Consider the following 68,856-nt stretch of genomic DNA (forward strand, 5'->3'; position numbering starts at 1 on the left):
AAAACACAGACTTGTTAACATATATAACAGAAACTTTAATAACAAACTAAAATAATAAAAAAAATCTTTAAAATTGTGTTAATTATGATAATAAGGATAATCCATGGTATACTATGACTTGACTTCCTCAAGCTTGGTCCAAATTACCAATGATTAGTTCATTATAGTTAGCTTTGTCTACATAACTACTGAATCAAACTCCTCAACTGGCTTGGAATAACTCACATTTGTCACATCACAATTACCAGTTATGGCTTGCCCAATTCTTATCCGTCGTGCAGCAGCCTTACCACTACTACAGATCGTTTGGAAGATTACTGGTTACACGCCTTGGAAAACGCACCACAGACAGATGCTTGCACCAAATTAACCGACTATGTAATTCTGACATGGATAAAGGGCAGATACCCACAACCAACCTGGAACCACCACAAAACAGAAGGACCCGGGACAAATAATCATTTAGAGGGCTGGCATAACAAGCTGAAAAAGAGGGTCAAAACGTCACATCCAAAAACTTGAACGCCGCCCCAGATGATGAAGAAAAAACAAATATTCCAACTCTAAACCCGAATGATGTTGACAGGCTTAATGACAATAATTTTAAAAGACGAAATTCTTAAGGGCATAAAAACCGGTAAGAATGATAAAGCATTTGGGGATGATCATATAATAAATGAATATATCAAGTCGACATTTGGCTTATTCATTGAATTATACGAAAAATTATTTAACGTTATATTTCGCACTGGTATTATTCCTGATATATAGTTGGTTAATTGGTTACATTAAGCCTGTTTATAAAAATAAAGGTTGCAAGTTGGACCCCAAAAATTTTAGACCTATTACCATTTTGAGTTGTACGGGGAAACTTTTTACCGCAATTTTATGCGAGCGACTAAATCTTTTCTCTGAAGAATCTGTGATTTTAAACGAAAACCAATGTGGTTTTAGAAAGGGTTATTCAACAATTGATAATTTATTTGTAATTCATTCATTGTTTGAAATTTTAAAATTAAAAAAGAAAAAATTCTTTTGTGCATTCGTCGACTTTGAAAAAGCGTTTGACACGATTTGGCGAGATGCACTGTGGTTTAAAATGCTTTTGAATAATATGAATGGATGTATATATCATGTTATTGTAAATATGCATCAAGGTATTAAGCCACAGTCATGAATTTCATATAACAATTCCATGTCTGATTTTTTCCCATGTAATAACGGGATTAGACAAGGCTAAAATGTATTGCCTTTTCTTTTTTCTTTATTTTTGAATGATCTTGATTCATTTTTGCAAACCTGTAATGTAGAAGGCCTAAAAATCAGTCTCAACATAGCTTGAAGAAAAACTTGACATATTTTTAAAACTTTTTATTATTCTGTATGCTGATGATACTGTGTTGATGGCCGAATCCGCAACTGAACTCCAAAAACTATTAGATTGTTTTCTAGATTACACAGATGTATGGAGGCTAAAAGTAAATGTTGATAAAACAAAGGTCGTGGTTTTTTCAAGGATCGAGACAACCATCATGTAATTTTCAATTTTTCTTTAATGAAAAAAAACTGGATATCGTTGATGAATTTAACTATTTGGGCATAATTCTATCAAGAACCGGTAATTTTAATAAAACGAAGCAATTTGATGTAGAAAAGGCTACTAAGGCTCTTTACGAAGTGTTAAGACTAAGTCGTCTACATTATCTTTCTATATGTAGTCAGTTGGACTTATTTGATAAAATGGTGAAACCAATATTACTGTACGGTTGTGAAGTATGGGGTATTGGAAATAATGAGATAACTGAAAGGGTACAACTAAAATATTGTAAATTATTATTAGGTCTGAAAACATCAACACCCTCTTACATGATTTATGGGGAGCTTGGAAGATATCCTATAGACTTGGACATAAAAACTAGATTGATCTCATTTTGGGGGAAATTAAGTTCTGGTAAAGAGACAAAACTATCATATACTTTATATAAATTGAATTGTGTTATCACATGTCTATGAATGACTTGTATGTTTTGGCATCCTTTAGAATATTCTGTTTTTTGACATGTGAGTTTTGATTATCCTTTGGTATCTCCCGTCAGTTTTGATATTTGTTTTTCTTTTGATGAAATATTATAAAAAATAAGATGTGGTTTGATCCCAATGAGACAAATCTCCACAAGAGACCAAATGACATAGAACCTTAAAGAAGTATCAACTATAGGTCACTGTACGTCCTTCAAACATGTATTTAATTCACCACTGGACTTTAGCAAACAACAATCAATCAATCAATGTATTTAATTCGTTTTGATAATATATTAAATTCATACTAAAACAAAATCTAGATTTTCAGAATAATTTGAAAAAATATAATAGTGAAATTCTAGGTCCAATTTTTTTTTCTATAAATGGCCTGGTAGAAGCAGTAATTGAATACTCCCCAAAAAATAAATTTGAGTGGGAAAATATGAGTGGTTGCCATGGTAACAGACACTCTATTTTTTTTGTTATTAAGCGTGGTAAAATCTTTCAAAAATCAGCTAAATCACTACAATTCAGAGACAATATGTATTTTCTTATTGGTTATAAAGCAATTAAGGACATTTAAGTTCTTACACTGCAATATTCTGCAAATAATAACTCCGTTTCCAAGGAAAAATATGGGTTGCTATGGTGATAAATTAAAGAGAGTGCCACACATTTTTCTATTTAAATTTGTAAAGAAGTATTCAAACTTTATAACTACAATGCTAACTATGCTGTACACGTTTGCACTTTTCTTTAAAAACACACGACAAAATTTGATAATTTCACAAAAATCCACAATTCAGAAAAGTTGAAAATATGCATTTTTTTGGTAAATTTTTACAAAAAAATCATAAATTTGGTTGACATGCAATCTTATCTGAAATGAAGCTTAAATCAAGTTATATCAATGTTATATATGAAAATTTATGAAAAAAGTTTGATTCTATTCGTAATCAGCAGTCAGAGATCTGACATAAACAAGTCAGAATTGTCAAGACTTGTGCAAGTCAGATTATGCATTTTTACAAAGGAGTAACAGTATTTTTAGACTTTATAAAGTCAGAATGTGCCCGACTTATTCAGGTCAGATTATGTTTAGTGGATTGTGAAGTTTCAGTATTTTAAGATTTGTAGCAAACCTTTTCAGTAAGTTACCATGAATATTTGTATGATGCATAACAATACCAAAATCTATCTTTTCATGCTGGTTTTCAAGTAAATCCATTGTTTATACAAAATCTTTTTTACAATTTATCACAAATACATAAGTACATAAAATGGTTAATTTCATATGATTCCGTTTTTTTAGGGTCTTATTCATATTTTTTGTTGATAAAAAAGTGTTTGTGGACGGCATTTTTAACATTGTCATGTGGATTCTTAACTTTTAAATATGGGTGCATGGCCCAAAAAGGTTAACATTTTAGGTATATTTCTGACTTGTAGAAGTCAAAAAAAAATTATTTTTGTTTTGAGGAAAAAATTGCATAATATTTCATCTGACTTGTCATGCTTGTAGAAGTCAGCTTTTGTTTAAAAATGATGGGAGGTAACTCATGACACCAAATATTCTGACTTACATGAGTCACCTAATTCTGACTTGTTTATGTCAGAGCCCTGACTGATCAGGCTCTGAATTGTAGTGATTTAGCTGATTTTTGAAAGATTTTACCATGCTTAACTTTCAAAAAATAGAGTGTCTGTTTACTCTGTTACCATGGCAACCACTCATATCTTCCCACTCAAATTTAATTTTTGAGCATTATTCATTTACTGCTTATACCAGGCAATTTGTAGAAAAAATCTGAAACCCTCATATATCACACTCTGCCTGGTTCTTATAAATAGCTGTACTTAAGGGTCCATATTGTTTTCTGCTGAAAATAATTTTATTGGTGATTTATCTAAATGATGCTTACATTCATTATCTTGTGCCATTTTCATATCAATTTTTCTTTCTTTGCAAATGTTACATAATTTAAAACAATAACTTCAAGACATTTGTTTAATTTAAAAACTATGATTACAATCCATAACTTTATTAAATTGTTAATTTTTATGAAGAGGTGGAGGATTTGGGATGTCTTTTTCATTAATATTTAAAAGTTGTACTTTTAGCTGTTTTTTTAAATTTGTATTGCAAAGTGAAACAATGCTTTCTGTTAGTTAAATTATTTAATCTCTCTAAATTAGTCGGGTATTCATATTGTATCCTGCATCTCATATATATATTTGACCAGCAAGAACATCATACCGATTGTAAATTAATTTGCAGTGGTAAAAGTGGTATAGCCATACATGTAGGTGTTGATTTATTTAAAGGGTTGAAATGTGCACCTGATAAAAGTATATCATTGAAAAGGTTTTGATCAGGTTTAAACTGATGCATAAAATATACAGGGGCCTGTGGGAGCCAAATATTTATATTGCATCCAAATAATGTGGCAGCAGCTTGAATTTCACTGAATTTAGCCACATACTTCCAAGTAACATGTCTTGTATATCATGTATATACCTATCAAAAGTCAATTGTATTTTCATGGGTTATCATCATGATCATGACTTCCTATAGCTGTATAATGGAACCTATGGGAATGCAACCCAAGTATTAACCTTATTAAAAAATTATACCATAGCTATCTTTGATATAATTTTCACAGTTATACCATGGTTTTGTTGTCTTCAATAAGAAAAATAGCGACTGGTTGTCTGTTTTTTTTTTACATTGAAACAAGAGAGTCAGTGTGGGGCCACTAAGCTAAACTGCCCGCTTTGCACCAGCTGATATAAATGAATGCCTAGGGTGGGAATCAAACCCACGTACACCAACTCTGTTGTCCTATATTTTTAAATGAACAAAAATTTGCTCCTAGAACAAACAACCAAACAAATAAAGTATAAAAAAATATATAAATGTGTTCATTAAGAAATATATTCTTATAAATATGCCATATTTTAGTGAAAAATATGGGTTGATTTTCAGTTATTGAGATGTATATAACTTTGATTGTATTACATAAGCTCAACCGTACAGCTACATAGATTTAAATTTGCCGAAGCAGATTTTTTGTGGGGAGGAGTCACGCCCCTTTTAAGAAGCTCCATATATGGTAAATGCATAGTCTTTCATTGTATTACTATAAATGTTGGTTTGCTAGATCCGGCTTTTACTATCCTGGAATTGAAATACACTGCTGACATCTAGACTCTAACGTGCTTGCTTAAGTAATAATTGGATTGTAAAATTAGAAAGCTTCTGGTTACTCTACATGAAGCTTATTCTTTGTTTAAATTATCATAGTCAACATGTGATTTTAATCGTTAATATTTTGAAATTCATTTTAATTATTAAATGTACGATTAAAGCTTCTGGTACAAATTAAAATGTGGAATGATTTCCTTCAAACTCCCAGAAAGATTCTTGTGAAATTGATTTCTTCAGAATTTTAAATCAATATTAAGAAATTCAGTCAGGGGTACTACTTGTACAAGTAATCTTTATTTACTTGAAGAAGTAAATAAAATATACTTATACAAGTTAATTATATTGTTTGAATAATCTCCCCTTAATTTTCTAAAAAATTTACTTGTATAAGTAAATTTTTTTTACAATCCCACAAAAATTCTCAAGTTTTGAGATGTAAAATCATGCCTTTAACAATTTTTCTCAGGTTAGCTCATAATTTTTTATAAGAGTTCAATGTTTCATCTCATTAATTCAACAAAGAAACTGATTGCAAAGGACAGACAATTCAAAATTCTGTTAGAGCAAAGAAGTTCAAAGAATTCAAGAAAAGAAGATAGGATGACTTTTTTACTTGTATAAGTAAAAATATCTGAATGTCTAAGGGACATAACTAGGCCAAAAAATAATTTACTTATACAAGTAAATAAAATACACTTGTATAAGTATCCTACAAATTTACTTATATAAGTATATTATAATAACTTTTTCAAGAAATAAAAATTACTTGTACAAGTAGTACCCCTGACTGAAATTAAAAGAGTTTAAAAAAAGAAAAAAAGAAATAAGCCTTTGCAGTTCAACTTTTAATCTGGGATTGTGTCTATATCCAGATACCAGATATTTTATTGTGCAAATCAGGGCGCCAATTTCTGAGCAGAATAATCATTGTAATTACAAAACAAAGTCTACATACAATACAACATAATATTTGAACTAAATAAAATAACAAAATAATTGGTTATTAATGATTAGTATGATTGTTATAAAATAAGGTTTAATACAAATTGAAGGTAGTAAATATAATCCATGGATAATAATCATGATAATGTAATGATAAAATTGTCAAAATTTTGCAAGTAACACACTTCAACCTAATCCAAATTAGTCATGAATCCCTGTGTTCTGGATTATAATATTATTATTATTATTATTATTATTGTATTATTGAATATTATTAATAAGTTCTTGTTTTGTTTTAAATAGTTCTGTAAGCAGCTGCTGAAGGATCTCAATGGCATCAAACATGTCAAATGACCAGATGAATTTGTTTCATAAATTAATTCAAAATAATTGGGGATCAGATAAAAATAAAATATAAACCATTCACTACATGTGCATTTAACTCATTTATGAAGACTGCAAACACACTTAACTGGGAACATATAACATGATATAGAGTGGACCATATCAAATGAAACTCATGTGTTTGTTTATTTTGTATTCTTCTGCATATTGGGGAAAAAATGCACATCAAATGTCAAGATTTTTTTACATTAGTTACCCTAACTGATATACAACCTTTTCCTACATGTATATGGGGCATGTCATGCCTTAAAATTTCAGTTTCATGTATGCACCAGTTTGTCTACACCCATAGTAAATTTTCAGGTGAAAAGGTGACCATATGTGTAAGTTCCGTCTGATGAACAGCTTGTCCTCATTTTTTTCATTTGTATAAGTATAATATGGACATTTCCTCACACATAATTTTGCTTCAAAACTTCAACACTTACATTGTAGCCCGTCATACAGTTATTACTAGACTATTTCGATGATTCAGCAAATAAAAAAATGAATTTGTTCTGCATTATATCTTGTCTAATACTTATTTAGGAAGTCTATAGGCATAATTTGTAGGATAGTGGTTAGCGTTGACAGTTAAACCTAGTCTGACCCACATAAGTCAAGCCCTTTTTGTAAGACAAGTTGGATGTGCTTGGATTAAATCGTTTGCACATTTTTCGTCTGTGTCCCAATTTGAATCATTAATACATTAAATTAAAGAAAAAACTTTTTTGCAGAAATGTGCAAAGTCATTTTCTTATTTTCTGTCTTCTAAGTCCAAAATTTAGAGCTTTTGTTTACATGAGGCGGACTCCCAGATGCCGACTTCCGGTCCATTTTTACCGGAACCTCGTGACAGCGTATGGCTATTAGCTAATACCTGGAACGTAGTACCGGGAACCAGGATATCTGGGTACCGAACTGTCTAGAATTCGGGATTTAGGTCGTACCTGTTGTCAGTGTAGCGATAAGTGAACACAACAGGGGTCCAGTTTACTGTGTTGACAGTGAATAATCTCAGTTTATCGACAAAAAATATGTCTCTGGTTTATTTATACAGTTCTTTAAAGTTGGACAAGCAGGTTATATAAGAATGGAAAGGTTTCAGGTAAGTATGTTGAGTATCTTTTTTGTTATATGAACATTTCAATAATAAAAAATCCGCGAAATGTGCTTCATGAAAGATTTCCGAGCAGACGACATCATTTCAAGACATTTGAAGATGGATTCTGTTGCTAGTTCAGGGAAGGCCTGCCGGTGGTCGAAAGAAGAGACCTCAATCCTTATAAGTCTAGTAACAGAAAACATTGGCATAATTAAGGGGAAATTTTCACCGTCTCTTACTATCGTAATGCTGACAAAAATAAATGTTGAGATTCAATAACAGAAAGGTAAACAAAATCAAGTATCTTTCTTCATGTCAATCTTTTCATCCCAAGATAACCTTTTAAGAGATAAAATAAAGGGTATAGAATAGTTGTTCCAACAGATATTATAATTATCATGATTATGGCTTTGTGTATTATTACATTTTCCAAGGGAACTTCTTTACTAGTTGGAACAATTATATGTGGGCATCACATCTACATAATATTTCTTAACTTCAATATGTTGATATTAAAATATTGAAATTGAGCATACAGCTTTACTCTATCATATGTGTACATTTTTACTTGTATGTAAAAGTTCCTGTACTGGTATATTTTTGAAATGGTTTCAATTAATGAATTATATTTTATTTTGTCGATATGTCCTTTGAACATCATAATATATCGTTGATGATTGCAAGTTCGTTATGCTTGTACATGTAAGTTCGTGACATTTCGTGATTTCCACTTTATTCGTGACGTCATGCATACGTATTTATCATTGGCAACCTGCTACTTCAAATAAACTTAACCGGATATTTTTCATTTCATGTTCACTAATATTGGCTTTAAAAAAGAGAATTTGTGTATGTTTTTGCATATTATTTGTTTAAACATCTATTTCAACTATTACTGATTTTTTCCTCTCCTAGAATTTCATTTAATTCTTGGGAAAATCCTTCCAGCAATGTTATTGACATCTCAACAATGAGTCGTCATCTAATTTTAGGTTATTTGGCACTCATTTTTCCTTTTTGAAGGCCAAGAGTATTATTTTTTAAATTCTGTATGTGAGCGGATTTTTTAAGATCGGAAATGATTTGATGTATTTTGATTAAACAAAACATATCGATTACTGGCTCGTAAAAGTGATTTAATCCTGTGCCACTGAATGCAAATTGAACGAAAAATTACTTTGATGCATAAATGACATTGTGACATTGTTACAGTTAGCTTAAATGTGTTTAAAGAGCTTAATTCTGGACTTTCCAATTGGCCATTGAAAGTCATGTGTAAAAATTAGAATAATTATAGGGAGAATAAAGAAGTTAGTATGTCCCAAATTCTCTTTTTATCGAGATATTCATTTGTTATTTGATCTCAAATTTATTCTGTAATGTTCAAATACATAATACAATATGCCTGACCTATATATTGTTGCACATTCGCAAAATCCACCGTCCAAGACACGAACTTACAAGCATCAGGTTTACTTATTTTACGGAATCGGGTCACAATAAGAAACAAATACAGATTGACCATAATAATTACTTTATTTAATGAGACTCATTTCATGTAGCACATTCACTGATCTAGTATGCGGCCAACTTTAATAAAATGCTTCGCTGAGCGCAGCTGGATACGACCGCAGAGGTCCAACCCTGAACAGTTGTGGCAAAAATGGACACAATATTCGCGCTTGATACCAGTCTGAATTTGGATTGTAATTAAATATTTGACACATAATAGGTTTCTGACACCAAATAACTGTAGTCAAAGAACTAAGAATTGGTTATATGATTTGAATTTATATTCAATTTTTTGCTTTTGTGAAATACACTATGCTGTTGTGTATTGACCACCCACCCCCCCAAATAAAAATTTTACACCCCCCCCCCCCCCCCCCCCTCTTTTTGCAAAAAGAAATAATATTTGAAGAAATTTTCTTTTTAATTTCTGAAATCTGAAATGAAAAAAAAAATGGCCCCTACAATTTCTTTTTTACTCCCTCCCCCCCTAAATTTTGTTTTCACCTCCTCCTCCCCCCCCCCCCCCCCCCCCCTTTTCCAAAAAAATTCTTTCCCTCAAGATATGGTCATAATCTGAATTCAAATTTCCAATGGAGTTTGCAACCATATTTACCAATTTAAATACCAGACTAAATACATCATAAAATTCTTAAAATAGAAAAAAAAATCCCCCCCTTATTTTTTGAACCCCCTTATGATTCATCACACCCAAACTCAATCCCAGCCTTCCGTTTGTGGTATGGTACTTGCAGTACAATTTCAGAGAGATCCATACACTTGAACACAAGTTATTGGCTGGAAACTAGAAAAATGCTTGTTTTTTGGCCCTTTTTTGGTCCCAAATTCCTACACGTTTAGGGCAATTACCCCCAAACTCAAACCCATACCAATATTTTTTGCGGTCGTATAAAAAGTAAAAACATAAATACATTTTTTTTTGTTACTCTCATCATGTTGATATAAATAAGGCAGTACAATTATTCATAAAATTAACTAAATAAACATGTTTCTAAATAACAAGAATAATTTTAATTGAATATCAAACATAATAGAGCAGAAAAAAAAACTAACTGAAAATTTAGTACAATAAAACTAATAATCTAATTTGTTTCAAATTGTCAGTACAAGTACGTGTATTACAAAATATATAACAGTTTTTGCACACTAAATATAAACTTTTTCAAAATTTATTTAAATTAGTCAAAATTTGGGAGGAAGAAATTAGAATAATTTCAGAGTCTAAATTTAGAAAAAAAAATCAAGTTTTTATAAGGCCATTGTTAGCAGGTTGAAGTTCATCTTGCTCAAATTTTTTTATTATATAAATATTAAACCAGAAGATGTGGTATGACAACTCACCAGAGACTAAATTAAATCAAATGTCTACATTATTATTTTTGATAGATATATTTACTAAAAACCATTCTGCTTACTTCTGATATGAAAGCTTCTGAACTGTCCAATTTATTCTTCCAACACTTTCTATAATGCAAAATAATGAGGTGTATCTGACATTTGTTCTCTGTATAACTGTTTATTAAAATTTAAATTGAAAAGAAGTATTAGGTATTATCAGAAGTACATGTACATTTACAACCGAAATAACAAAAACTATCATAGAAGCTGCTGAAAAATGTATTCCAAATAGAATAATAATTGTTCGTAAAAATGAACCTCCATGGCTAACAAATGATGTTAAAAAAATGATAAGGAAAAAAAATAGAATCCACAGAAAGGCTAAAAAATATAATAACCAATCGGATTGGTCAAAATTTAAGAAAATACGAAATGAAGTTACCAGTTTAATAAGAAAATCAAAGGATGATTATAACAACAATTTAATTAAAAAAATCATGAACAGTAACCCGTCCACTACTAATTGGTGGAAAACGGTCAAACAAATATCCGGATTAAAAACAAACGACGCAAGTATACCTCCATTAATGGTTAATAACAACTTAATATTTGATGAAATCGAAAAGGCAAATGAATTTAATCGATTTTTTTCTTCCCAGTCAAATATTGATGATTCAAGTGCTATGTTACCTGAAGAACTTCATACTATTAGTGATGACATTAGTTATATAGAACTTACGGTTACTGAAGTTGAAGATATATTGAAAATTGTTAATCCCACAAAAGCTTCTGGCCCAGACCTCATAAGTCCCAAATTGTTAAAAGAAGCATCTTCTGTTTTGAAGTATCCACTATGTAAGCTATTTAACTTATCGTTAAGTACGTCTACTTTTCCAGATCAATGGAAAAGAGCAAATGTCACCCCAGTTTATAAAAATAGTAAACCGAATGACGTTAAAAACTATAGACCTATTTCCTTGTTGAGTGTAATTTCAAAGTGTATGGAACGTTGTGTATATAAACATGTTTACAATCACTTTAAGCGTAATAATATTTTAACGAAAAATCAGTCAGGCTTTACACGGGGGGATTCAGCGGTTAATCAATTAATTAACATTTCAAATGATTTTGGGAAGGCTTTAGATAGCGGTAAAGAAATAAGGGTAGTATTCTGTGATATAAGTAAAGCGTTTGATCGAGTCTGGCATAAGGGACTGCTATTTAAACTTCAACAAGCGGGCATATCGGGTTCTTTACTAAGGTGGTTTGAAAATTATCTTACAAATAGAGTCCAGCGGGTGGTTATTAACGGTTCAAGTTCCGAATGGTTACCTGTAAATGCAGGCGTCCCACAAGGGTCCATTCTGGGCCCTCTCCTTTTTTTGATATTTATAAACGATATAATAGAAGACATTCAAGCTCAAATTAAGCTATTCGCAGATGACACTTCATTGTATATTATGGTTGACAATCCAACAGAAACAGCTACAATTTTAAATAACGATCTAGATAAGATTTATAATTGGTCAAAAAAATGGCTTGTGAATTTTAATGCCCAAAAAACTGAAAGTATGATAATTTCAAAAAAAATAAATAGACCCTTTCATCCTCCATTAAATATGAATACCCAAGAGCTACAAACAGTAAGTAAACACAAACATCTAGGTGTCTTTTTTTCTAACAACGGATCCTGGAACGACCATATTGAATACATAGTTTCTAAATCTTATAAAAGAATAAATATAATGAGAAAAATGAAAAATGTTCTTGATAGGTTTACACTTGAAAAAATTTACATATCATTTGTTCGCCCAATTCTTGAATATGCCGATGTCGTTTGGGACTCTCAAAATCAGAATTTGATTGCTAAACTTGAAAATATTCAGCTTGACGCAGCGCGTATCGTCACGGGGGGTACTAAACTTACCAGTATAAACAATTTATATGTTGAAACTCGATGGGAAAAATTATCTGAAAGACGACGCAATCATAGATTAATTCATTATCACAAAATTTTGAATAATAAAACCCCAGAGTATTTAAGAGACTTATTGCCCGATTCAGTAGGAAGTAGGCATGATCATAATACAAGACAAAGAAATAATATTACACAAGTCAATACTCGGACCCGTTTATATTCTGAATATTTCATCCCAGCAACAACAAAACTATGGAACACTCTTAACTTAAACATAAGAAAATGTGAATCTCTATCATTATTCAAAAAACAAATTAGTACCCAAAATTGTAAGGTCCCAGCGTATTATTATATAGGACATCGTTTTGGTCAAATTCTTCATGCTCGCTTAAGAATGGATTCAAGTTCATTGAATTCTCACCTATTCGTTCGTAATTTGGTAGACTCTCCAAATTGTCGTTGTGGTGATGTAGAAACAAATTCTCACTTCCTGTTATCTTGTCCCATATACACTGATTTAAGACATGAACTATTAGATTCTGTTTCAGTTCTTCCTGTCCAAGTTAACACAAAAACTTTGCTTTTTGGATCAACGGTACTCTCGGATGAGCAAAATAGTCTTTTATTTAGTTTGGTGCAGAAATATATTATTAAAAGTAAATGTTTTAACCCTTGATGTTAATGCTTCATCATTCAATAGAAACCCAAGCATTTCACACCGTATAGATTACAATAATTCATGTTTATTTATTTTTTTTTATTTTTTTTTTTTTTTTTTTTTTTTTTTTTTTTTTTTTTTTTTCTCATTAATTATTTTTTTTTCTTCTTCTTCTTCTTCTTCTTCTTCTTCTTCTTCTTCTTCTTCTTCTTCTTCTTCTTTCACCTTTTTTCATATTGATATATTTATTACAGAGCATGCCAGTATTTATATTTATGTATTGTCCAATAAGTGTATTATTTTTTGTAAAAGGAGACAGATTTGTAAAAGCAAATTGCTTGTTTCTGAATCCTTAATATTATTTCATTTGTATAATATCGTTTAATGTTGATTTATCTGAATAAATATTGTTTAAACCAAGTACATGTATATGTTTTTAAAAATTACACATCTTTTCCAGTGTAAATGCCTGCAACATAGAAACTAGAAATGTGACCCAAGTGAAAAAAAAAATGGTTAGACATGCAAAGTGATTCCAGAAAAAAAGAGGCAAAAAGGAGAAGAGAAAGTTCAAAGACTGGAGGTGGTCCAGCCCCTCCAGAGATTGATTCAAATGATTTAAAGGTGATTATTCAATTTTTCCTTAGTTTTTAAGTCTTTCATGTTTTTTCATGGTGCAAATTCCATAAACCAGTATACCTTTACTGCATCATATGATAATTAATTAAGTTTTGGAAACACATAATCACCATTATCAATGTCACAAAGAGGCTTTATACAGTCAGTGACTATATATCAGAAATATTTAAACTGCATTTTAACTGACAAATACCAGTTTTATGTATCAAAGACAAAATATATATTTCAATCCATAAATACAAGAAGGTAAAGATTTTTTGATTGATTATAAGGGTCACATGTTAAAGCTTGATAAAATATTTTTGTACACAATTTATCCATTAAAAATTTGTGTTCCCTTTTTTAAATAGTCAATATCGTGCCTTAATGTTAAATTGATATTGTATGAGAAAATGTTCCTCTTTTAAAAAAAATTACTATGACACAGTAGAGAGAAAATGTCCACAATTTCCCACATTTCAACTCACGCATAAAATAAATGAATTAATACAACAGTGAATAGTTGAATATGGGAATCTGCAGCAATTTTTCATCCCGTTTCTTTTTTCAAATTAAAATTGTTTGTTCATCTTGCACAATAAACATGTGGGGCAAAGTAATGGTGTCTTATGGATCACAAGTCTGCTGCCAATAATAATGTATGTATGTTAAAATTATTGTTTTTCTTTTCTTTTTGGCATGGAAAGCTCATTTTATATCCTTATTTTCTCTTCTTCAGATTTTAAGTGTTACATCAGATGCCTCAATTTGTGGACTTGATGCAGGCTACGATTCTTTATGTATGAAAAATATCTGTGGAATGACATTTTTTCTGTCTGTGAAGAAATAACATAAAAAATGTGAGCACACTGTATAACCCTATAATAGACATTCCATATATTTAATTCTAAATTCAATTTTAAGCCATTTATGGGGGTAGGAATGCCCTTTACCGTCAGGAGTCAAACTGTCATTTTGGGCTACTGTTAGCGTGAAATCATGATATGAATATGTATATTTACCTCATACAAATTTAAATAATTAGGTCTTTCCACTTTTCTGTGGAAAGACCTATTGTATTTGTTCTGATTATTAGGTCTTTCCACTTTTCTGTGGAAAGACCTATTGTATTTGTTCTGATTATTATTATTATTATTAGGTCTTTCCACTTTTCTGTGGAAAGACCTATTGTATTTGTTCTGATTATTATTATTATTAGGTCTTTCCTCTTTTCGGTGGAAAGACCTATTGTATTTGTTCTGATTATTATTTTTTTTTTTTCTTCTTCTTCCGCCACTTTTATTTCTTGCGTATAAATTTTGTTTCGCAAGATGTCGCTTAGATGTTTGGTATATGATATCGAACAGTTTATGCGCCTTTGAGATTCACCCTGCGTAACCGAATACTTTTCTTTGTAGGAGTTATCTCCCCAAACACTGTTTTCCTTGTGACTGCATCTCCTCCGTAATCGTATAAGAAAGCGACAAATTTATTTTATAAAATTGCTCGTTATATCCTTCGCATGATTTGTCCAATTTTGACAGAAGCCATACGAACACTCCATATGAGAGTTATTTCCCCTTATGCATTTGATATAAGTGATATGCATTTCTATCTTGTAAACCATAAGTGATAGAGACCTAGGATCTTTTGATTTGAGGTCCTTGGTCCAAAAAAAAGAAAATAAGGTCAAGGTCAGAGGTCAAGGTCATATTTTAAATTTTGATTTTGGCTTATTTTCAATTCTTTTCAAAAACCGTATAAGATATCGACAACATATTTTTACTAAATTGTAAGTTGCGACATGTCGTAACACATAAATTTTGGTTGAAAGGGTACAATAACATTAAATTGGAGTTTTCTCCCCTCTTATATTAAAAATTAGGCATATAGTGATATAACTCATTAACCATATATAATTAAGACCTATGGTCTTTTGATTTGAAGCCCTTGGTTTATGACCTTGAAATTGAGCTGAAGGTCATAGGTAAATTTGACGTTCTAGATATTGACCTTTGCTTTTACCTCGTATGTATACATGATAAAGCCATGGGACTTTTTGCATTACGTTGCAAGCCACTTGACCATGGAAAAGCCAACCGGAAGTGACCATGTGTAAACCGGAAGTAGCTATTTTTTGTACTTATTTAATGTAAAAGTATATTAAACCATATATTTTTGGAATCAGTATCAAGTAAACTATAAAAAAAACCCGGAAGTGACATTTTTCAAACCGGAAGTAACAATTTATCTCCCTTTTTTAGAAAAAAAATGTTTAGAAACCATATATTTTTGGAATCAGTGTACAATAAGCTATCATTTGACGCTGGATATGATATTTTAAACCAAATTTTAATAGTTCTATATCAAAATAGATCTTTATGGGTGGAAAGACCTTTGTAGGAGTTTTCTCCCCGAACACTGTTTTCCTTGTGACTGCATCTCCTCCGTAACCGTAAAAGAAAGCGACAAATTTATTTTATAAAATTGCTCGTTATATCCTTTGCATGATTTGTCCTTTTTTGACCGAAGCAATACGAAGACTCCATATGAGAGTTATTTCCCCTAATGCATTTGAAATAAGTGATATGCATTTGTAACTGGTAAACAATAAGTGATAGAGACCTAGGGTCTGTTGATTTGAGGTCCTTGGTCCTAAAGAATAGAAAACTAGGTCAAGGTCAAAGGTCAAAGGTCAAGGTCATGCTGTGATTATTTACATTAAGTTCATATCGCTTCTTCCTAGAAAGAGTTATAGATATCGACAAAACAATTTAACCAATAAGTTTGTCGCGACACGTGTTTACCAGAAATTTTATGTCGAAATGGTACGGGTCATTTTATTGCAGGGTCAATGTCCCTGTTATGGTCGAATCAACAAATTACTTATCAAAACTTCAAACTTTGCAGCTATCATGTTGTAAATGTTTCTTATCTCAATTATCAACCACAGTCTACCACTACACTCCCCCCCCCCCCCCCTTTTTTTTTCAACTGACTTTTTTTTAAAGTTATCCCATTTCTATGAAAAGAAAATCGCTTTTAGTATTGTACATTATACTGTAAAATGCTAATCCTTCTTATGTACAAATTTCTTTCTGAAATAGAAATTCATCCCTTCAAAAATCTACTACAATTCATGTATTTTCTGAAATTAATCGATGAGACACGTGCGGTCTGCTTGATTGCGAAATTAAAATCAATGTCGTAGAAATCCCTCCCAAGTTCGTAAATATTACTGAAATCCTACAATCAAATTTCTAAACATGCATTAAAATACAAACCTGTGCTCCCGTAAACATGTGTACGTAATATGTATGCATGATCCGACATCAATGACCTGTACAAAATAAAAACAATAGTTATCGTGTTTCTCTGATCAATACACATGTGCTCTGTTCAACGGTCTCCCCTGAAAAGATATCAATATTCTAACTCCAGACATATATATTTGAGCGTCACGTGACTTCACAAACACCACCGCGCACGCGGACCTAAATTTAGAATAAAAAATTCCATATCCAAATAAAGAAAATGGAACTTCCACGACAAAATGTTTCTCAGTTTTCCTACCAGCTCAAATAAAATGCACACACAACAAATAAAAAGAAAACAACATGAAGTCAGAGTTCCCGTAGAAAAAAAGAGAACATTTATAAAATGAAGATATAAGGATTTTTATTCATAAGGAAATCCTGGCTGTCCGTTTGGCTGTCCGAGATGTACAAATACGCAGCCACGTTCGCTCAGAATATCAACGTTAAGTCGGATACCTCGCATAGAGAGAGTGCCATGCAAACTTTCAATCAATCAATCAATCAATCAGTCAATCAACTAATCAATCAATCAATCAATCAGTCAATCAACTAATCAATCAATCAACCTACCTACCAACCAAACAACCAACCAACCAACCAATCTGTTTAATACGGGGCCCAATATCTCATTTGTTTCTTTTTCGCTTGTTCCAAGAGACCCTATCCCATGTGTTTAATTACTATATCAGCCAACCAACCAACCAACCAACCAATCAATTAATTAATCAATCAATCATGTTTCGGAGAGGAAAGACCGTTAACAATTGTTTTTAAAACAATTGATTTATATTTATTATTATTATTATTTTTTTTTTCTTCCACCTAATTTTGTTCTCACGTAAAATTTTTGTTTCGCAAGATGTCGCTTAGATATTTCTTATATAATATCATACAGTTTATGCGCTTTTTATTTTCACCCATTCTAAGCCGAACAATTTTCTTTGTAGGAGTTATCTCCCCGAACACTGTTTTCCTTGTCACTGCATCTCATCCTTAACCGTAAAAGAAAGCGACAAATTTATTTTACCAAATTGCTCGTTATATCCTCAGGATGTTTTGTCCAATTTTGACAGAGGCGATACGTAAACTCCATATGAGAGTTATTTCCCCTTCTGTATTTGACATAAGGGATATATAAATGTATAGCATGAATGGTAAGTGATAGAGACCTAAGGTATTATGATTTGATTTCCTTGGTTCATTTAAATGAAATTGAGGCCAAGGTCAAAGGTCAAGGTCATATTCTAAATTTTGACTTTTCCTTGTTATTTGATCTCCTCTGTCACTTTTAAAGATACAAATTAAAGAACAAGTGCAAAATGTTTGCCTAATTGTGATTAAGATATGATACATTTGGTCTGAAACAATCCAATGACATCTTATAGGAGTTATTGTCCCTGAAATGATTCAATTTAAGGTTAATTGATTATTACTCCAACTTGTTAAATGATAACGGAAGTTGGCAATTATCTCCCTTATTTCAGGCAAAAGTATATAGAAACCATATATTAATTGAATCAGTATGAAGAAACCAAAGCTTGGACGCCAATAGTAATTTTAGTAAACTGGATGTAGCTTCTCATCAAGTTTGTCGCGACACGTGTTTACTAGAAATTTTTGGTCGAAATGGTACGCGTCATTTTATTGCAGGGTCAATGTCCCTGTTATGGTCGAATAAAAAAATTACTTATCAAAACTTCAAACTTTGCAGCTATCATGTTGTAAATGTTTCTTATCTCAATAATGAACCACAGTCTACCACTACACTCCCCCCCCCCTTTTTTTTCAACTGATTTTTTTTTTTAAGTTATCCCATTTCCAAAAAAAAGAAGATCGCTTTTAGTCCCGTACATTATACTGTAAAATGCTAATCCTTCTTATGTACAAATTTCTTTCTGAAATAGAAATCCATCCCTGCAAAAATCTGCTCCAATTCATGTATTTTCTGAAATTAATCGATGAGGCACGTGCGGTCCGCTTGATTGCGAAATTAAAATCAATGTATTACTGAAATCCCACACTCAAATTTCTAAACATGCACTAAAATACAAATCTGTGCTCCCGTAAACATGTGTAAGTAATATGTATGCATGATCCCACATCAATGACCTGTACAAAATAAAAACAAAAGTTATCGTGTTTCTTTGATCAATACACATGTGCTCTGTTCAACGGTCTCCCCTGAAAAGAAATTAATATTCTAACTCCAGACATATATATTCGAGGGTCACGTGACTTCACAACACCATCTCGCGCGCGGACCTAAATTTAGAATAAAACATTGCATATCCAAATGAGGGAAAATAAAACTTCCAAGACTTCACAACACCATCTCGCGCGCGGACCTAAATTTAGAATAAAACATTGCATATCCAAATGAGGGAAAATAAAACTTCCAAGATAAAATTTACTCCGTTTTCCTACAAATTCAATCAAAATGCATACACAACAAATAGATGAAAAATGGAAGTCCGATGTAACATAGAAACTAGAGAAAATTTATAAACGAATGATGCTAGGATCAATTTTTATGAGGACATCTCAGGCGTCCGTTTGGCTGTGCGGGATGTCTAAGTACGCAGTCACGTTTGGTCAGAATATAGGTGTTATTTAAGTTAGCTGCGTCGCACTGAGAAAGTGCCATGCAATCAATCAATCAATCGACCGACCGAACGACCGACCAACCAACCAACCAAAAAACCAATTAATCATGTTTCGGAGGGGAAAGACCGTTTAACAATTGTTTTTAAAACAATTGATTTATATTTATTAGGTCTTTCCACTTTTCTGTGGAAAGACCTATTGTATTTGTTCTGATTATTATTATTTTCTTCCGCCAAATTTTGTTCTCGCGTAACATTTTTGTTTCGCAATATGTCGCTTAGATATTTCTTATATAGTATCATATAGTTTATGCGCTTTTTATTTTCACCCATGCTTAGCCAAACAATTTTCTTTGTAAGAGTTATCTCCCCGAACACTGTTTTCCTTGTGACTACATCTCCTCCGTAACCGTAAAAGAAAGCGACAAATTTATTTTATAAAATTGCTCGTTATATCCTTCGCATGATTTGTCCTGTTTTGACCGAAGCAATATGAACGCTCCATATGAGAGTTATTTCCCCTTATGCATTTGATATAAATGATATGCATTTCTATCTTGTAAACCATAAGTGATAGAGACCTCGGATCTTTTGATTTGAGGTCCTTGGTCCAAAAAAATGAAAATTAGATCAAGGTCAAAGGTCAAGGTCATATTTTAAATTTTGAATTTGGCTTTTTTCACAATTGATTTATATTTATTAGGTCTTTCCACTTTTCTGTGGAAAGACCTATTGTATTTGTTCTGATTATTATTATTTTCTTCCGCCAAATTTTGTTCTCGCGTAACATTTTTGTTTCGCAATATGTCGCTTAGATATTTCTTATATAGTATCATATAGTTTATGCGCTTTTTATTTTCACCCATGCTTAGCCGAACAATTTTCTTTGTAAGAGTTATCTCCCCGAACACTGTTTTCCTTGTGACTACATCTCCTCCGTAACCGTAAAAGAAAGCGACAAATTTATTTTATAAAATTGCTCGTTATATCCTTTGCATGATTTGTCCTGTTTTGTCTGAAGCAATATGAACACTCCATATGAGAGTTATTTCCCCTTATGCATTTGATATAAATGATATGCATTTCTATCTTGTAAACCATAAGTGATAGAGACCTAGGATCTTTTGATTTGAGGTCCTTGGTCCAAAAAAATGAAAATTAGATCAAGGTCAAAGGTCAAGGTCATATTTTAAATTTTGAATTTGGCTTTTTTTCACTTATTTCCAAAACCCGTATAAGATATCGACAAATTATTTTTACTAAATTGTTATTTGCGACATGTCGTAACACGTAAATTTTGATTGCAAGGGTACGTTGAACGTATAACGGAGTTTTCTCCCCTCTTGTATTTAAAAATACGCATATGGTGATATAACTTATTAACTAAATATAATTAAGACCTATGGTCTTTTGATTTGAGGTCCTTGGTTTATGACCTTGAAATTGATCTCAAGGTCATAGCTTAATTTGACGTTCTAGATTTTGACCTTTGCTTTTACCTCATATGTATACATGATAAAGCCATGAGACATTTGGCAATAGGTATCAAACCATTTAACCTTGAAAAAACAACTGGAAGTGACCTTGTGTAAACCGGAAGTAGCTTTATTTTGTACTTTCTTAATATAAAAGTATATAGAACCAGATATTTTTGGAATCAGTTTCAAGTAAATATTCAGATAGTATCGGAAGTATCATTTTTCAAACCGGAAGTAACAAATTATCTCCCTTATTTAAAAAAAATATTGTATAGAAACCATATATTTTTGGAATCAGCGTACAATAAGCTATCATTTGACCATTGAAATGACATTTTTAACCCAATTTTACTACTTTCATATTAAAATTCATGGTTTTTGGTGGAAAGACCTTCAATTGTTCTCTGAACAATTGGTTTTTAATTATTATTATTATTATTATTATTTTTTTCTTCCGCCTAATTTTGTTCTCAAGTAAAATTTTTGTTTCGCAAGATGTCGCTTAGATATTTCTTATATAGTATCATACAGTTTATGCGCTTTTTATTTTCACCCATTCTAAGCCGAACAATTTTCTTTGTAGGAGTTATCTCCCTGAACACTGTTTTCCTTGTTACTGCATCTCCTCTGTAACCGTAAAAGAAAGCGACAAATTTATTTTACCAAATGGCTCGCTATATCCTCAGGATTTTTTGTCCAATTTTGACGGAAGCGATACGAAGACTCCATATGAGAGTTATTTCCCCTAATGCATTTATAATAAGTGATATGCATTTGTAACTGGTAAACCATAAGTGATAGAGACCTAGGGTCTGTTGATTTGAGGTCCTTGGTCCTAAAGAATAGAAAACTATGTCAAGGTCACGTTGTGATTTTTTACATTAAGTTCATATCGCTTCTTCCTAGAAAGAGTTATAGATATCGACAAAACAATTTAACCAAAAAGTTTGTCGCGACACGTGTTTACTAGAAATTTTTTGTCGAAATGGTACACGTCATTTTATTGCAGGGTCAATCTCCCTGTTATGGTCGAATCAACAAATTACTTATCAAAACTTCAAACTTTGCAGCTATCATGTTGTAAATGTTTCTTATCTCAATAATGAACCACAGTCTACCACTACACTCCCCCCCCCCCCCTTTTTTTCAACTGATATTTTTATAAATTATCCCATTTCAAAGAAAAGAAGATCGCTTTTAGTCCCGTACATTATACTGTAAAATGCTAATCCTTCTTATGTACAAATTTCTTTCTGAAATAGAAATCCATCCCTGCAAAAATCTGCTCCAATTCATGTATTTTCTGAAATTAATCGATGAGACACGTGCGGTCCGCTTGATTGTGAAATTAAAAACAATGTATTACTGAAATCCTACAATCAAATTTCTAAACATGCATTAAAATACAAATCTGTGCTCCCGTAAACATGTGTACGTAATATGTATGCATGATCCTACATCAATGACCTGTACAAAATAAAAACAATAGTTATCGTGTTTCTTTAATCAATACACATGTGCTCTGTTCAACAGTCTCCCCTGAAAAGAAATTAATATTCTAACTCCAGACATATATTTTCGAGGGTCACGTGACTTCACAACACCATCTCCCGTGCGGACCTAAATTTAGAATAAAACATTGCATATCCAAATAAGGAAAATAAAACTTCCAAGATAAAATTTACTCCGTTTTCCTACAAATTCAATCAAAATGCATACACAACAAATAGATGACAAATGGAAGTCCGAGGTAACATAGAAACTAGAGAAAATTTATAAACGAATGATGCTAGGATCAATTTTTATGAGGTCATCTCAGGCGTCCGTTTGGCTGTGCGGGATGTCTAAGTACGCAGTCACGTTCGGTCAGAATATAGGCGTTATTTAAGTTAGCTGCGTCGCACAGAGAAAGTGCCATGCAATCAATCAATCAATCAATCAACCGATCGACCGACCAACCAACCAACCAACCAACCAACCAAAAAACCAATTAATCATGTTTCGGAGGGGAAAGACCGTTTAACAATTGTTTTTAAAACAATTGATTTATATTTTTTTTTATTTCTGTTTTATTTTTTTTTTATTAGCATATAGATCTATAAATAACTCAAGCCGTAAAATTTGTCCAGAAATATCATTATTCCACTCACAAGTTCCATAATTATTTGGTGACTTTTACAGTCACACATACTTAACATGTTTAAGTTAAATTAATAATGCTAATCACTTTGACACAACTACAGGGGTCGACTTCAGCACTGGCCCGCTGGCCCAAGGCCAGTAGAATTTTGATAGGGTCAGTTGAACATAAAGACTACTGGCCCCATTGGCCATTACATTTGACTATATTTTCACTTAGAAAGTATTATTAGGGCAAATTTTATTTGAGTTGGGCCAGTAAATTTACGCTCTAACTGGCCCTATTGGCCATACTTTTTAATTTTGTTAAGTCAACCTCTGAACTATATGCAAATTTTACATTTTTCAGCAAAGCCAAAGAAAGCAATAGTCCAGCAAGGATCACAAATTGTTCCAAGTTAGTATAACCACATCTCTTTACTTTCACATAGTAATATTAAGTTCATTCTGAATCTGCCTGGCAATGGTAATATCAAGTGTTATAAATGTTTATTGTTTGGACTATGCCACAAAGTTCTGTTTATACAACATTAGGATATATAATACTTAATATAAAAAAAACTTTTTTTCAGTAAAGCGGAGAAATTAAAAGCAATAATTTCAAAATATTTTCTATCTTAATTTTTTTATGACTATGAAGAAGTGTTTGTTCAAATTTATTGATGTAAATGCAGGAAACTAAATTTAATCAGTACATTAAAATATTTTTATATCCTGCATTTGTGTTTCAGAAAATCCAGGAACAGCTGCTGAAGCATGGGGATCAAGCGCAGATTTGCCTTTAAGAGGTTTGTGACTATTAATTTAGAAACCATAAACTGTAAGATTTTAATAAGCACCAATGCTAAATTACAGGACTACTGCAAAAGGTATGTCCTTTGTGCATGTGTTTGAATTACATGTCAAGATACTATGTGTCTTTTTATCCTACAAATTATGTATTAGACCGTTTGCCTTTCTAAGTACAAAGAACATTCTAAAGCAAAGTAATTATATTCATATATTACGGGATTACACATGTGTGGAGTTTTGTGATTGGATAACAACACAGACATGTCAGTATATATTTATGAAACTGCCAGGGTATATACGAAGTTTTCATCCCCAATTGGACCCTCAAAAACGTTACCATAACACCTGTTACTATGTGATGTAGCCAAAAGCTATACAGAACACTAAAGAATGTCAGAGGCTCACAGAGGGAAAACTGAAGTGCATCCACTTCAAATACTTAAATTTAATGTTTTAAAGTATTATTATAAATTATTACATACACGATAACATTATTTTCACAGCAAATTACATAATACTTCACATATGCTGAACATATCAGGTTGGGTTTTTCTATGTATGTGTTATAAAAAACAAAGCCACACACACATACAAACACAAAACATTAAATCTAAAAACTTTATTGACGGAAAAAAATGGCAGGATATAAAAGGCGCATTTTAATGGATTACTCAAAATATTAAGAAAACATTAACATGTAATGAGTATATATGTTGCATAACATATAATATTACACCTTCTTTAATTTGGGTCAGTTATGCTTATACACTTGTACCTTTGTGAAATTGAATTTTGCTTTGTATAGATTTTTACAAATATAGAATACCACTATGAAAAATTAAAAAAATTAAAGCATTACATTAAAGTAGTTAAAAAGGTTTCCATGCAGGTTTGTAGTTATGTGTATATATTGTTTATTTGCAAGTGGTGTATATTCTGATATGTTGTGCTCTGGAGAATACTATTCCATGCATGCCTATGTAATATATATGTGTAGCATTATTATAAAAATGTACTTATTATTTCATTTGTAGAAACCAATGACACAGAACAGACATTGTATACTGCTGTTGCAGTTACTGGCTCTTCAACAATAATCAAACAACCAGATAAAAAAGTTAGTCGCCAGACTTACTTGGCAAGTCCTTCTACCTCAGGTATGTGCAGTTGACTTTAAATCGTTTTCTGACATTGTACTTTATTTTTGTCTAAATAATTATTTAAACAACCAAATCATGCTTGAAATGATTTAAAATTAATTTTGTAATTTTGACACAATGTTTTTCTAACGTCATCAAAGTTTGTACCCCTCCCCCCCTTTTATCACAAAAAAAAAAGTAATTGCCAAATTTGAGAAAACTAAAGTCTCACAAAAAAATACAAAAAGTTAGTGTGATTTTCAATCTTAAGACAACTCATTTAGCTGAAGAGATTTCTGTAAAATCAAGCATTTTTGCAGAATTTGCAAAATTTGCAAAATAAGTTGACTCCTTATACTGTAATCAATTAATATCTTTTAGTTAAATCAAGCCATCCATGTTAACTAAAGGTAAATCTGATTTGTTTGTCTTTATTAGGAATTATTAAATGGTCCATGAACACAGTTATCGTTGTTAGATTTTCGTTGTCCACAAATATAGTCCCTAGTGTGGACAGTGTGTTACTTGCCAATTTTTTTATACCCCTTCCAAATTTATTTCTTCATGTTTTATGCCTCAAATAGCAAGTAGTGGGATAAAATTACACTGCAAAAAAAATTGGGTCATGAATTTTAAAGTAGTGATTTGGTCCAGCTGAAAAAGGTTAAAAATTAGCATTTCAGAAGCTGTCAAAAGATTTCAATACCCCCATAACATAAAATTGTCCATATTTTGAGTTAGAGCTTATGAATTTTTCTATAATTTTGATATTTGTCCCAAAAGTAGTACAACACACTGTAAAAATATTATTGAGAAAGCGCAGGTGGGATTTTTTAAAGGAGAAGGGGCTCTAAGGGGCAAAATTGGCCCCACTTCCAAATCTATTGATATTTCTTTCAAATGATATCTACGATATGGAGCTTATAAAACACCAAGGATTTAATAGTTATCTTTTGCCGTTTTCTTGTTATGACGTCATAAAATGGTATGCCGACTAAGCTAAAATATCAGCTGTTTACATATTTTATCCTTTTTTTATGTATTGTGTACTTTTAACAATAGATTAAACCTTAAATAATCAACGTGAATACATTATTACTAGTGTAACATTGTATTAATACAATGAAGAACAAAATTGATATAAAGTTTAACTATTTAATATCAGTAATATAGTTGCTATGGTAACAACAAAGTTAAAATTTTGTTCTATGTATGACTGAATTACAGAATTTTTTTCACAAGAGAGAATCAACAAGTATTGTTTGTGTATTCTTTTACCTTGAATTACCAAATGAGTATTATGCGTACTTTTATGTAGTCTGTTGATAAAAACACAAAGAAGGTATAACATTTAAATCGTACAGTACTAGTATAGAGATAATATATGAATAAAGTTCGCAATTTCATAAACTATACATTTCAACAATTTCTCAACCTTCTTAAAACTAAAATATTCTTAGCACGTTTATCTTTATAAACTTTTCACATGTTCTTCATATCAAATTAAAAAATATAATGTGCATCCCCCACCTCACCCCCACCCAATTTTTTTATTACCTCAACCTTCCTTTTTTAAATATTGCCAAGGTTACAAGTGCTACATCAGGAGATAGTATATCAGATCAACAAAACTGTTGATTAAGAAACTCGTCTTACTAGACAATGATTATGATTTTTTTAAACAACAGTTATCACAAATTCAGGTATTATGTTATCAATAATAATTATGCCAGTTTGGTGTAACAATTCAGTGTTCGAATTTACCAATTTAACTAACTGCAATAAATGTCTTCCCTTCTATGTTCGCCATCTGCAGATACACATGAAACTTGAATTAAAATCATTTCAATTGTTGTTTAAGATTTTCCGTACTGAAATTAAGCATGATTGAATATTAAATATAATGAAAAAACTTCTTAAGTATCAACAATTAAAAAATTCAGAAAAAATCTCAGTCAAGCCATCATATTTGACATTTGTTTTTTGCTTAAGAAATGTTAAAAGAAATACATGTATATATCAGGCAAAAACACTTTAACTGCTGTTTTTTAAAGGCAGTGCTTTAATGCCTTTCTAGTTGCCGGGTTAATCCTTCCTTCCGCGATATCCAACTTATCTACGTGGGGGGGTCATTAGGCTCCAAGTAGATCCGGAAATGTTGAATTCTCTCCTCTTCTTATTGTGATATAAAATGTTTTTTGTTTCATTTCATTTACATTGGGAAATAGAGAAACGATCATTGTGTTTTGTTAGTTTTAAAAACTTTTGATATATTTGTATTTTGCATTATAAGCAGTCAACCGATTGACAAACTAGAATTATTTGAATTCCGTGTGGAAAGAGCTCGGGTTAATTTCGAGTGTTATCTGCAATCTAGATGTTTATAAATCATTTCAGTCGTTGATATAATAATTAAGAGTCGACTGAACATTAATTATATTATACAATTTAAAGCGCATTTCTGTTTATGCACGTGAACCCGTCTAACGTTATTGTTATTTCGCAGTTATATAAAGTAGCAAATTATCGTTCCTGAATAGGTGGCGCCGTGGTAGCCGATCCTGTTCCTCAACTTCCGGTTTCTGCACTGTGCAACTATTTCAGTTACATTTTAAATTAACGATGCCAAGTACTTGTTGTTGTGTACCTGGATGTCATTTAAGAGGAGGACATGCATTTCCAAATGACTTTAAAAGAAGGAAAAGTTGGATCAACGCCATGGCCCAAACGCAGATTGGACGAGAACACGATTTCATCGTGGAGTCCATCTCAATCAGCTGTTGTTTGCAAGGCACATTTTACTGAAAAAGACTACGTGCAGGAAACTATTCATGGTAAAACTCTATTTTCTTTTTGAAATATATAGGTATATATGTATTCGCCATGCGAATAAACCAAAGTCTGTTTACAACCGCAATTATCGTTTTAGAATAAAAGGGGGTGGTTAATTCGAATGCTAGTCGTTTCGTAACCTGGTCGTTTCGTAACTAGGTCGATTAGTAACTGAGACGTTTCATACCTGGTGTAATTATATATGGTTTTAAAGTGTGTCTCTATTTGTTTTGTCTAAATTCAACAGTTAAAGGCAATATATATAAATTAATTCACTAGTTTTGTCTCTGGAACAGTGGAAGTGTAGATCTCTTAGTGTTTTTTTTTCATATAATACAGGAAATAATTTAATTAAACTAAAAGTTATTTATTTATCACAGTTCTGCATACTTAATATATTTTTTTTATTGAAAAATGATCAAAGTATGCATCGAATAATAACAATATTGTAATAATTTAAAACTGTTTTAAATTATTAAATTATTTAATTCTTGGCTAATTGGTGATTATGCCTGGTGTTGAACCTTAATGGTTTTATGACAGCTATTGACAGGTGATTATAAGTAATAAGGGGTCAAGGGATTACGTAGAGGATTAAAAATGGCACATGACCTGAAAAAAATAATTATTTTCTACTTTTTTTTCTTCACTTTGACATGCAATTGCATAACCGTCCTCCTTTTTCACCCGGGCTTGGTACCGGCGTTGGCACAGTTCAAGTTTTTTTTTCTTTTTTTTTTTTGTAAATCGTCTTCCTTTAGAACATTAACTTACTCATTTTTTTTTTCTTTCTTTGAGATTCATCATTATGTTGTCCTTTGTTAATGTTATATATATCAATAAGTCTTTTTATATTTTTAATAAAAATATTTATTCAACATTTTTTCCATAACCTACAACTCATATCATGATATATTGTTATAAGGTTACGAAACGTCTCAGTTACAAAACAACATAGTTAGTTACGAATCGACTAGGTATGAAACGACCAGGTTACGAAACGACCTGCACCCGTTAATTCAAGACGTCATAATTTTTTGGATTACGATTCAATGTGATCTGTTTGAGATTTTTTGGTGATTGCTACAGTTATAATGATTTCTTACAAGAGGTATATCATACTGAGAATTATTTTAGCAGTAATTATGCTAATGTAGTAATGACAGGAATGCATAAGCTATGCTTCATAGACTTTCTTGAAAAATATCAATGACAATGTTAACAGGAACAAAACAATGACATGCTCTCATCAATATTATAGTTATTTAGGTACAAACAATGTACTTTTGTTGCATAAGTCTCTCATTGTTTGTCCTTTGGATTTACATAACATACATTGAATCAGGCAAACATAGTTTTATCCAGATTGTAATGAATAAATCTAGTTAATATTTCGCCAGGTAATACAAAGTATACATTGCTAATGGAAGTTCATTTAATTATCAAAAAACTAATGTTTTATAACCTTTTTCAGGGCGCAAACCCACCATACAGAGACTTAAGTCTACTGCCATTCCCAGCCTATTTTCCTGGACCAAGCAAGAGACTGAATCGTCCACAAAAAGAAAAATCAGGGCAGTTTCCTGTGAAAACAAAAGAACTAAACTTGATGAATATTGTAGTAGAAATCTAGAGGAAAGTTTTGATTGTAAAGTTGGTTTTCCTGAAGAAGTCATTCATACTGCAGAAAGGATTTATGACTGTCCACCACCAACTGCCGAGCTAATGTTGAGCTTCAAAGATGGAATTACGCAAACACCATCAATGTCTATGTTTTCAGCAGAGAATTTTGAAATGAAGACACGTGACACAGCCATGCATTTTTATACCAGTTTAGAGTTGTATACTAAATTTTTATTTGTTTTGACCACACTTGGTTCAATAGCACATTGTTTGAGATACATATATTTTCAAATTGATAGGGTGTCAGTTGAAAATCAGTTTTTTTATGACTTTGATGAAATTGAGGCATTATACAACTAACTTTGAACTTTCTAGATTCTAGATTGAATCTAGTGTTAAGAATATTGTGTATACATGGATTGTTTTTATGCCTAAACAGTGGTGTGAGGCTAACACTTGGCCATCTAGTGGTTTAGTCAGGCATTTTTCGCCATCCAACTTCAAATTAAAGTTTCCTACGACTTGGATTTTTATTGACAGCACAGAATATCCCGTGATAAAACTAAAGCTCCTAGAGTTCAGGCAACCTTTTCATCATATAAAAACAGAAACACTGAAAATACTTGTATGTTCAACGCCTGGTGGTTTAGTCAACTATGTCTCTAATGCATATGTTGGTTCTACCAGTGACTATGAAATAGTTGAAAGATGTAGAATACAAACTGTAGTTCAATTATGTGATCCAGCCATCCAGGTGACAGTGTGATGGCAGACAAAGGTTTAAATGTGCAAGATTTGATTGTTAACTTTTTTCAAAAAAAGAAACAGAATTAGTTCCAAAACTCTTATACGGGATAGAAAAGTCTCCAATTAACATGTGCACATAGAGCGAATTATTGGACTTGGCAAAACATACAAAATTCTAACAAATCCTATGAATGGAACTGAAACAAAACTTTCATCTGAAATAACATTTAGTTGTTTTATGTTGTGTAATTTTAGAACTTGTATTGTGCCAAAGGATGCAGAAATAAAAGTGACGCAATGAATTTTGTTCTGATATATATATATTTATAATTACATGCACATGTAAATTGTAATGCATATAAAAATAAGGAGATGTGGTATGATATTCAGTGAGTTTATCGAACTAAAGTGCATAAGAAATGGGTTTAAGCAGTTACAGGTGTTACTGTCACCGTACAATCTCCAATAATGAGAAAAACTTGTACCGTGTAAAAAATTTCAGAGATCTTACCACTAAGTTTTGTTGTCTCACCTTGACTTTGGTGAATTGTTTATATCTGTTGATGTAAATATAAAAAAGAAGATGTGGTATGATTGCCAATGAGATAACTCTCCACAAGAGACCAAATGACAAAGAAATTAACAGCTATAGGTCACAGTATGGCCTTCAACAATGAGCAAAGCCCATACCGCACAGTCAGCTATAAAAGGCCCCGAAATGACAATGTAAAACAATTCAAACAAGAAAACTAACGGCCTAATTTATGTACAAAAAATGAACGAATATAACAAATATGCAACACATAAACAAACGACAACCACTGAATTACAGGCTCCTGACTTGGGACAGGCACATACATGTACATACAGAATGTGTCGGGGTTAAACATGTTAGCGGGATCCCAACCTTCCCCCTAACCTGGGACAGTGGTGTAACAGTACAATATAAGAACGAACTATAAAAATCAGTTGAAAGAGGCTTAACTCATCAGATGGATAAATACAAATACAAGTAGACGTGGTCGGGTAGTTGTACATCCAAACAACAAAAAGACACCAAGTACAGATCTGAGAGTACTCGCAGTTACTGACAGCTAGTTCAAAGCCACTAACAACTGATAAAAAAATCTTGCATCTAAGACTAAATTATCAATCCGTAAGCTCCCTTTAGAATTTTATAAATTTTAGATTTTACATTTTTGAGTTATGGGGTTTTATTGGGATTTTCCAGTTTTTGTCGAGCCTGCGACTTTTGTCGCAGAAAGCTCGACATAGGGATAGTGATGTGGCGGCGGCTGCGTTAGCTAACTTCTTAAAAGCTTTATATTTTAGAAGGTGGAAGACCTGGATGTTTCATACTTTGTATATGGATGCCTCATGTTACGAAGTTTCCGTCAGCCACATGTCCAATGTCCTTGACCTCATTTTCATGGTTCAGTGACTACTTGAAAAAAAAGTTAACATTTTTTTTAATGTTAAATTCTCTCTTATTATAAGTAGTAGGATAACTATGTTTGGTATGTGCGTACCTTGCAAGGTCCTCATGCCCGTCAGACAGTTTTCACTTGACCTCGACCTCATTTCATGGATCAGTGAACAAGGTTAAGTTTTGGTGGTCAAGTCCATATCTCAGATACTATAAGCAATAGGTCAAGTATATTCGGTGTATGGAAGGACTGTAAGGTGTACATGTCCAACTGGCAGGTGTCATCTGACCTTGACCTCATTTTCATGGTTCAGTGGTTATAGTTAAGTTTTTGTGTTTTGGTCTGTTTTTCTTATACTGTATGCAATAGGTCTACTATATTTGGTGTATGGAATGATTGTAAGATGTACATGTCTAGCTGGCAGGTGTCATTTGACCTTGACCTCATTTTCATGGTTCAGTGGTCAAAGTTAAGATTTTGAGTTTTGGTCTTTTTATCTAATACTATATGCAATAGGTCAACTATATTTGGTGTATGGAAATATTTTATGATCTTTATGTCAGTCGCGCAGGTTTTATTTGACCTTGACCTCATTTTCACAGTTCATTGCTCTGTTAAGTTTTTATACGCCCGTTTACGGGACGTATTATGGTATACCATTGTCCATCTGTCCGTCCGTCGTCAACATGTCGGACATTAACTCAAAAATGCTTTTACCAATTTGCATAAAACTTTGGTGAATTGTTTATATCTATTGACGTGAGCTCCCTTTCATTTTTTATAAAATTTAGATTTTACGTTTCCGAGTTATGGGGTTTTATTCATTAAAAAAAGGGGGATTTTCCAGTTTTCGGACAATAAGTCAAGAATGCTTTCACCAACTTGCAAGAAATTGTAGTGAATTGTTTATATCTATTGACATGAGCTCCCTTTCGATTTTTATAAATTTTAGATTTTACGTTTCCGAGTTACAGGGTTTTATTCATAAAAAAAGGGGGGATTTTCCAGTTTTCGGACAAAAACTCTAAAATGCTTTCAGCAATTCTTATGAAACTTTGGTGAATTGTTTGTATGTATTGATGTAAGCTCCCTTTAGAATTTTATAAATTTTACATTTTACATTTCTGAGTTATGGGGTTTTATTCATTAAAAAAAGGGGTGATTTTCCAGTTCGAACAATAACTCAAATATGCTGTCACCAATTCTCATGAAACTTTGGTGAATTGTTTATATCTATTGTTGTAAGCTCCCTTTTTATTTTCATAAATTTCTAATATGACATTGAGAATTAATTGAACTTTATTTGTTTATAGTCTGACAACAGGTTTACTAAGTATTGCACAACAGCAAGAAATCTTTAATTGCATATTCAATTCATATAACCAATTTCAAGATCTTTGACTACATTTATTCAGAAACCTATAATATGTCAAATATTTAATTACAATCCAAATTCAGACCTGAATCAAGCTTGAATATTGTGTCCATTTTTGCCCCAACTGTTCAGGGTTGGACCTCTGCGGGCGTATCTAGTTGTGTTTTGGTCTGTTTTTCTTAAACTATAAGCAATAGGTCAACTATATTTGTTGTATGGAAGAATTGTTAGCTGTACATGCCTGCCTGGCATGGTTCATCTGACCTTGACCTCATTTTCATGGTTCATTGGTCAATGTTTAGTTTTCTTGGTTAATGTTAAGTTTATGTGACAATTGTAATAAAGCTTTATATTAAGGACTATCAACATAATATCAGTGATTAGTAAAGAAGGCGAGACATTTCAGCGTGTGCACTGTTGTTGGACAACAACTCAAAAATGCTTTAAGCAGTTCGCATGAAACTTTGTTGAATTATATATTTATAGCTATTGATGTAATCTCCCTATAGATTTTCATAAATTTCAAATATGACATTGAGAAGAAATTGAACTTTATTTGTTTATAGACTGGCAACAGATTTATTTAGTATTGCGCAACAGCACAGTTTATTGCACAACAGCAAGAAATCTTTAATTGAATATAAATTCAATTCATATAACAGATTTCAAGTTCTTTGACTACATTTATTCAGAAACTATAAAATGTCAAATATTTAATTACAATCCAAATTCAGACCTGTATCAAGCTTGAATATTGTGTCCATTTTTGCCCCAACTGTTCAGGGTTGGACCTCTGCGGGTGTAACCAGCTGCGCTCAGCGAATCAGTTTATTTCTTAATTAAGAACTCCTTTTTTCATTCATAAATTACTTTAAACTTGGAAATATAATTTTGTTGGAGTTATAGTTTCTAAAAAAGTATTGTCATTGAAAGAGTTGACATGTTGCAATGTACATTTATTCTACATAGTTCTATAGTACCAAATCAAAAGTTTATATAAAAGAAAGAAGTCAAAGGTTTCCCATCACAGTTTAGTTACATACATTTTTTTGTACCTGAGGTCGTTGAATATAGATCATTATATAAATAAGGAAATGTGTTATGATTGCCAATGAAACAACTATCATCCATACTTACCAGTAACAAACCACATTTGCAGAGTTGAATAAAATACAGTTGATAACATTTACTTATTACTAAAAAGAAAATGCCTAACTATTTTAAACAGTATTTGAATATCAATTAAATGGTCATTTTTATAAACTTCCTGTTACAAAACTTTGAATTTTTCGAAAAACTAAGGATTTTCTTATCCAAGGAATAGATTACCTTAGCCGTATTTGGCACAATTTTTTGGAATTTTGGGTCCTCAATGCTCTTCAACTTTGTACTTGTTTGGCTTTATAACTATTTTGATCTAAGCGTCACTGACGAGTCTTATGTAGACGAAACGCGAGTCTGGCCTATTAAATTATAATCCTGGTACCTTTGATAACTAATTTGACTATAAACATAGATAAAAAAAGGTACAAACTGGACATAATGCACAAGTTCATAAACAAGTGAGAACAAGTGCCTTCATATAGTGCTCAGAATATGACATTCATAAAACTTGTTCAATATCATTAGAGAACTCTAAATCTTAAATACTGAAAGCCACCTCTGATAAGTACACTGTACTATGCAAGATAATGATATAACTGGACTAAAAATACACATAACCTGTAATTAACTGCCTTTACAGCGCTTTCACGCTTTGATTTCTATAAAATTGACAGTTGTTGCTAATATTCCACATAGTGGTACCCTGATATCGACGTACGTCAGTTTCATTTCCAACAATGACATACAAAACAAAATTGACATTATACGATATGCCCTATATGGCCAAGTAGTTGTTCAGTATAGAATACAAATGTTTAATGTTTACTCCTCGGGTTCACTGTCACTATCATCAATGACTTCCGGCTGATTAGCATCATTTGATACTCGTTCCATGAGCTCATTTTTCTTCTTTGACCTAAGAGAAGGTCTTCAGTTGCATTACTAGAATTAAGTGGTGGTCTATACTTATTACATATGGCACTGACAAAACGTGTATATTCACCAGCATACGGTATAAGGGAATTGGGTAATACTTTGTCAAGCAATCGCCACTGCTTGATTCTACCATTAACGGACTCAACAACCCAGCGGACCTTTGTTACTAGACGTGTTGTGTTACCATCTGCAACCGAAAGTTGCTTCTCGTTACGTTGAGAAAGCTTGGCATTTTAATTTGAATACCAAATTCTTCTAAGAGGTCGACATCCCCAATCAACCACAACAACATCATTTGTTTCAAACCATTCCTTAATTTTCTCTAAGTTATTTTTAAAAATTGAGTTCAAAATTTTGGAATCATTGTTTTTGCTGTTACAAAGGTAGGGTCCAATCACACTTACAATGTATCCAGTAGTAGTTACAAACATCATTGGCTTAATCAGGTTGCGGTATTTGTGCATGCTATATGTACTACGTTGAAATTTAAATTGTCCACTCTTTTGTATGTAAATATAAGTACCATCAATTACGAGTATAGCAGTTGTGTTTGTGATATCACCAAATAGTGTTTGTGCCAGTAGACGAGTGTGGTTTTGTATAACACTTTTTCTTGATACATGATCAAAACCTAAATATTTTGGTGTAAAGTGCTGTTTAACTGCATCTCTTGCGGATGATATAGCTTTCCTGATAGAATCTTTGCATATATTAAACAAAGTTGCTAATATCTTATTACACATCCCTGGACGAAGTTTGGAAAAAAATATAACAATGCATGTTCTCATGCTTCGTACTCGAGTATCTCTTATAGCTGAGTTTGGAATGTGAGAACATAAGTCTTCAAAATCAGTTATTGTTAAGCCAGTCAAATTTCGAAAATCTGTGTCATTTAAAGAAGAAGATTTATCAAAGTCAATTCTAGCGTTTTTATTTTTTTAAAGCATGTTCTCTAATTGTATCGATCAATTCAAGTAGTCCGCTGCGATTGAAGTCAGAAACAGTATACACACTTGTTATGTCGTCGTTAGCTTCTTTTGTAAAACCTTCAGTACATAAATGACGAGGACAGCACCGTGATCCGGCAGGAATAATTATATTCTTTTCCAAAAATGTGTTAAATCGTGCTTCTTGGGGAACAACCATAAGTTTTGGACCACGCTTTTTGCAAAGACAACATTGTGCATGACCTTTAATTGTTGAAGAAATAGAAAGCGATATTGACAAAGGAGAACTTAAGGTCTTTTAGGTGCGCATGCATGGTGGCATAAAATCAGGATCATTTGTATTTGTATCAGTTGTAAGAACAGTTGGTGTATTTACTTGTGCTTGCTCTTCTCTGTAGTATTTCCGTCGACAAGTATCACATATTACGTCATCATCATTAGGTAAAACAAGGAAACTCTTACTGAGAAAATTGCGCAGATTTTTATTTGCTTCTCCACAGAAAGGTCTTCTTCCAGGGTTTTTTTTTCACACAATATACATTTAAAATCTTTTCGTCCCTTTCTTATGTTGTCCATTCTGAAAAAAAAACATAAGAGGATACAATTAATATTTGGTACGTTAATGAATTCAATTGCAAAATCTATTCAACTCCTTAACAATTTCATTGCAATCTGTTTTTGTTAAATATATATGTGTTAACTGTATTGCAAAATCTAACGTTAGCCTGTGCTAAAAGAATATTGGTGAAATAACATGATTAAATTTAATAATTATTATTGTAAAGAAGAGAATAGATATAACCGTTTATGAATATAGGCGGAATACATTTTACAATGTGTTGTGCAGAATAGTCATATTAAATGGGGAGGCGAATAAATAAGACAGCAAACCAACTACAGAGAATACCAGAACATTTTCGACATAAGACAAGCCCGGCACTGTAATGACTGTTCAACATAAATTGCTTTTTTAAGTAACAGTCATGTTGAGGTTTTATGTTTGATGTTTGTTATTCACATCACACAAAATTTAGATCAAATATAATAAATTCCTTTGAAGATGAAACATGCCAGTGCATCACATGAAATTTTCATAAGATTTTCCATAGTAGAAATAACATTCTAAGTTGTCAAATTCATTGATGTATTTGGTTATATGAATAAAATGATAAATATGAGATTTTGATTCATAAACGGACGGAACAATATTATTTCGTTTTCATTTCTTTACTACTTATTTACGATTCAACTAAATTGTTTATATCATTGATATGGCCATTTAATAATTGTTGATTATGTCATGGTCTAAATTATTTTTGTTTTACCAAACAGACGTGCAAAATGAAAATGAAGTTTTCGTCTGCTGTGCCGTGGAATTTTATACGTGTTTTGTAATCTGTGTTCCGTTTTAAATACTTAATTTTGAATAACTTTGAAGCAATTAATAGAAAATAAATCATAGAATTAAAATTTTGCTTTTTTTTTCGATTTTTCTTAGAGATAATAATATGAAAAGATGGAAGAACTTTTTACGTGACATGTTCATGGTGTAGTTTATGCATAACTTACCTTTCACGGAGTACGAATTCCACCATTTTCAAAAATATGATCACATCTTTTAAATTATATTAAGTTCTTTCAATTCTGTCTGGTAATATTAAGTATTTAACGAATGATACGCTGATTTCTATTCCGCTATAAAAAGCTTCTTAACAACAGCACCAGTAAAATTCCGTGCGTCAGTTCCGTAATCGCTTACAACAAATATACGCAAGTGCTAGGCTATGCTTGAGAGGCTATGTTATACCAAAAAAATGAAGACAAACACTTTGTTATTTACTATCTATAGCCAAACTTTATTGTAATCAACCATTGACAAAAAATTCTGTTAAAAAAATACATCTGTTCCTGGTCAACTCTTATTCTGACAAAATTTGCGTACCGGTATATATGAAAAACGGACGATAATTTTAGATTTTTGATGCCGGTTTGAGCAAGTTTTTAATTGAAATTCAGTATGAGCGCAACTTTGCCCCATGAAAATATTTCAACATAAGATGCTTTTTGTTGATATTATTGCTCTGACAAAATATTTTGTTGGGGCAAGAATGCGCTGGTACTTTTTCCGTAAAAAAACTTAGTGAAAATGACTAAAAAATTGCGAAATCCAGCAAATATGCATGTGAAGTGATATCAAAACACGGCATTGTGACGTCATAACTACAAAAAAAACATTTTTTTCATAAAATGAATATGTCCATCGCAAAAAGAAAGCCATACACATACGAATAAGTAGAATTTGAAAAATTCTCGAAATTGAGGCCGATATTAGCCATTATAGCCCCTTCTCCTTTTCATTTATTGTCTAAAAGAAATGCACTATGAAATAACTCTGTTTTCAGGCCAAATGCAAAAGTCAAAAATGTAGGTTTTAAGTCTGCAGTAATTTCAAATTTCCGCTTTAAATATTCAAGTTTTCTACAATAAACCCATGTAATTTTGAAACTGCTATATATGGTAAGATGTGTTGCATTATATGTGTTGTTAACATTGATTTTAGTCATTACTATCTTGATTGATTATACTTATTGGTAAGCTGGAGCAGTACTTAATATGAATATGAAGTAAGTATCAATCAATCAAAAAATAGCCATTTTAATGTATATGCTATATTATTTTGTTTCTGTCATGCAACTCATTCTTGAAAATTTTTTGGCAAACAGATATACATTTTGCACTTTCCTTTTATTTTTTTTTATATTGCAGATTTAATATTGGAGGTTGAAAGGGAACAATTCGAACTGGAAAGATAAAAGTTGGTTATAGAAAAAGATAGATTTCTTTTAAAAAGGAAAAGTTGAAAATGCTGAAAGATGCCATGCAAATTAAAAAAAAGGACTCTTCAATTGTTAGAAGAATATGTGGACTTTAAGAAATTAAAATTTACACATGATTCAGATGTTTGTGACCTTTCGCCAATTATTAAGTTTTAATATTTTTCATCAGCAAAATATATGTATGACTAAAATCTATTGTGGGTCAGATCTATCACAGATTTCTAATCTATGATAAATATAACGTCAATGCAGTCCAATCTATGGCAGATTTTTTAGAATCTTAATCTTTTGCATTTTTTAGTTTTCCAATCTATGGCAATTTGTTAGTTTCTTATTCTATGACATAACCATTTGTGAAAATAAATAGCCTTTAGGCATGAAATAATTTGACCCGGAAGAATAAGCATTTCTTACTCATGATGCATGGTACCTGTTTGACCCGTCTATTAACCAAGTACCTAAACAACATGAAACGCAGGAATTTGCCATATATCTGGAACCAACCATAGATTTGAGTCATACATATTTGACACGATATAGCGTTAAATTTTATGCTCTGTTTAAAATTCATTTTTACGTTGAAATTATTATCCACCAAAATTTACCATTAGTTCAAATATGAATATGTATACTTCTCAAATACATTTTCAAATGTGAATATTTTCTTACTTTCTCTCTTTAGCATAAATAAAGATTGCCAAATGTATCATTTTTAAGACATGAAAAAGTTTCCTCATTAATCTATCAGGTATCAACTCTGTTATTGATTTATAATTGTGGAGCATAAGATTTATCCTTTTATTAAATTTTGAATGAAAGTGATATCACCACTAACCTTTATTATGTTTATAAACAATTAATATATTAAAAATTTATAAATTGAATCAATTCTGTTTCACCAAAATAGAGCATTACATTCTTATTATTTCAAATTAACTTTATACAGATAAAAAGGATAAGGAAATAATAAAGAAAAATCTATAAGTTTTCATAGGATGTTGTCTCCAATCATTAAAATGATAAATGACAAATAAACCAAAAATATGAAAGCTGAAAAACAAATTTAAATTGACAAAGTTGAAATTGAAACTTTAGAAAATGAAACGCAGTTTTGTCAAAAGATAGCAAAATTTTTAAAAAGATTTTATATAATGTTACTGAAAAACCAAATTTTCATTCAAATTTGTTAATTGTGAATTATTGAGTGCATGCAATGAAACATAATGGTAAAAATTGACATTTCTGTTATAAAAAAATATTTGAAAAATGTTATAAATATATATTTCTGGGGAAAAACAGAAACATTTATCTGTACATCAAAAAACTTTTTTTTTAATTTTCATGAATCATATTTTCATATAGGCATTAGTAGAAATATTTAATTAAAATTTCAGAATTCGCTAAATAATTTGTCAGCTAAGACCTATATCACACCTTGTCTTTTCAGGTCCAGTAACATACAAAACTATATCAAATGTAAAATTAGGATTCCCAGTGTTCAAATTCAGTTAAAAAAAAGTAACCTTTTTCAGTTTTATACAGTACGTTTATATAATAATTTAATGATTTATCTGTTTGATTTTCCAAAATATTAAGTTTTTTAGGCAAATCTTTGAATAATGCGTTCTCTAAGGGTTTGAACATTAGCAGGTGCAATATCTCTAACAATATGGTTATCTCCATTGTCAATAAATTCATCTGTTAAATCTGGAAGTGGCAGTTTATCATCAATACACTTCTTGTTTAATTTAAAAACAGCTGTCACAACTATTGCAGATCTTTCAGGTGTAAATGGTAAACATCCTCCAGTTTTATGCAAACACCTGTAATAAAAAAATATCAATATTTTTTACATTGGAAATTGTTGTGTACAAATATCAACTGACAATACTTCAGTGTATTTTGCACATAAAAAGATGAAAATTGTATGAATGTCAATGAGACAACTCTACATCCAAGACACAATGTAGTTATATTAAGCAATTACAGGTAACAATACAACTACCTCAATAAGGAGCCTTGGTGCACACCGAACAGCAAGCTATGGAGGGCCTCAAAATGACCAGTGTGTATTTATATGTTTTCTTTAATTAATATATTCAACCTAAAATAGTAGAGGGGCATTATGTTTCTGGTCTGCGTCCAACCATCAGCAGATCAGGTTAAATTTTTTGGTCAGGTAGTTTGATGAAGATGAATTCACATCAACTTGATACTTAGTACACATTTTCCGTTCCTTTTGATAGGGTCTTTCTAAATTGTAAGCTAAATCATTTTAGCTTTTTTTACCCCAATGTTACAGTTCATTGAACTTGGAAATATGATAGTGTTAAAACAGTACATTTTCAGGTAAATGTTTTTGGTCAGGTAGTTTATGATGATGTAAAATTCACATTTAACAGTAACTTAGTACATATGTTCCTTATAATAAGGTCTTTCTAAATTTGTTTAATGTTTATTTAAAATACATGCAACATATATTGACAAAATGTCTAAAATTGTGATTCCTTTATTTAAAAAATAACTATTCTTTTTAAATACCTATATCGTGACTTGCACTCACCAAAAGCCTGCTCCACTATGGTTCGTGTCTTGGCATGAGCCTTGTTGTATTTCTCCTCTGCAGGAGAGCTTGGATTCAATTTTGGTGTTAGTAGATAACCCTTAAGTGCGTAACCCGAATCCCCAAGCAGCAATCCATCTACTTGGGTTTCTTCAAAGAAGTAACCCAATTCAGAATTACAAAACATGAATGAATCATGCACACTCCCGGGAAATTTGGCAACAAGATTGGTAAATCTGAAAAATAAAATTCTGCTGAGAGAATAAAAAAATGTAGCGCCCCACCTCCTCCTCTTCAAAAATTTCACATTTTATACCCCCCAAAAATCAAAGTTTTTTGGGTGGGTATATAGGAATCACCCTGTCCGTCTGTCTGTCTGTCTGTCTTGTAAGCACAACTCCTCCTTAAGGGATGGACGAAACTTTAATCAGTTGTAGTGCACAACCTGAGGATGTGCTTGAAGGAAGATATTTCTGGTCGGAATTATTTCAAGGGAGATAATTGAATTTACTTAATTTTAATATAGCAATAAATGGCAACAGGTCTTGTAAGCGCAACTACTCCTTAACAGATCAATCAATATTGATGAAACTTTATACAGTATGAGTACCAATGAGACAAAACTAACTTGATTTCTAAATGTTCCAAGGCTGATCACTACCTTTTTTGATACACAAAATATAGTGCATTGATCATAACATTCTATACATACTATCCAGAAATTTATCGATGTAATATATGCTCAGATATTCAAGGCACAAAATGATGTTTCACCTGCCAAGAAAATTACATAACTTTTGCAAGGTGCAGGAATCTAAAATCTGTTCTAAAAATATAAATTATGTCATTGTTAAACCTCATCTTTAATAAAATTGGAGTCATCTTCCTTTGTCTAGAATAACTGTTAAATTAACAACAACCAATGCAATATTTAATTTTACTTCCCACTTATAAATTGAAGCAATCTTTACCGTTCAGTGCTTTCAAGCACTTTGATTAAGTTTACCACTTACATTACATTTGATGACATAGGTATCGACAATACTTGTTTAAAGACTTTTATTCAAGCCTGTAAAAGGGTTGCCATAAGGGGCATCTGTGTTTAAAGTTAGATTTGTTTTGATGCAGCTATATATGTAGTGATGCAGATCCAACCACAGAACTGGTGTTGTTTGAAAAAGACTAAATATAGTTTAATTGCTATTACATGTACGTCTAACACAACAACATGTATATTATCAACGTTTGTTCATTGTACGGATTTGACATTGCAGTAAAGAAAGTTTTAAAAAACAAGAGAGATAACGAATGAAAGTAAAACCATATGTGAGCCCCACTTCCTGATTGATGTACGCAATAACCAAAAAAGCAAATGTCAGACAAAAAAATATCCAGAAAGTTGTAAATATAAGACTATTTGTGTTTCTGTTTTCACTTACCTCATCTCGTGATCCACAACTGCTTGGATGTTTAGGGAATGATACCCCTTACGGCAAACATATACTGGCTCATTTTCCTTTGGAGCAATAATCGGGATCAGCGTCCCATCCACAGCACCAATGACATTTGGGACCTTTGCTATATTGTAAAAACCCTTTTTGATTTTACTTAATTCTGCTTTCGTTGTTGGAAATTTAATATTGTCAATATCACGGACTATGGCATGAGAAACCCTCATGACACATCTTGACACGCTGGCTCGAGAAATTCCATGAAGATCGCCAACTTCAGAATGAAAGTCCCCCTTGGCATAGTATCGAAAAGAAACTAACACCTGAAAGAATATAATGTTAGATTTAAGACTCATAGAATTTACAATAGCATTCAAATAAGCCACAACTTAATACAATTCTGCTTATTTTTAGTCATATCATATGAAATATAAGATTGATTTATCATACAGAAATGTCACGGTTTTTGTCTCGCCTTGACGGAGTCAAAAAGCGAGACATAGGTATGCTGTTTCCGGCGACGGCGGCGGCGGCGTCAACAATGTATTAGTTTGTGATTAGGTCTAGTTCATGGTGAACCACTAGTGGTAGGTCAATGATATTTGGTATGCAGTTGTATTAGCATTGGCACATCTCAATATCATAGAGATTATTTGGCCCCGCCCCCTCAGTCAAGGTCTATTGACTTTGAAACTTTTCATAGTTTACATGTATAAGTTTGTGATTAGGTCAATTTATGGGGAACCACTAGTGGTAGGTCAATGATATTTGGTATGCAGTTGTATAAGCATTGGGATATCTCATTTCCATGGAGATTATTTGGCTCCACCCCCTTAGTCATGGTCTATAGACTTTGAAAATTTTGCTAATTTAACATGTATTAGTTTGTGATTAGGTCAGTTCAAGGGGAACCATTAGTGGTAGGCCAATGTTAATTGGTGTTCAGTTGTATATAAGCATTAGCACATCTCATTTCCATGGAGAATATTTGGCCCCGCCCCCTCAGTCATGGTCTATTTACTTTGAAACTTTTGCTTAGTTTACATGTATTAGTTTGTGATTAGATCAGTTTAAAATGAACTGCTAATGTTAAGTCAATGATATTTGGTATGCAAATTTATTGGCATTTGCAAGGATCGTTTCCATGGAGATTATATAGCCCCACCCCTGATCATGGTTCATTGACTTTGAAAATTTTACATAGTTTACAAGTTAATGTTTGTGTTTAGGTTTGTTTAAAGGGAACGACTTATAATAAGTCAATGGTATTTGGTATGCAGTTGTATTAGCATTGGCACATCTCATTCCATGGAGATTGTTTAGCCATGTACCTTCAGTCATGGTTCATCGACTTTGAATATTTGCATAACTTAATTACATGTTAAAGTATTGCTATTTTAATTTCAACATTTGCATTATCAAAATTACAAAAAGGCGAGACATATCTCTGTGATGACACTTTATCTTGATACATTTAAGCAGTCCGACTCTAAAACTTCTTTAATGTGCTTACTCAGTCTAAAAGGTTTGATTTAATCATGACCCCATTTCTATAGTTCAGTGGTCAACGTTTATTTTGGTTTATAATTTAATCCATTTTTGTATCGCATTGACAGAGTCAAAATGCTAGACTTGGGTATGCTGTTTAAGAAGGCGAAATCGGCACCAGTAAGATGATACATATTGTTATTTGAAGAAAATGAATCTTTTTTTCGATCTAAGATGGTTAAAAAGAAGCACCTCAAAGGTCTTATAACCAATTCATCAATGCAAAACTATTCAATGATGGTTGGACTGTCGGTCGACTCGTTCGTAGGTGCATGCGGGTTCATCGGACACAAACAAATAACTATGCATATCAATCAATATCCGTGGTAAGATTGTTGTTCCAATTCCATATACTAGTGAGCGCCTTGATCTCTTTTGATTAGGGTAAATCATGGTTAATTGAATGCATAATTAAGAAACTTATTTTTGTGAGACAAAATTTACTACAAAAGTTCGTTAAAATTTCGTTGTCTTGACTGTGCCTTCGAGTATAAAGATACTAAGCTCTGGTATACGAGATCCGAGGGTCGCTTATGGCCCCCAGCAGGTCCAGGACAGCGCCCGGGGAAGTCTGGGGGTGAAGCCTCAGATATTTAGCAAACAGAGAGGGTAATTTTGAAGTTGAAGTATGCACAGCTGAGTGTTTTGCTATATATCAAATCAAAGACCTGAAACTGACTAAAAAAATCTAAAAACTTTGCAATGCTCGCCAATTTATTATGCTTCAGAGAAAGAAAGGGCTAGAGAACGTCTGGATCATCTCATGACATATATATGTTAACATACGAAAACAAAGCAATTAAAACAATCAATTTTTAATTTGGTGACATATGAATGTGACGTTCGTAAGTAAGACTGAAGTTAACAACCGAGGTCCTTTAGGAGAGTAACATTTTCCTTTGCCTGGCATTGTTAAACGTGTCAACAACTTCTTTAGTGTCAATGTCAAAATTAAAATGAACGTACAGCAGTGCAAGTGCATGAAGAAAGTCTTTCTCGTCCCATGGTCGATCTCAGATACGTTTTTACGCGTTTCAGAGCGCTGAAAGAGCGTTCTGCAGTAGCGGATGAGGGTGGCATGGTGAGAAGTATTTGCAGAATACAGAATATATTTGGGTCAAGTTCTTTCCGCGTCATCTCCAATGTTGCACAGAGTTGGTCTGGTTTCTTAGATGGATAAATATCCCATCACGCAACCCATCTTTTAATTTCGAGAAGAAACTGCAATTTTGTTTGTGCACGCAAGTGCGTCGTTGCGTCAATGGTAGCTACGCCACTGTTATACTATAAGCAGTAGTCAGTTGATCAGTTTTTCGTGGTTTGTTCAGTGTTTAGATGCTATGTTAAACAAAAGACCAACTATATAATATGTTTTAAAAGTTCATTGTCATCTGAGGGGTCATACATTATGATGTACATGTCAGTCTCGCAGGTTTTGTTTGACCTTGACCTCATTTTCACGGTTCATTTCTCAGTGTTAACTTTTTGTGTTTTGGTCTGTTTTTCTTCAACTATAAGCAAAATATCAATAGATATAAGAAGATGTGGTATGAGTGCCAATGAGACAACTCTCCATCCAAGTAAAAATTTATAAAAGTAAACCATTATAGGTTAGTTTATAACGATTTTATTTGCTCATAGATACAAAAAGGATCGTACACAAGTTTAACCAACTTATGAAGTCTTCTCCTTTACATAATATTACAATAACAATTATACAGAGCATGCACAGTTCAGTATATATATATTAAAGGTAATAGTAAAATGAGGCATTTGGACAGTCAGAGAAGAAAAAGAAAGAAAGAAAAAAAAAAAGCCTAACGCAATTAACAAGGAAAAGGATAGAGAATTGAGAAAAAGAAAAGAAAAGAAAAAATATAAATAAAAGAAAAAAAAGAAAAAATAGGAAATAATACAAATATAAAGAAAAAAAATAAATGAAATTCTGTGGACACGATGTTTTTTGTTCAGTCATATCTTATTTGATTATACTACAAGGAATCTTTTTGATTTTTTTATATATCTAAAGACTTCTTTAAAGATTTCACAGTTTTCCTCGTATGTTAAAGTTTGGCTACCCTCAGTGAGCAACTGTAGATTTATTGTCACTTGTAGACGATGAATGTTGGTTAATAGATCGTTCCTTATATCGGCGTATTTATTGCAATTAAAGAAGAAATGAAATGAATCCTCACGCGGAGCGCCACAAGCACAATATGGACTTTGTATTATATTTGATTCAAATAGGTCGTTATTTAGAAATGAGGCTGAACATCGCAGCTGTGTTAAAATTACACTCAATTTCCGCGGACCATACATAAAATGCTTAGGTACAGTCTTTGCTTCGTATGTATTATTCAACAAATAGCGTTTGAACTTAGATAGGGTATCAAGTGTACGGATAGAATTATCAAGTTTGTTCCATTCTCTGATGGACGAGGGAATAAATGCAGAATTTGTTAAGGAGAGTCGACAAAAGGGGACTATTAAGTCATTGCCATTACGCAGTGGATAAACAGTTGTACTTTGTATAGTTGGGGGAATTAAATCACATAAATATTGTGGAGCGAGACCATTGTACATATTATAAAATAATTGGAGTTTTCTTCTGTGCTTCCTACTGTGAAGGGGTTCCCAGCCAGTCTCTAAATATAAATATTCGGTTTTAGTAAATATTGGCAGTCCTGTTACAATCCTCGCAGCTTGCAGTTGAAGTTTTTCTAATTTGTTTGAATAGCAAATACCACAATTGTCCCACACTTCGCAAGCATACTCAAATATAGGACGAATATATACCAGATACATTTTTTCTAAGTTCTGTCTTTTCATCTTAAATTTTAATTTTCTTAAGACTCCTAAATGCTTTGTAATATTTTTGGAAATATTTTCTACGTGCTCATTCCACTTTGCGTCCTGGGAGAGAGTTACACCTAAGTGTTTATGACTTGATGTGTTAGATATTGATCTTCCATTGAAAGAAAAACTTAAATTACTTGGAATCTTAGTATTTGAGCAAATCATTATTTCCGTTTTATCTGGGTTCAAGGACATTAACCAATTTTTTTACCAATCATTGAGTTTGTTTAAATCATGATTAACTACTACCTCTAAGTCTGTAATGCTTGCGGTGGAATATCCCAGCGACGTATCATCAGCAAAAAGTCTAGTCAGTGAAATTAAATTTTCGCCAATATCATTTATATACAGCAAAAATAAAAGGGGACCGAGAACAGAGCCTTGGGGGACCCCCGCAGAAACAATGGACAATGACGAAGACGAATCTCTAATAACTACTTTTTGTTTTCTTTGAAAAAGATAATTTTTAGTCCATGCAAGTAAATTTCCCTTTATTCCATAAGAATTCATTTTATATATAAGTCCATTATGCCATACTTTATCAAATGCTTTGGAAAAATCACAGAAAACGAAGCAACTGAATTCTTTTTTTTCAAGAGAATTTAATATTGTGTTATAAAGTTCAATAAGTTGATGTACAGCTGAATGTTTAGGTAAAAATCCTGACTGATACATATAAATAAGTTTGTTCCTATGTAGATGGTTATAAATATGTTTGTAGACTACCCTCTCCATTACTTTTCCTACACAGCTAATTAGGGATATCGGTCGATAATTAGATGGTAGGGATGCATCTGCTTTCTTAAATATGGCAATTACATTGGCTATTTTCCATGAAGAAGGGTATTTACCTTGGGACAGGGATTTATTAAATATAATTTTAAGGGGTTTTGCAATTTTTTGGGGGGATATTTTAAGCATCCTGTGACTGATTTTGTCTGGCCCAGATGCTTTTTTAGGATCAAGAGTAAGAAGTATATCGACTATTTCACTCTCTGTTATTTGAATATCACTAATTATACTTTCCGTTCTATTCTCAAATGGGGGCATCTCAACATTTTGTTCCTCAAGTTTTGATATTGACGCGAAGTATTTATTCATTAGTTCACATTTGTCAGTATCGTCATATACAATATGGTCAAAATTTGGCTCATTATTTATATTTTGAATTGGTGGAATTGCGTTATTCCCCTTATTAGATTTTATTAACATCTTCATTATTTTCCAGTAATTTTTAGGACTGGAATTATCCAGTAAAAAATTATCCAAATTTTTTTCAAAATTCTCTCGGGCAGTTTTTTTCATATTATTTACCTTATTTCTTTGTTTTTTAAATCTTATTTTATCACTTTCTTTATTATTTTTTAGAACTGTTTTCCGTAACCTATCGCGAATTCTAATTTCCTTTCTTAATTGATTATTGAACCAAGGTTTGTCATTACATCTTATTGTTATTTTCTTTGTGGGTATACATTCCCTAGCTATTTCCAAAAATATTTTTGTAAATTCATCACACATATCATCGACGTCCTCAAAATTTCCTATCTTGTCACTCCAGTTAGTTTCGTCCAGATTGTTATTAAATTTAACCAAATCTATTTTGTCATATTGCCATATTTCTCTATTGAATGTTCCCTTTGGGCAGTTAATGTATGCAATAGCTGCATCGTGGTCACTTATATCTTTTGAGATTTTTATAACATCAGAATAAGCGCATACAAGATTTTCACTCAATATAATAGGATCTAATAAAGTATTTGAATTTTCCGTCACTCTAGTAGGCTTATCAATAACATTTAGAAAACAAAAGGAATTCAATATATCAACGAGTTTGTTATTGTTTTCACAAAATAAGTTAGAATTAAAGTCACCGACCAGCACGATATTTTCGTTTATCTGGGTGGCCAACTCGATTGCATATGTTAATCTGTGCCAATAATCTGGGTCAGTCCATTGTGCTCGATATGAGTTGCATAGTAAGAAAGACTTGCCTTTGGCATTTATTTCAACCCAAATAGTTTCGTCAATTGAATTTTCTAGTTAATGATTTCGTACCATTCGAATCTCGTCTTTGGCATATATAAGTAGACCAGTACCCGCATTTGTTCTATCTTTTCGCTGTATTATATTTGAAAAGCATTCTAGAAAAATAGTACAATCGTCAATCCGTTCGTCAAGATGTGTCTCGGTTAACAATAGAATATCAATGTCTTCAGCAAAGTCATGGAGAAAGTCTATTTTGTTCCTTATACTTCGAATGTTAAGATTACAAAGTGAGATTGTATTGTCTAAAGTATTATTTAGTGAACTGCACGAACTTGATCTTTCTGGACCCGGATTAGTTTCAATGTTACCTACCATAAGTATGAAATTCAATACGAAGAGAAGAAATACTGCATTTACATTTGGATTTAAGCTTTGTAGACAGAGCAGGGCAGCAAAGAGGAACGAGCAACGCAGGTTAGTTAATAGTATATCTGTATATGAAGAAGGAGGGTGATTTACAAATCTGCTTGATTTACTCGTATGAGCATGAAACATTCCTATGGCCGCTCTATATGTCTTTAGGCTGTTACCCATTCGGTAACAAGACTATGACTAAACATCTTGAGCGACCAAAGTTGTGTTTCATTTTCAGTGTGATAAACAAGCCATCGTGTCCACAGTCGTAAAAAAGAATAAAGTATGAACAAAACGTAAGTAAGTGAACTATGTAAACTTTACAAGTAAATCTACAAAAAGTTGAAAGAAAATTTAATACCATTTGGTATGGAATCAGATGTTTTTGATAAATGGGATATAATCATTTTAGTTAAGTTTTACTTACAATACAATAATATGTGTATAACAGAAAAAAAGAGGTTATTTACAAAAGAAAATAGCAGGAGTTCAATCACATAAATTTACAAACTTGCATATAAACATGCATACATTCATCCACATTGAATACATACTCACATTGAGACGTACAAACATACAAATACATAGATACATTAATCGTACTATTATATACAAATTTCAACACTCATATGGTATTGATGTAAGTCCAAAGCTCATTATGGAAATGGTTTTCGAAAGTTCGTGAAGATAGGCTATTTAGATAGAACTTCCGAGTGTTACCTTATCATTTAATAGACATTAATTTTCGTTGTTTTAAATACTAGTACTAAAAATGTTGTATGATTATTCATGTATAACAATAGATACGATTATAACATGAATTTGAATAACATACTCTAGTCCACATAAATAAATTAGGCAAGTTTGAAAAAAATAAAACAACAAAGTCTAACAATTATACTCGTATACCTATTACTGCGACAGGTTCTCTTTCAGTGCAGGGACATTTTTGATTTGACTATGAATATGTATATATATATATACATGTACTGAAAGTATGTAATAGCGTCGTCGCTAAGGAGACAAGTTACATTTATATGAACAGTGCCTAGAGGCTTGAAAGCGTTGTCAAGCATTTTTGATTAAAACGTTTAAACATTTGAAGAAAGAAAGAAAAAAGAAAAAAAAGAAAGAAATTTTATTCTAGAATGTAGTCTTTTAAGAATTCATTCTTTATTATCAATTTATGCGATTACGCAGTGAAGCGTGAAATTAAATCATGTAGTAAAATTCACCTGTTTAAATATATATGGAAACTTTAATATTAATTTGAGCATTTGCCATCAAGGGTGTGTTTGAATATTGAGTTTGATAATTACGACCAACTAAGAATTTAAGTCGGCTTTTGTTTTTGGTGGGTTTTATTTCATTTGTGACGTGTATTTAAAGAATTACATTTCGAATATATGCCCTTGATGGGGAGAAAAAAAACAAAACTAAAACAAAACTAATTAGGCACACAAAAACAGCCCATTGCATTTTAAATGGACGAAATAATGAATCAAATATCATGCGTTTGTCTTTATGTTTTACAGTATGTATTTTTGAGTGATCTAGATATAACTGAAGATGTGTATCTAAATCCCTATCTTAATAGATATGAAGTTTTCTATTAGTAACTTGTTTTAGAGTTTTAGTTACAGCTTCAAGTTGTATTTTGTTGTTAAGTAACACAGTTGTTTAATAAACAAACTATATTTGTTAAGTGTATTTGAATGGTGTCAATTTCACTTTGAAATATAAATTGCAATGAACAAGTATAGACATGAAATATAAAAGGTACTGAACAAATACAGACAAAAACAAAACAAACATGACAACATAAGTAAAGGGGGAAAAACACAAACAAAGAGTTTACAGGACATATGATATTACTTTACGACGCTCGATAGTTAATCGTGGTCCTTGACACCCTGATTATTCTCGTCCTGTACATCTTTGTTATTACCAGTACTATCATCAGGGTCATTGCTTCTCAGCAAGTCACGAATATCATCGTGGTTAAGAATTAACTGTTTCATGGAAGCCTCAGTCTTTTTAACATAAATGCGGCCATCATTTGTCCAGTAAGCATGTATGGAATGGCGGTATTTGAGATCAGCTAGCTCTTTGACCAGGTTGGTTCTATGGGTTGTAAGATTTTCAGTGATGAAAATTTTGCTCGGATCACCCTTTAAACCTTTTTTTGCACTGAACACTTTTTCGCGATTTCTATAAGAAATGAAGCGCACGATGACTTGTGATTTACCGTTTCGGACTTTCCCGATGACATGTGATCTGCTAATGTCTGATTTTTGGATTCCTAGATCAAGCTTTTTGTTACAAACATCTAATATAAGGTCGTCGGTATTAACCGGATGCATTACTTTACCATATCTGTCAACCGGGACCTGACTATTATGAAATCGATGGCTGGTTCTACGGGAATACTGTTCTTGATTTTCAAGACGATTTTCAAGAAGACCGATTTTCTGGTATAGATCGCCAATCTCTGAGTTGTAATCATCTAGTCGGTGTAAATTTTCAACCACTATTTTGTTTAAGGATAGATGGTTTGCGGCTTGTACTGCTATCATTTGTCTTTGTTCTGCAATTTTTTCTTCTTGTTTTTTAATTGTTTCAGTCATAGGTGCAATGTTCTCTTCTACAGTGGATTTGACCAAAGCCTGAATTGTTTTGTTTAAGGAAAGTTCTATTGACTCACATAGTTTATAGGTCACAGTACGGTCTTCAACACGGAGCCTTGGCTCACACCGAACAGTAAGCTATAAAGGGCCCCAAAAAATTACTAGTGTAAAACCATTCAAACGGGAAAACCAATGGTCTAATCTATATAAAAAACGAGAAACGAGAAACACTTATGAACCACATCAACAAACGACAACTACTGAACATCAGAACTATATTTGTTGTATGTAAGGATTGTAAGGTGTATATGTCTGTCTGGCACTGGCGGATCTCTACTGGAGGTTCGGGAGGTGGTGGTCGGTTATTTACTAAGCGTCCTTCGACGAAAAGTTTGTCATTCAGAAGTCTCGCGCGTCTGCCTGCCATGTCTTTTAGCATCATTTAATCTGGGTAGTAATGGTTTGCGCCTCTCCGAAATCTGCATAGGTTATTGTTGATATACAGAGTAGTTGGCATTGTCTTAAGTTAAGTTTTTCAATAGCTGCACGTCGGACCTTCTCATGATCAGTATAGCTTGTGAATCTTGCAATTATATTCCGAGGTTTACCCTTCGTTCTCTGTTTTAAGCGGTGTACATTTTTGGAAAGACATTCACGGTAGTGGTATTAATGAAATGAATTGTTTAACAACATCCTTTGTATTCTCATCCCTCCAGCTACTAGGCTTTTGGATTCGGTTGACTGTGTTACAATTAAGTATACATAAGAATATATATGTATATATATATGAATGATTTCTCGCTAAAATCCTGCTTTTAATTTTGAATGTCTATAATATTTCCTGGTAGATGTTTTGCGGTAGTTTCCATATAGTGCAGCCGGAAGGAACAATAAAAATTCCCATTGTTTCTCCCGACTGCACTCCCCGACTTTGGAAAATTATTGGCGTACGGATAAAGTATTTAAGATAATTGGCTAATAAGAATTAAATATAGTCCCTAAATTGTCCTCCCGGTAGGCTATTATAGCAAAGAAACATAGAACAAGGCATGTGCTAGTTAAATACTGTACCAATGCGAGGACGTCTCCAACGATTGATGTAGCAGATAAAGAATCCTTTAAAGGATTGAGATTTTGTAGCCGTTCCTTTTCCATAACGGTCGCGTATATCATTCCGAATAACATTCCAAAGACATACTGGTATTTAATGATTCCTCCGTCCCTGACGAGGAAAACCCACTTCTGTACATGTCATTGAATGGGAAATCACCCCTACCTACACCTTTAGGCGCCTATTTAGCTATATATACATGAATTATATATAAGAGGAAAAAATAGAAAAATATGAAAAAATATTAATAATTATTGTTTGATTTTGTTTTAAGTACAGAAATTATCAGCGAAACAATAGTGCAGGGTTGTGCATGGTTTTACACCAGTAATTTTTGGGGCCCTTTATAGCTTGCTGTTCGGTGTGAGCCAAGGCTCCGTGCAATCTAATTAAAATATAGATCTCGGATTTCGTTATACTACGTTATACTACATGTACAAACGATCTAATTAAAATAGTATAACGAAATCCGAGATCTATATTTTAATTAGATTGGGCTCCGTGTTGAAGACCGTACTTTGACCTATAATGGTTTACTTTTATAAATTTTTACTTGGATGGAGAGTTGTCTCATTGGCACTCATACCACATCTTCTTATATCTATATAATACAATATTCTGTGCGTGTTTGTCTAACTGACAATATCCTCTAGTACAGATTATAGTGACACCGTTATAGCCTGAAAGGATTTAGCACCTGCTTCTGTTCTAAAATATATGAGCTTAATGTGTTTTTAATTTGTTTTTATTATTATTTTCTAATAGTATGACTGTAATTGTCAAGTTTGTGAAAAACTGAGAGTGATATTGTATTTTATTTTGTTCTTACTTTTTCTTTTGTTTTTAACATGTACTGTTAAATTATTAAGACAAATCTTATTAACATGTCATAGAAAAGACTGTTGCAGGTGCTTCTATTCTTAAATATATGAGCTTTTAGTGCGGTGACGGAATAGGAAAAAGTCGAATATTAAAAGAGTTTAATTTCACTTCATAATACACGGCTAAAAATTTGCACAGTCCTAGAAAAATGATTTTACTTGAATTAAAGATTGGTCGTCAAAAAGTCGTAAGGTGCAGTTTTTTTTATTTTAGCGTTTAGCTAGCAAATTTGACTCCAAATGCAGATCATGAGTGGCATACAGTTTGGCTTTTTATTCAAAGGCTGCATTCAAATATATGTCTTTTTTGATTTGTTCAAACAAAACATGTAATGCTTTATTCATTATGTGAAAAAGATAATCGTAAAAGCCTTTTGATAACAAATTATGAAGGTACAAATTACTGTAAACGGGGCCATTTTGTCTTTCACCGTATTCCAACATCATACAATAAAGCGCTTATGAATGAATTATATCGTAACTACTAAAAATTAATAAAACTGCAATTTTTCTTTTCATATACACAAGTTTTTATAAGGTAAGATTTTTTAAAACGATATTTTTTAAACTTTCAAAAATTTCTACTATTCAATTATTATCTTTAAAAAAATTCCGGAAAGTTGTGCCCCGTCCCTGATTGGGCTGAATACATAGTTTCCTCCAAAATTAAGGACTTGATATTACTTGTTTATGTCGATGTTTTATTGTTTCGTTGATTTATTTGGGTGTCTGTAATTTATTTTTGAGGTTGTGTTTATATAGTTTTATTTATATAAGAGGCAAAATGCGTTTTTCGGTTGTTTATTTAAGAAATGGGGATCCGACAAAATCCCCAAAGATGACAAAACTGGGAAGTCCGTTGAAAATTGGCTTTAACATTTCAAAGAAGCAAACATTAAGTTTAATCCTTTAAATAGTGCTATTTTCATAAAAGCAGAAGTAGGATAATTGTTTAATTTCACTTACAATCAACCGCGGTATTTTGATAGTCGATAGGTGTAATGCTGAAATTTGCCCGAAAGTGCGCGGATGATTGTGAATTGATAATTCGTTTGGAAATTGTTTATTATAAAAGTGGACACTAATGATGCACAAGTCAACATAACATAACAGTGTTTACAGTCCATACTGCAATTGGAAATGCAAAACCTTTTCAAAGACCTAAAGAAAACCATTTTGCTTAGTTCTTTGATTTCAAATTCAGATATATTGAAAATTTCCTGTCTCTCTATAATCCACATGTCAGTCAGTACTTAAATTCATATACCCCAGTGACCGGTACCCCAGTGAGCTAGTGATAAAGGACACTACAGAAACTAGAATGTCTGCTTCATATCTTGACCTTTTCTTTGATATTGACACAGCTTGACGACTTCAAACCAAATCTATGACAAACTTTTGATGACAATTTTAACTTTCCAATTGTACTATATCTTTTGCGCCATCGTATGGTGTTTACATATGTCAATTGATGTCTTACGCACGTCCATGTTTAGTCAGTGACTTAATGAACAGGGGTACTCCTAACATTTAACTGCTTAAAAATGGCCGCAGATTTCAAAGGGATACTCAAACTTATTGCCCTTCCCTTCGCCTATATCACCCTGCTCAGTCGCCCGTTATTCTCGTATCACGGCTTTGAGACGAGAGCAGGCATTATCAGCGACGTCACAATGTCTGAGGAGAAAAAGACCAGTAATAGAACGATAAACAGATAATCGGGTTTTCTTCGTATATAGATATCGTAAAATATCAGCCGCTCGACACAATGTGAAGATTTTTAGCTCGTTCGCTGCGCTCACTCGCCAAAAGAGTTCACATTGTGGCTAGCGGCTGATATCTAACGATAGCAATGTATAGAAAACCCGATAATTCGACGACAATATCACAACGTCATGGCAAAAGTCGAAGAACGTCGTAAAGACAAATAAAATTCTGCAAAACACTACATAGAAAACTTAAGATCATCACGAACCTTACTGAAAACCGGGGGTTATCTCGGGTGCCCCCGGAAGGTGTAGCAGATTCTGCTCCACATTTGACATCTGAGTGTCGAACGTGAAAATGCAGATTTGGTGATACGCACTGACTTTTGAGGAAGAACCGGCGACTGAAAAAGACACAAAATAAGTTCTTATGTCACCATCACGAATAATAATGTTCCCTTCAAGCTCTGCCGTGTCTCAACTCACTAGCAGCATCTTTTCGCGGTTGGAGATCTTTAGATACTGAGTATCAGATCAGATCTGAAAATTTGACATTTGACTTGTGTCCCATTCCTGTTTGTAAAATGTTGATAGTTTTGATTCGCATGGCACGTGATGCATGCTGGTGACGCAATCGATCTGAACTATTTTTGAAGTTCTTGGAATTTTTTGTTTGCAAAAATGAACATCGGTAAATTGCTGTTGCCTCTAATCATGCTAATGTTTCTTAGAGACATACAGATAAAATAGCAGCCGGTTTAAGTCAAGAAATCGAAGTCACGGATATCAAAGGTTGTGTTTTGTGTTCTATGGTTTGTCTGTGGGTGTGTTTTTTTCATTGGTCATTGCGTTGTCAGTTTATTTTTGACTTATGAGTTGAAATGTCACTCTGGTATCTTTCGTCTCTCTTTGAAATGGATTTATGTTTTTTTCATATGCTTGCATATATTGTAATAAAAAAAGCTACAACAAAGGCAAGGGATAAAACACTATAAAACAATATATTCAAGTAAAGGCTTTGTAAGGCAAACTTTTCATACAACCACTTTAAACCTTTACGAGGATTAAAACTTTATTCATTTATTACAAAGACAAGTTTACAGAAACAAGTTTTTTTACCACCAGCAACTTGCGATATCAATGCTAACTCTAGTTCAGAAATTGAATCAATTATACAGACCAGACCGTAGGACAGAACGATTACGACAATCGGAAACATTCCACAGACTATAATAATGTGATCATAGCAAGTGTATACTGTCGATCAGAGATGTTTTTTTTCTTGACTTTTGTTGAGAGATATCTAGAGTTGCAAGCAGCAGGCCAAACCATTCTTCTCTGGACAGGGTTCATTTGACATTTGTCCTATTTACTGTTACTGTTGTTTTATGTCCCCCAATTTAAGATTGATATGGCCAAAGTGTATTTTGCAAATACGAAATGTTTTTGAAATGTCCAATGATGCTGGATAAAAGCACGCTACATGTGGTACAAAAACATTTGACCACCACTCTATTCCAATGCACAACAGGTTAAATGTCCGAAGCTTAACATCATGTTCGCAATATTATTATAGGATTTGTGGTTTAAGAAATTTGTCGTGTTCTTTAACCACTTTGGACCAATATTGATACTCGAGATTTGCTAAACCTTCCATGTACGAACATATGTATTCCAGCCAAAAGTCAGAACCTTGTAATAACGTTCCCATAATACAAAAGTCATTTGAGGTCTGAATTACTTATTACAGTTACTATGTTTAGGGCGATGTTAAATCATCCGGCATAGAAGTACATTTCTTATCTGGTGTCACTTAGTTTGGGATTGAATAACCGAAACTTTCTCAATATTTAAACGAATAAAAGGCGGTTCTATCATTAAAAATGTCTCTTTAAAGTTGTTAGTCTATTTTATAATAATTTACATTCCTATTAATACATTTTATTTCATACAAAACCTCATGACATTATTTAAACTCAATTATAAGTCTGTTTTGAAATAATTTTTGTTGCCAGTTTTGCAAGTACCGAATTCAACGTATATGCCCAAAACTCAAGTTTCCACTTTCATTGGGGTATAATAGATAGGTATATTAACAAATACATATTTTTTCATATTTTTCTTTACATTTTGTATAGTTTTGACGGCCTTTGTTCTTTTTTTTTGAAAAGATGCATCTTTTTAAACTGAAAATCAGCCCCCTTTTTGTAAAGTCGCTTACGTTTACTCGGAATTCTCATTTAATGATGTGTTTCCTCTTTTTTGATGAAAAATCGAATAAGGAAGAAGATAGATTCAAGATTTCAATCATTCTACCGCTAAAAGAGTATTTAATTTGGAATTAGATATTCAATTTTGTTTTTCCTTGAAAACGACATGTGACCTTTGATCTTGATTTCTGAAAATCTGCACCATATTTTCTTTTGACGACCAAATTAATCTTAAAGTACACATATTTTCGAATCGAATGGTATATGATATAGCCGTGTACTATTTTTGACGATTAAATTTTTATAATTCCGACTTTGGTCACCGGCCTATTTACCTTAGTGTGATGTTTTGCTTGCTTGTTTTACTTAATATCTAATAATATGACCGTAATAGTCGGTTTGTGAGACTCTTAGAGTGATATTGTATTTTTTTCCCGTTCTTTTTCCTTTTCTTTTTTTTTAACTTAAAATGTTAGATTATTCAGTGTCGGAGTTTACAACTAATCTCCAATAGACCAGAGTGTTCAACTTGAATTTTTGAGGCTTGTTAAAATTAATTGCGTGCATTGCGTGGTCAGTTACGTACAGGTGTTTGAAAGATGGTTGCTTTACTGATGTACAACACAGGTAGAAAAGGTCTATTCGATTAAGCTCAATGGACCGACACAAAGGTTTAGTGTGCAATGCATAATTCTATGGATAATATTAAAAAAAAGCATATGAAGGACATCATTCGTAAATATAAATCAACATGCAGACATCTTATACGTTCAGGTATTTCACATCCAATATTTTATGGTAATATTCTTTACAAAGCACAAAAACGTCGACATTCACCTCAAAAGCTTACCAAACCTTTAAACAGACTTATTCGGAAAGGATATAGTTACGATACTGTTGTCAAGTCATTAAGGATTGCATATTTTGGTATTAATATTGATTCACTCAAAGGGCCTTTCCATCGGAAATAAACACATTTATTCTAAAACCAGTTGTTGGCATGATACGGGTTATGTGTTTCTCATATATTTTATGATGGTATGATACTAAACCCCTAACGGGAGGGATTGTACTTGATTTTCATATGATGAAGACATAATCTTTCAATCAGTTTAATTGAGGTTTGGAGCTGACACGCCAGTAACTGGTAGTAGTCCTTTGTTCATTTATGTATCATTGTCATTTTGCTTAGTTTCTTTTGTTACCTTTTCTGACATCGGACTCTGACCTCTTTTAAACTGGGTTTTACTGTGCGTATTGCTATGTGTTTCTTTTTTTCTACATTGACTAGAGGTATAGGGGGAGGGTTGAGATCTCACAAAACATGTTTAACCCAGCCGCATTTTTGCGCCTGTCCCAAGTCAGGAGCCTCTGGCCTTTGTTAGTCTTGTATGTTTTTTAATTTTAGTTCATTTATATGTTTTGGAGTTTAGTGTGACATCCATGTTCACTGAACTAGCACACAATTTTATTTAGGGGCCAGCTGAGGACCACCTCCGGGTGCGGGATTTTCTCGCTGCATTGAAGACCCATTGGTGGCCTTCGGCTGTTGTCTGCTCTTTGGTCGGGTTGTTGTCTCTTTAACATATTCCCCATTTCCATTCTCAATTTTATTCAGATTCGGGTGAGTTTTTTTTTTTTTTATTGTGCTTGTTTTGTAATGGTGAAATAATTGAACGTGAGAGACTATCTTAGAAAAACATCATGACAAGTTATAAATACGTATTTATTTTATCTAAAGGATATATTCACATGAATATATATTGATGATACTTATTGAAAATCTTCCTTATTTTCTTATAAGTATATTAGTTTCCCGTAAATAGTAATGCTCGTAACTAAAAGTATGTGTGTATCCGGAAAGAAGATGTTTCAATAAGAGATCTATGACTCCTTGATTTTTAAGCGTTTCAAACATCTGTTTCTCTGCGCATCATATTTCAGGGGCGGAACCAGCCATTTTTAAAAGGGGGTTCCAACCATATGCCCCCATTCAAAAGCATTGATCGTCAAAAGGAAGGGGAGTTCCAACCCCCGGAACCCCTCTCGCCTGGATCCGCCACTGTATTTTGAGCAGACTAGAAGAAAGTGTACAACATCGTATGCGACTTTACAGTGTTTACAAATTTCCGACACTGGGACTTTTCCCTTTTTTATAAAGCTATTTATTAACATTAATTTAATAGAGTCAGATCATAATCTGAATATGATTCGTTCATTTTCTCTATTTTCATTTGTGGAATGTAGTAATCCTCCCTTTTGATTGTCTGGCCACTGTATTTTCCATATTTTTTTAAAGATGTTTTTTGTTAAACATTTGATGTCTTCCTTAAATAGAGGAATATGACAATCTATTGTACATTTATTAATAGCCACTTTGGATGTCTGGTCTGCAATTTCATTTCCTAAAATTCCGACGGGGCTTGGGATCCACTCAAATATTGTGTTACTACCTAGTTTGACTAACTGGTTGAATAAAACTGTAATATCGTACAATAAATATTTTTTTACCTTAAAGAAATTACTCTTGGTTTAAATTCTTCTACCCATATAAGAGACAGAAATATTTCCATAAGCTCACAAGTAAAAATTTACATTTTCTCAGGCAGTTTCAAACATTTTTTATTCCCATTTCGGGAATAGCAAATGCACATGCATGAGGTATTATTAGAATTTTGATCTTAAGATCCGTCCGTATATATTTTTAAAAACTGGCGATATTGCGTATCAATCATGAAGTTACTTTCACTTCGCATTAAGTGTGGATTGTCCTTTTTCGAGATAATCATTAAGAATTGTGTACATACACGGGGTTTAAACAAATACCAAAAGGGGGGAGGGGGTGGGGTGGAAAATGTTTGTATCTATATATTTGGTTAACATCTATATCATTTTTGATTAATCATATCTTTTGCAACAGAAAAGTAAAGTTTTCTAGTCTGTTTTATTTCCCCGGAGAAGCAAAGAAAGGTTGCTTTTTTTTGCTAAACTTCCTTAGTTGTATGAGTATCAAGAAAGATGCTGTAATAAGACACTTCCAACGTTCTTCGTAGTGTGGGTCACCCATTTCTACTTGCAGTCCACTAGTGGCTACATTTGTATATGCACCTATACAACTTCACATACGTAGTCTATTTTAGATCTTATCAGTGCAATATATCATAGGTACTTGGGGACAGGACAATTTGTTTTGCCCTCCCCTTTTTTCCAAAATCCGTTTTTTTTTCTATTAATTTCATATTATACGAACATAAATATACTACAAATAACTTGTATTGGCTATTTACTATCAATTCCAAGTTTACTATCAACAGCGGTCACTAATATATTATATATCAGAGAATTGCTATTTACTATCAATTCCAAGTTTACTATCCACAGCGGTCACTAATATATTATATATCAGAGAATTCTCTCGGCTATATGATGTATCAGTGACCGCTGTGGATAGTAAACTTGGAATTGATAGTAAATAGCCAATACAAGTTATTTATAGTATATTTATGTTCGTATAAAACAGAAAAACGCGTAAATAATTGAAATTAATAGAAAACAAAAAAATAACGGATTTTGGTAAAAAGGGGGAGGGCAAAACAAATTGTCCTGTCCCCAAGTACCTATGCAATATAAATGTTTCTAAGAGAATGTCTATTAGTACCAGTTAGAAGTTTCATACAATTTAAGACTTTACTGCATTTATTCTCCATTGAATATAACCAATATTTTTACCACACAACCGTATTGCACCGTGTCGGGAAACAGAACAATTATCAATACATGTGGGGAGATCTTTTACCATAATATTGAATAATGTCAGGCCTTGAGGGGTACCATTTTGATTCGTGCGAGTATCAGAGAGAGTGTTATTTATTTTGACCTGTATGGTTCTGTTAGTAAGAAAACAATTAACCCAACCAGAGACATATATATACATGTGTATTTATGTGTCTGACCCAACCAAACATATGTTTCATAGGTATCGTTACCATGGTTACGAAGTGGACATTTGTGAATAATTTAAAAACGGCTTGTAATATTTTCTAGCAGTTAAAATTGCAAATAAAATAGTTAAACCGTATACAATCATTTACTTTGTCAGATTCTTGAAAAAAAAATACCGTTAAATTCTAATTTCACCACGGTTAGCATGGTAGAGCAGTTTAAGGTTGCATATTTTGTATTTAGTTTATACTGATGTTAAAGTATTGACATGTACAATTAACAGAATCACTTATTTCTCTCTTCTCACCATTATTTGAAAAAGGCCCAGATACTATTTAGAATGAAAAAAGTTTAATTGAACAAATGAAAAAGTATTTCACAAAATTTCATGTAACGAATGAAGAAAATACGTTAACAAATTAAGAAACGGCATTTACACATTTTAAAGAAGTTACATTTCACAAATCAAGAAATGTAGAAATCAGAGTCATGTAACGGATGGAAAAATATGAATGATTCGTTCATTGTTGAAGACCCTACATCAATTGTCAAGATGAAGAACAGGAATAAAAGCCCTGTTCATTGATAATTTTCTATGTTTTCTATGTATTGTGTGCGATTTTGTCCCATGTACATTTACTCCATATCCTTTCATTTTCTATTGATTCTAGAGTTTGTCTCTAGTGCTGTGCGGAGGCAGTAGAACGTTGCCCCGTGCTTGAGGTGTATGCTCTTATAATATTTACAGTTATGGTATGTTTGTTCATGTGAGAATTTCTCATATTAATACACCGTCAAAATTTCATGTTTGGTTGAATTTCTTCAGAATACTGGTCTGGTCATCTGTTTTGTATATTGCCCTGTTCATACTATTTTAAACTGCTACGTTTTCTTACATATATTTCGATATGCCCCGTGCTGTCTATCATTTGTTGTTTAGTTTTTATATGTATTGTTTATCATTTGTTGTTTCGAAATTATTGGTCTTTTGTTGGGTAATGTATGACAAATATATGTTGAAAAACCTCGCCCGTAATTATAAATTATGTAATTCATTAACTGCTCCCGACATGTGTAACTTCAAGGCATATATATTTAAGCGGCGATCGATGTCTTTCAAAATTACTGCACTTTTCTTGTATCCCTGGTGCTTTCGACTGGAGAACCGTCGTACACAAGCATCGCACAAGTTGGCACTCCGAGGCGGGTGGGGAGCAAGAAGCTAAGGTGAACTGTGGTTTATTTTTATCAATAGTACCGCTTAAGTCGACGCTAGGGGCCGTCTTGACCTTGTTGTAGGGTATGAATGATTCGTTCATTTTTGAAGACCCTACATCAGCTGTCAAGATGAAGAACAGGAATAAAAGTCCTGTTCATTGATAATTTTCTGTGTTTTCTATGTATTGTGTGCGATTTTGTTCCATGTACATTTACTCCATATCCTTTCATTTTCTATGTAATGATGTTACCAAGGATTCGTATAGTTACTATAGTTACTATACCTCCCCCCCCCCCCCCCCTCTTTTTTGAATGGGCTTGTACTTGAGGTCAATTTTTTCAGGGATATTGATTCACTTGATGCTTTTGTCCATGTTAACTTTTTTGTAGAACTAATTGTTATTTTCACTGTTTCTCTCTATGCATTATAGTATTTAAAAAATGAAAACAACGTCTTATAAATTTCATGAGTACAAAGCGCTTTTCAGGATTTACTTCCATCAGGAAGCTCAAGGCTGAATATTTGAAAGTCAATGATGTATAATAACTAAAACAGTTCAACAGCTATATGACCAAAAATGACCTAAAAATAATAGAAAAATCCATCTAAGGTTAACTTTAACAGGGGGAGTTGAAACTTTTAAAGTTTCTTGATAATTTTTTAATTCATAAACTGACAATATAAGAAAGTTTTGATATAAATCATGTCAGTATCGAAGTATTGACTACTGAGCTGATGATATCTTTGGGGACTGATAGTCTAACAGCAGCGTTATTGACCCAATACTAGTATAATAACCAAAAAAAATTACATCTTAGCGCAATTACTCCAAATGGGATTGTCTAATTTTTCTGAAAATTACATAGAGATAAATCTGACCAGCTGCATAGGCGGATCCAGGGGGGGGGGGGGGGGGGGGTGGGGGGGGCAGGCCCCCCCCTTTTTGTGGAAAAAAATTTGATTGATTATATAGGGAATCACTGAAGCATGGCTGGAGCGGCCCCCCTTAGGTCAGACAGCCCCCCCCCCCCCCCCCCCCCCCCCCCCCCCCCCCCCCCCCCTTATGAAAAGTTCTGGATCCGCCACTGGGCTGATCATATAATTGAGAATGGAGATGGGGAATGTGTCAAAGAGACAACAACCCGACCATAGAGCAGACAAGAACCGAAGGCTACCAATGGGTCTTCAATGCAGCGAGAAACTCCCGAACCCGGAGGGCGTCCTTCAGCTGGCCCCTAAACAAATATGTATACTAGTTCAGTGATAATGGACGTCATACTAAATTCCAAATTATACACAAGAAACTAAAATTAAAAATTCGTAAGGGTCCCATGGAACCCAGTGTCTCGCCTATTTTTGCTGTTAATCGAAGGCTCAACAAAAATGAGGGAAAAAAAATAAAAATATTCCTCTCGATACTATCTTTTGATTGTAAGAAGCTTCTGTCCAAGTTTAGTAAAAATCCAGGATAGTTTATGAATCTAATAAATGTTTTAAAAACTTTAACTGCAGACTGTATGTAATGCTAACTGGAAGAAAAACTAAGTCCATTTATAAGTAAAATACGGAAAAACAGGAACAAAATTTCCTTCTAGATACTAGCTTTTGATCATTAACAAGCTTCTGTCCAAGTTTGGTACAAATCCAGGATAGTTTAAGAAAGTTATTAAAACAGAGTGAATGTAATGTTTCCTGGCAGAAAAACTAAGTCCATTTATAAGTAAAATACGGAAAAAATGGAATTTTTTTTTACAAAATTTACTTCTGGATACTATCTTATGATCACAAACAAGCTTCTGTCCTAGTTTGGTAGAAATCCAGGATAGTTTAAGAAAGTTATCAAAATTTTAAAAACTTTAACCACAGAGTGAATGTAATGTTTCCTGGCAGAAAAACTAAGTTCATTTATAAGTAAAATACGGAAACAATGGAATTTTTTTTTTATAAAATTTACTTCTGGATACTATCTTATGATCATAAACAAGCTTCTGTCCTAGTTTGGTAGAAATCCAGGATAGTTTAAGAAAGTTATCAAAATTTTAAAAACTTTAACCACAGAGTGAATGTAATGTTTCCTGGCAGAAAAACTAAGTCCATTTAGAGGTAAATTACGGAAAAAATGGAATTTATTTTTTACAAAATTTACTTCTGGATACTATCTTATGATCATTAACAAGCTTCTGTCCTAGTTTGGTAGAAATCAAGGATAGTTTAAGAAAGTTATCAGAATTTCAAAAACTTTAACCACAGAGTGAATATTTGTGGACGCCGCCGCCGACGCCGACGCCGACGGAATGTAGGATCGCTATGTCTCGCTTTTTCGACAAAAGTCGAAGGCTCGACAAAAATGATACAAGACTAACAAAGGCCAGAGGCTGCTGACTTGGGACAGGCGCAAAAATGCGGCGGGGTTAAACATGTTTTTTGAGATCTCAACCCTCCCCCTATACCTATAGCCAATGTAGATCAATGTAGAAAAAACAAACGTACAACAGTACGCACAGTAAAACTCAGTTTAAGAGAAGTCCGAGTCCAATGTCAGAAAAAGAAAAAACAGAAAATAAACAAAATGACAATAATACATAAATAACAACAGACTACTAGCAGTTACTGACATGCCAGCTCCAGACCTCAATTAAACTGATTGAAAGATTATGTCTTCATCATATGAATATCAGGCATGTATTATCAAAAAACGGATGATTTTGTGCATTTTTCAAACGAAAAAGCTTGAGGAAACCCTTGCCGCAAATTAGGATCCAAAATGTTCTGTGGCTAAAAGTTGCCAATGATGAAATTGAATCCCTAGACACAAAAAATTTCTGGATCATGGATGGAGGCCAAAGTAAATTATGTTGGTAAACTGTTGACTTAGAGATATGTCTTGTTTTTTTATTTTTTTTTATAGTATTATGCAAATGTTGAAATCAAAATGGCAATATTTAAACATGTTAACTTTGCAAAATATTCAAGTCAATGAACCTTGACTGCTAAGGAGCAGGGCAAATTAAGCTCCATGGAAATAATATGTGACAATGCTCAAACAACTGCATACCAAATATCATCGACCTACCACTAGCTGTTCCCCATAAACTGACCTAATCGCAAACTAATACATGTTTACTAAGCAAAAATTTCAAAGTCAATAGACCATGACTGAGGGGGCGGGTCAAATAATCTCCATGGAAATAATATGTGACAATGCTTATACAACTGCATACCAAATATCATTGACCTAAACTGGACCTAATCACAAACTAGTATATTGTTGACACCACAACTTATACCACAGCCAGGAACAGTACACCCAAGTCTGTTTTTTTATACTTTGTCAAGGTGAGAAAAAAGCTTTCAAGAATTATTGAAAATTTGACCAAGACTAATAATGCATATTTGAGGGGTCATTCCTTTCTTTTTTAATGTGATGTGTCAAAAAGAAGTTATTTTGTATTAATAGTTATATCCTAACTATTTCTATGTGAAATTTGTAGTATTTTGGCCTGATTAAAAAAAAACATAAAAATTCTGGCCTTATAGTAGTTTCACCAGAGATTTTTTTAAAAAGTTTACAACAAGGATAGCCACGTGACAATAAAAGCTAATTTTCAGCAGAAAATGCACTTCACAATCTATACCTCCAAATTAGCACATGTGAAACCACATAATTATACAAACTGACCACTAAAAACACAGCAAAAAATCTCATTTGTGTACAGAGCGCAGTGTAGCATGAAGGAACATTAACAGACCAAAAAAGAGTTTAAAATAATATTTTAAACCAAATGTACTCATTGTGTGCTTTGAAAAAATTGTACAATGGTTCACAATTTTGTAAAACTTGTCTGATCCTATTTATATTCTGGACCTGAAATAAAATAATCATACACTTAACGTAACCAAGTGATTGAAATAAAATCCTGTGAAACACCCTTCAGAAACCTCTTTCCTGTGACCTGCATTTGCCATCCAGATTTGGCAAACTAGATCTAAGATATCTAGTGATCAGATACACCTAGCTGCTTGCAGAAAACCATCAAAATGAACCTTGAACTGTATTTGATGATCCATGATATTGTGTACAATTTCAAAGCATCAATTTGGCCAAATTATCCAGAAATTAAAGAAATACCATTTTTTAAGGTAATCTAAGGGCATTACTATTGAATGGGAAATGTGAAAAACATCAAAATCTAACTTGACCTGACTTCATGGTCTATATGGCATTGTTTTTTTTTTCAAGTGTTTGTTCTCAAGCAGTATAGTCAGTACCAGAAAACCAAATTTTTAAGGTATCTTGGGGCACATTTCTCTTGAATGGTAAATTCCAAAACCATATTAAAAGCAAACTAGACCTGTGTTCATTTCAACAGATTTGGTAAAGCAGTATTGTCATGGAAACCCAGATTTTAGCGGTAAATAAGGCATTTCTTGTTCAATGTAAATGTCAAAACCATCAAAATCAAACTTTTCCTGCATTTTATGGTCCATGACATTGCCTTGATATATTTTAATATATATATACATGTATATATATATAAAGTGCCTAGAAAATCAACCTAACAATGTTAGAGTAGATCTGATTCTTAACATCCTCCCCGACTGGGTCTGGAACCTGTACTTTTCAGTTCATACTTCTACGACAAAACCGCCTAGCATTACGCAGACGCCTTATCTCCTCATCTAACTATAGCTGATTATATACTATATATAGTATCATAACTTCTTTCCCTCAAATAAATAGGCTCAACAAAACAAATGTTTGAATTGTTTTACAATTGTCATTTCGGGGGCTTTTATAGCTGACTATGCGGTATGGGTTTTGCTCATTGTTGAAGGCCGTACAGTGACCTATAGTTGTTAATTTCTATGTCATTTGGTCTCTTGTGGAGTGTTGTCTAATTGGCAATCACACCAGATCTTATTTTTATATATTCATACTGCCAATAACCCAGACAGCTTGAACTGGACATAGGTTAAATGTATTTAGTGGAAAGAATCCTAACTACTTAAAGAAAAACACAACACAAACTTATGTTTTTTGACTAGCTCGAGTACTGCATATTGTGAGCTGCCGATTTAATAAGACAAATTACACACTATACATTATACAATATGAATTCAATAACTTCTACTAGAAAAATAATCTCATGTCAACCTTTTGCATTTGAAAAACTGAATAATCTCATGTCAACCTTTTGCATTTGAAAAACTGAATAACTACATTTCAATGTTCCGTGGCCAACCAGGAAAAACCCATTTTAGGAAACCTGTGTCCTTTTGTCAATGCCAGCGAAACTCTAAGTGTAGGACCTCACTCCAGGAA

The 68,856-nt window shown here is 32.6% G+C and overlaps 1 protein-coding gene and 2 long non-coding RNA genes across 4 annotated transcripts; 2 read left to right on the top strand and 1 right to left on the bottom strand.

The window, feature by feature from the left end:
- The first annotated feature begins 7,510 nt into the window (after positions 1-7,510).
- On the top strand, positions 7,511-41,517 carry LOC127735625 (uncharacterized). Of its 2 annotated transcripts, none has more exons than XM_052245861.1 (7): positions 7,511-7,664; positions 13,566-13,729; positions 14,463-14,523; positions 23,610-23,657; positions 23,992-24,048; positions 25,087-25,209; positions 38,949-41,517. In XM_052245861.1, the coding sequence occupies exons 2-7, from the start codon at positions 13,628-13,630 to the stop codon at positions 38,993-38,995; spliced, it is 438 nt and encodes a 145-aa protein (XP_052101821.1). In that variant the 5' UTR covers positions 7,511-7,664; positions 13,566-13,627; the 3' UTR covers positions 38,996-41,517. The 2 variants fall into 2 exon arrangements, with proteins under 2 accessions (XP_052101821.1, XP_052101822.1); XM_052245862.1 differs by lacking the exon at positions 7,511-7,664 and adding an exon at positions 7,742-7,947.
- Positions 27,239-30,695, top strand: LOC127735632 (uncharacterized). Its single transcript, XR_007998532.1, has 2 exons — positions 27,239-28,025; positions 29,498-30,695. It is a non-coding gene; the product is annotated as an uncharacterized LOC127735632 (long non-coding RNA).
- On the bottom strand, positions 40,754-43,206 carry LOC127735634 (uncharacterized). The gene is made up of 3 exons (XR_007998534.1): positions 43,022-43,206; positions 41,583-41,818; positions 40,754-40,842 (listed from the first exon to the last, which is right to left on the bottom strand). It is a non-coding gene; the product is annotated as an uncharacterized LOC127735634 (long non-coding RNA).
- Between the last annotated feature and the right edge of the window lie 25,650 nt (positions 43,207-68,856).

Source organism: Mytilus californianus, unplaced genomic scaffold (assembly GCF_021869535.1).
Source record: "Mytilus californianus isolate M0D057914Y unplaced genomic scaffold, xbMytCali1.0.p SCAF_3, whole genome shotgun sequence".
NCBI classification, from domain to species: Eukaryota; Metazoa; Mollusca; class Bivalvia; order Mytilida; family Mytilidae; genus Mytilus; species Mytilus californianus.

Coding starts and splice junctions, on each gene's coding strand:
- LOC127735625 (XM_052245861.1), top strand. CDS start 13,628: ATGCAAAGTGATTCCAGAAAAAAAGAGGCAAAAAGGAGAAGAGAAAGT. Junction 13,730..14,462: donor TTGATTCAAATGATTTAAAG/GTGATTATTCAA, acceptor TCTCTTCTTCAG/ATTTTAAGTGTTACATCAGA. Junction 23,658..23,991: donor AGGATCACAAATTGTTCCAA/GTTAGTATAACC, acceptor TTTGTGTTTCAG/AAAATCCAGGAACAGCTGCT.